The 72,089-nt window shown below is 35.7% G+C and overlaps 3 protein-coding genes across 3 annotated transcripts in view; 2 read left to right on the top strand and 1 right to left on the bottom strand.

The window, feature by feature from the left end:
* The first annotated feature begins 11,953 nt into the window (after positions 1–11,953).
* On the top strand, positions 11,954–31,647 carry LOC140151544 (soluble calcium-activated nucleotidase 1-like). The gene is made up of 3 exons (XM_072173926.1): positions 11,954–13,042; positions 21,425–21,628; positions 29,071–31,647. The coding sequence occupies exons 1-3, from the start codon at positions 12,430–12,432 to the stop codon at positions 29,439–29,441; spliced, it is 1,188 nt and encodes a 395-aa protein (XP_072030027.1). The 5' UTR covers positions 11,954–12,429; the 3' UTR covers positions 29,442–31,647.
* Positions 31,648–53,496: 21,849 nt separating this feature from the next.
* Positions 53,497–59,970, bottom strand: LOC140151546 (NADH dehydrogenase [ubiquinone] 1 alpha subcomplex subunit 6-like). Its single transcript, XM_072173928.1, has 3 exons — positions 59,818–59,970; positions 54,363–54,478; positions 53,497–53,675 (listed from the first exon to the last, which is right to left on the bottom strand). Exons 1-3 carry the CDS (start codon positions 59,954–59,956, stop codon positions 53,547–53,549), a joined length of 384 nt encoding a protein of 127 aa, XP_072030029.1. The 5' UTR covers positions 59,957–59,970; the 3' UTR covers positions 53,497–53,546.
* A 110-nt stretch (positions 59,971–60,080) lies between these two features.
* LOC140151547 (mitotic spindle assembly checkpoint protein MAD1-like) overlaps positions 60,081–72,089 on the top strand; it is a 25,208-nt gene continuing 13,199 nt past the window's right edge. Inside the window, 10 exon segments of the mRNA XM_072173929.1 lie at positions 60,081–60,361; positions 64,416–64,539; positions 64,921–65,087; positions 65,842–66,024; positions 67,475–67,527; positions 67,933–68,004; positions 69,309–69,357; positions 69,359–69,391; positions 70,172–70,302; positions 71,209–71,323. Of these exon segments, the coding sequence (XP_072030030.1) occupies positions 64,464–64,539; positions 64,921–65,087; positions 65,842–66,024; positions 67,475–67,527; positions 67,933–68,004; positions 69,309–69,357; positions 69,359–69,391; positions 70,172–70,302; positions 71,209–71,323 (879 nt within the window). The 5' untranslated portion in view covers positions 60,081–60,361; positions 64,416–64,463.

Genomic DNA, 72,089 nt, shown 5'->3' on the forward strand with positions numbered 1-72,089 from the left:
AGTCAGGTAATCAATACCTTCTGACAATTATGTGCGCGTCAACACGCTTCCTGAAGCCATACCTTTGAGAAATATTAAAGCAGCGACTATAGTGAAAGCTTTAACCAAGTTCTTCACATTTGTGGGGCTCCCCAAGTCCATACAGTCTGACCAAGGATCAAACTTTACTTCTGGAGTATTTCAGCAGGTCATGTATCAATTAGGTATAGAGCAGTATACCTCAAGTGCTTACCATCCAGAATCACAAGGTGCACACGAAAGGTTCCACCAAACTTTGAAAAACATGATCAGGACATACTGTTTGGAATTTCAGAGGGACAGGGATGAGGGAGTACACTTGTTATTGTTTGCTGCTATGGAAGCTAGCTGTTCAGGAAACTTTGGGAGTTAGTCCTTTTGAGTTAGTGTTTGGACACACAGTACGCGGACCCTTAAAGTTGTTGAAAGAAAAGTGGCTCAATGAGAAATCAGATATCAATTTATTGGATTATGTCTCAAGAGCAACTGATATCGCACAAGAAAACTTGAAACAGGATCAGGCTAAAATGAAACAATTGTATGATAAACACGCCAAAGAAAGAGTGTTCAAACCAGATGACAAAGTTCTAGTACTGTTTCCAATTTCAGGACACAGATTGCAAGCCAGATATCATGGCCCATGTGAGGTAGAGTCACAAGTGGGTGAAGTAGATTATATTTTCAAGACTCCTGGTAGATACAAGAGCAGGCAGTTATGCCACATAAATATACTCAAAGAGTATGTTGAAAGTGAGAGTGGCATTTCAAAACCTGTGTGTACAGTAAAATATGCTGATAATGTAGACAAACATGCCGATGTAACAGAGGCTATTTTAGAAGAAAAAAGTCACTGCACGTTAGCAAACGTAAAATCTAAAAGATTAGCTAGCGGATACAACCTTCAGGGGAAGGGGTTGCTGGGAGAGGGTTGTATCCCCTCGAGTTCTTTTACAAATCACGCGTTAAAATCACGCATTTTACTGACTCATTTTTGACGTTAAGGGCTTAGAGCTGATAGCACATTACTCATCAGACATACCAAATTGCATTCTGAGTACGAGGAATAGCCTTAACTGATATCAAATAATTTTGAATTTTTGAAATTTGCGATATAATACAAATTTTATGACAAATCATTAAATACAAAATGATATTTTTGACATTTAACAGTCCTCGAAGAAAAGTTTATCAATCAAATGATATGCAGTGAAAGTTGAAAATTGATACATGTCTGGTTCACTAATGTATTTCACTAATTCATTTAATTGACCTGTCATTATTTTTAATTACCTACAGCTTCATGAAAGTACAGACTAGGATCATTAATGTCATTAAGTTTATGGTATTGATATGCAAAAACGAATACAAACTCTGCAAAAATGCATAAAATGCACACAGGTGCCTACAATGGTACGAAATTAATATCTGTAAAAAAATCCCTTTGATTTACTTAGAATGGTAGGTTTGATTTAAAATGTCATTCTATTTAATTGAATTGTCATTTTTGATAACTCCATAAAAGTACACAGAACCTCTTTAGTAAATGTTGAATGAAATGCTCACGTGTCCCCATCATCTCTTAACCTGTCGCACAGTAGCGTAAGTGATAAGATTTTCTGCAACTTTTAAGTGATGCAAAATTGCATTTAAGTTGTCGGCAAATTGCATAAAAAAAGTTGCATACATATTTCATTACAAAAGATTAAACACACTCTTCATGAACTAAATGTCTATAGCAAAGAACTTTTATAAACATAGAGTGTCAATACATTACGTAATGCTTTGTTCCTTTGATGCCGATTTGATTTTCCGACAGGCTATTCATAAAAGTGGTACCATTGTTTCGGACAAAGGGGTTCCGCCATTAAATCGGTCAATGATCCGACAGCAAATTAACGCTTTACACAATAGGCGAGTACCAATAAGTGACTACTCAACAGTCATGTGTAAGGGCAGTCATGTGTAAAGTGGTGCCATTGTTCTCGCGTATCCCAATTAATGTGTACTTATGCGCGTCTGAAGTCTATAGAGGAGGCTTTATCTGTCGATGTACACTTCTTTATCACCCACCTGACCTGACAATACATGTAACAATAATTATTAGGCCTATATAATTATAGAAACTAAACACATAACAGCATTAGGCAGCCATTCGATGATGTCAATGTCTTTATTCGTTACGTAATTAAAACGCCCAGTCAGATGTATTTCACACATGCCAAACACAAGTCACCCAATTTCGAAAACTGGACGTTGAATGTACACTCTCATGAATATTGATTGGCAACATTTTCAATATGTCAGCGCTCTAATCAGACACAATAGAACAATGAACGTTGCAGCCCGCTGCTTCTATGTGTGTTGTGTGGCCATGGTTTATAGGTCTGTATACCAATGGATATAAATTAACAATTAATAGAAAAATGCATCAGTCTATAGAAAGCCTGAGTGGTTGGAGCAAGTCTAGATAAAGGTTTGATAAAGGTTCTGTCAGGCAGGATCGAAATATTTAGGAACCTAATAATTCTTCCAATATGTCAGCGCTCTAATAGGAAACAATAGAACAATAACCCTTAAAACACTAAGATGTTCAGTCCATAAACACAACTCATAAACAAGGTGTTTATTTTCTACAAGCAATATACAGAGTGAGTCAAAAAAGTGTAATAGTGCAAAGAATCCATCTTTATTTTATAACCAGATTGAACTTTTGATTTAAAACACATGATATATTCATTAGTGGCCTTGTGTGAAAAAACGAAGTAATTAGCGCTTACCGTTCTATTGTTATGACACATTTTACAGCGATACTCGATTTTAATGCTTGTCCACGGGACATATATATATAAATTTTGAATGTCAGTACACTCTTTGTAAGGTAGCTATGGAACAACTGCCATTTTCTTCATTGGCACTGAAGTAAAATGGAGCACACTAAGTTTTATTGTCCCTAGTGTTGAGCTGCCTTGTATAAGTCGAAACTTGATGATTGCATAGACAAAATTAGAGATGCAAAATGTGTTAGCAAATTTGATCTTTTGAAAGGGTACTGGCAGGTTCCACTCACAGACCGTGCCAAAGAATTTCCTGCTTTTTGTACACCATTTGGTCTTTACCAGTACAAAGTTATGCCATTCGGGTTTGAAAAACGCGCCAGCAACATTTCAGAGAATGGTGAACCAAATTGTGGCAGACATAGAGGGATGTGAAGCGTATGTAGATGATTTGATTGTTTACAGTCAAACTTGGGAACAACACATGGAACAACTTCATTAATAGAAACCGTCTGAAGTACAATTGATAGTCAATCTGGTAAAAAGTGAGTTTTGCCATGCCACAGTCACAATACTTTTGATGGATATGTTGTAGGTCAAGGTCAGGTGAAACCTATCAAAGCCAAAGTTGAAGCAATTGAGCAATACCCCACACCTGGAAACAAGAAGGCACTCATGAGATTTCTAGGAGTGGTTGGCTATTATAGAAAGTTCTGTCCAAACTTTTCAGAGATAGCAAGTCCTTTGACTGATTTGTTGAAGAAGGATGCAGAATTCATTTGGTCAGAGCAGTGTGAAAATGCTTTCCACAAAGTCAAATCAATACTCATGAATTTGCAGGAGTACAATCTGGCCATCAAATATATTAAGGGAAAAGACAATGTAATGGCTGATGCCTTGTCCAGAATTGCATTTAAAAAAAACCTGTAAAACAAAAATTCCTTTAAAAAGGAACTTGTGTGACAAGTAGTCACTGTGTATGTTGAGTTAAGCACTCAAAGTTAATATTATGTTGAAGTTGATGTAAAAGAAGAAAACATTTAAAAAAGTTTTCATTACATGCAAACTTTCTTCTTTTAAGGGGAAGGGTGTGATGTGCCCTGAGTAATTTAATTTGATAATTTACCTTTGTTTACAATTAAAATCTATTTCATAAGACATTTTAGGGATTCCCCTTTCTTGCATCAAATTGAGCAACAACAAATTGAATCATTTCTAGTTTTAGATAGTTGGGAAATCCCCTGAGATTGTAAAATGAAAATGACATCATAACTGGGAAAAACCCACAGGAAGTGATGTAATGTGAAAGGTTAATGTTTATAATGGTTCTTGGGACTTTCCAAGATTACATCGTGTGTTGTAAAATTCCCCTCTCAGCAAATTGAATGGATAGCTGGGAATCCCCTTTTTCAGGTGTTGCACAATTGGGAAAGTCCCCTGAGATTGTAAAATGAAAGTGACATCATATGGGAATCCCCTCAGGAAGTGATGTAATGAGAAAGGTTAATGTTATAATTAAGGCTTGGGAATTAAAATTACCATGATTACTCATGTGTTGTAAAATAGCAATTGGCTATTAAAATAGTGGGATTTCCCAGAGCTTGGTATATAAGAAAATGTAAACACAATTCTAAACAGTTTATAGTGTTGATCTGGGTTAGCTAATGTGCTTACAGTCCAATTCCTTCAATGAAAGGAAATTGCGAACCAGAAATATTTTATGCAGTCAATGTACTGCTGCCTGTCGGAGAAGATCTAGTTTACGTCAAAGGGCGTACCTCTTCCAAGAAATGAAATTATATTCTTCTGTCGACTTGCTGAAGTATGGTTAATGAAACAACACATCTGTCAATATAAGTGGAAACAGGGGGCAACTGCTTCCCAAAGAAATTGTGTGAATGGTGAAAGTAGCACCATTTTGGAGATAAAGAACGGCGCAAGGAGTTAAGTGTTTGGAGAACTACGCAAGGAGTTAGGTGTGGAGAATGCAGCACCATTTCTGAGCGAGGATTTTATACGCAAAGGATTTTATACGCATAGAATTATAAATGCAAGTCTTGAGTGGACTTCGCTGAACAGTGATCTTCGCAGCACAAGTGAATCAGGATATACATCAAGAACATTGAGAACAAGAACTTTACAATCAACTTCAAGATGAAGGCTGTCAGATAAGTAACTTTGCTAAATGAGTGTATCTTTATGATTGATTGTATGTGCACTTGTTGTCATATATTGTACCGATCACATTTTACTTTCAATTAAACACTTAGATATTGTTAACTTAATTAATCAGTGTGTTTTATTGTGCATTTGGGATCAAGGTGTTTTGGCGTTTGGTCATTATTAAGCGGCTCGTAACAAAAATTGATCCTTTTAGATAGAAAAATGATCTAAAAAATTACACCAAGCTCCTTGACACACAAAGCTTATGATTTCGAATACATCACTAGGATATCATGCCTACCCTAAATACAATAGGGCAGCTTAAGCTTATTTTTACGATGAGTAATACGCATAAATTGACACTTTTTTAAAAGGCTTTTTCAAAACCTTAAAAGGTTTTGTTTGGAGAGCAGTTTCAACCGTTATACTGAATTGCATATTTTCCACAACCAATCTTTCCAACGTAGACTAACAGTAACTTTTAGATAGGCTCCGACCTGTCATTGGCACTGTTTAAGAATCGGAGAAATTGATTTGATTAAATTCACGAGTCCGATTTATGTGTAAATTTGTTAACAAAATAAAAACTGATTTAAAATAGCTGGTAAAATCTTTAGACTCTTGAATATGCGTAAACATGGTCAATGTTAGTGAACATACAAATGTTGTAAGAGAAAGTGACTACCTTACCATATATTCCATGTTGCTGGCTTCTGGACTTACTTGGCCTCTGACCCATTCCATGTCAAGTCCAGGGATGTGCACCGCAGCACCTCTTCAATTTTTTCCTTTTTCTGTGTGGTGGTAGATATTAAAAAGTAAAATTCCGAAAATTTGAGCTTCATACTCCATTTCGTTTTCCCGTGGCATCAATTTGAAATTTAGGGGTCAGCGTAAAAATGTGTCGCAACAACGCGAAAGACAACGTTTGGAGGTCCATAAATGTATAAAGTGAACCATTTACAACTTTGAAAAGTATGTATTCTGGGGTACTTATTTGTGTAGAATTCAAATCTGGCATCAGAAAACTTGTAACTCCTTTACTTTAAAAGATATAGGGCCCTCAAAATGCAACTTCGTCCATCCAGGACCAACTTTGGGGGGTCAAAACTCCAAAAGTAAAAATAATTTTATTGTCCATTTTTTTGCCAGTCAGAGCCCTTTAGTAGGACATTACTCTTATCCAATATTGAGCCTATTAGAATACTTTTAGCTGAGATATTACCCATGCAAAACCCCAATTGTACATTTTTTGTACATTTTGACCCCCCTGAAAACCAATGTCAGACATTTTGCCTCAACATTTCTGAGAGATATTGGCTTTGGGACTCGATGGCTTCAACACATCAGTAAAGGTTTGCATTCTCCATAGAGTTGTACACATTTTTGATTTCGCATGTATAATGACTTATGTACAACTCTATGGAGAATGCAAACCTACTGTGTTGAAGCCATCGAGTCAAATCAATATCTTCAGAAATGTTGATCAAGAACATATTTTCAACATACCTTATGGTGGATTGCCTGACATTGGTTTTGGTCAAAATCAAAAAATGTACAATTGGGGTTTTGCATGGGTAATATCTCAGCTAAAATATTCTAATAGGCTCAATATTGGTTAAGAGTAATGTCCTCAAAGGGCTCTGACTGGCAAAAAAATGGTATAAAAAACTTTTGGAGTTTTTTGACATTTGAGGGCCCTATATCTTTTTAAAAGTAAAGGGAGATGCCAGATTTGAATTCTACACAAATAAGTACCCCAGGATACATACTTTTCCAAGTTGTAAATGGTTCCCTTTATACATTTATGGACCTCCAAACATCGTCTTTCGCGTTGCGACACATTTTTTACGCTGACCCCTCTAAATTTCAAATTGATGCCACGGGAAAACGAAATGGAGTATGAAGCTCAAATTTTCAGGATTTTACTTTCATCAATATCTACCACCACACAGAAAAAGAAAAAAATTGAAGAGGTGCTGCGGTGCACATCCCTGGACTTGACATGGAATGGGCCCTCTGAATTCATTGTGTTTATCAACAATAGCTTGCTTCTGTTCCTCGGTGTGATTAACTACTTTACTTGCGTCATACAAGTCGTCAATAGCGTCAACGTTGGCTCTCTTATGCAGCTCATGTTCAACAACGGATTGAAAGTCGATGCTGGACTTTTCGATTATTGTTGACGATAGTGAAAAATGACCATTATCGAGAATAGCGAAAGTGATCACAAGTAACAAGAAGTAAAGCATTTTGAGTTCTGTGTTGATAATGGCCGCAGCTGCAGATCATTGTTGGCTTTTGGTTTGATTGAATACCAGTTTTATGATAGCCATATAAATGATGCCCTACTTTTTTTTTAAACCCAGGTCATATTATAAACATATTTGCAGCAATTGGAAATACGAGGTAGGATTATGAATATTGCTGAGATGTACTTTTTCCAGATGGTAAAATTGCCCGTTCAGCTAATTACTAGCATATTTATAATACTGGTAATTCTTATAAACACTACTTGATTTCCATATGGTTCTCTCTCATATACCATGCTCTTTCGCCAGCTCTATCTCTCCTCCACCCCTTCGCCTCCCATCCCAGGGCCGGATTAACCATTGGGCCAGATTAGTCTAGATTTAAATTTGTTCACGTGCTTCTCGCGCAAATGTCATTGAACAAAATATACTCGTCCCCCTCTCGGCACCCAGTGCCACTATCGATCTTCTTCATAAACCAAATCTTGGCCACTTGAGTAGCTTTGAGTGCACATGCCTTCCTCACAGTGAGTTTGGGGCCTCCAAATTTTGGCTTGGCCCAGGACCCCCCAAAAGTCTAAATCCGGCACTGTCACATCCTCACCCACATAAAACACTGAACATGCTGAACATGGCGTTGAATATACATTTGTGCCGTACATCAAGGATTGCTCAAACACTGGTGCGAAACGCAGTCGATTAAAAATATTATTACTTGTATTTTATATAGACCGCCTGGTCAAGATTTTACAAATTTAAGGAGTTCAACGACAGACTCCCAGCAAACACAAATTGTTTCATAGAAAACGATGTCGGGTTATATAGGTGATATACATAAAGGGTATAAAACGTTTTAACGTTTTAGAAACATGTTTGAAAACTGACTGCAAAACATTCTAAAATGATTTTTTTCCCAATCTGCATATTATTAATTAAAAGTTGGGTAAGGCGGTATTTTATTTATTTCAATCAATTATTTCTGGTCATGTAACGTGAGTCTTTTTATATAGAAATCACGCGCTTTTGCTATCTACTGAAGATATAGCTCAAATTTAATGCATATTTTTAATCTCTTGAACGAAATATATAGACTTTTAGTTTTTTAGAATTGTGATGGTGGTGATATACCAAAGATCAAATTAACATTTCCAAGTGTTGTAATTTTTTTCTGAACCCATGTGTTTTTTTAACATAACTCAAATTAAACGCATTTTGTCATTTTGTTCCTCAACGAGATAGTGGTGCTATCTACTGAAGATAAAAATATTTCAAATATGGCGGTCAAAAATAAGCATGTTTGCACTTTGTGACTACATCCCGTGCAACAGTTTTGAACAAAAGAGACAGCCGAATAGAATTAATCGTAAGAGTCCTCTTTATCTGTTTAACCAGGTTGTCAATTCTGAAAAGTGACGAACTGAGATATTTTGGATGAAATGTGTTTTTTTGTGTGTGTCTCTTTTCCCATTTCCCCAAATATGTCAAATATTAAAGTAGCCATAGCTTCAAAACAAAATTAACTGCAACCTATATTTTTGCTCTGAATAATAGAGCTCATTAATATTTCATATTTGTGAACAAAAATATTCCATCATACCATATTGAGGCACAATTTGGGCTAACTTAAAACGTGCTTTTTTCATGAATGTTATCATTTTTTGCCAAAAATGGACATTTTACGCTATTTTTGAGTGAAAATTTATTGACAAGAAATGTATATATCAATGTATTGAGCTGGATGTTTGAATTGAAAAAGTTAACAGTGACATATTTCTGGGACTCATATTTTTTACCTATGACCTTCAGAAACCATAGGCCATTTCAGCATAAAATACATATTATTTGGATTTTTCCACTTTTATACATGTAAATACATAGGACCTATAACAATAACAAGTCCCATGATTTAAGATTTAGAGAGACCTCATACTAGTGAGTTTGAGGTTTTCGTGCAACATTTTTGGACAAAGCTTCCAATGGTGTTAAAATGTAGGCCTATCTACACACTACTCTGATCTTAACATTTTACCCGGCTGGCATTTCTGAAAAGTGACGTGTTCTGAGATATTTTGGTTGAAAATGCAGTTTTTGTGATTTTTTTTGTCGACAAAATTTTACGGAAAATTGAGTTTATATGCTTTTCTATGGGGTTTACCCATAATTTTCATGTCAAAAAAAGGGGGGGGGGGGGCTGTAATTGTTGAGGTCTGTAAAGGGGCCCCGAATTTTTTTCGCGAGAATTGTTTTTTGCTTCAGTTCAGCCCCCCCCCCCAACAGGTGTTTGTGAACGGTCCCTCATTACTCGAAATATCTAGTTTTTTGATGTCTATTTTCTTATATATTTTATTGTTTTTTACTCCATATTTTAACCTTTATCTCAGTTTCAAATTTGCCGCATTTGGCCCCCATGGACCAGATTGTGTCACATGTTCAATCTTTTTTTCAACTGGAAAGGACCTACCTAATTTGGGACGGCAAAAGATTGAAAAACAATGAAAATCAATCCTTTCTACTGAAAATTTAATCGAAAAGGATTTGCCCCTAACTTTAATCACTAAAAGATTGTAAAATATTGAGAATCACTCCTTTTGAGTGAAAAAAAAGTTTGAAAAATTCAAATCACTTAAATCTTGGCTACAAAATGAAAGTTATTTAATTAAAATGTGTTGGATTAAGATGTGTTGGTTAAAGTAAATACATATTTGGTACATCGGAAACGGTCTGGAAAGAAAGGCTGATTTTTGATTAAAACTGTTACCAACATCTAGGCCTATGTGAAAATCATTAATGTACAGATTTGTTTTTGAAACTGATCAAATCGCAAAGTTGCGTAAAGTTGCCCATAGTTGCCTAAACATTTTGCAAAGTTGCGCGAAGTTGCCCAACTGCTTTTCATAAAATTGCGCAATTAGCGATAAAAGTAGCGGATTAATTTAATCACTTTTATCCTTTTTGTAATACATTTTATGCACCAAAACACTTTGTAATGGTACATAGGCCTGCTTCAAGCTATTAGCTCAGTTGATAACACCAGTATAGGCCTACCCTATGTTCCAAGAAGCTGGGTTCAATTCCTGATAGTTTTGTTTTATTTTGTTTTGGGTTTTTTGTTTGTTTGATTGATTTGTTGTTGTTGTTTTTTTGTTTTTGTTGTTGTTGTTACTTTTTCCAGCTTCCTTACTAAATTAAGTTAATTAAAATAATTGTTCACATCACTGAATTTCAGGTCAAATAAAAATGTGTACCATTTTTTCATAAATAAAAGGAATAAAAGCAGGATATCAACTGAGCTAAAACACTGTCAATGTTGATTTTGATTTAAACTTTTCAGTGATCCAAACACAAGGAATTAATCCCTACATCGGAATTTTCAGATGGTACTACATCTTTCATCAGCGAGTGGGTGACTGTAAGCTACTGTATCAGGTACCCCCGGCAGGTACCATCTGAAAAGTTACTCACTCGCTGATAAAAGATGTAGTACCATCTGAAAATTCCGAGGTTACGAATTAATTCTTTGTGTTTGGATCAAAAGTTTAAATCAAAATCATGATTTATACCAACACAGATGAACTTTCATGACTGTCAATATTATTTAGTATTTGGTACAACAACCATTGTTTTGTATAATTTGACGTTTGTCCATGTGATGGTTTTCACGTTTCTCAAATTGTTCAAATGTTTCTGTGTTGATGCCTTTTTGTATTATATTGCATCTTTGCTTACACTGGTGGACATTTAAAACGAGAATTCTTTAAAAACTATGAGAATTGGACAAAACTAAGAGAATTGAAAATGTTCTCATTTCTATGAAACTTTCTCATCCAAATGAATGAGAATTACTACGGTAATTATTGTGTCAATAACCTGACACATTGTTAATGAGAAAATTTAACACAATGTGATAGGTTGCTGACATTTAGTATAATCTCATTCATTTGAATTGGATGAGAAAGTTTCCTAGATATGCGATAGGCCTCATGAGAAAATTTTCAATCTCATAGTTTTTGTTTAATTCTCATCGGTTTGAAAGAATTCTCATTTAATTTAACTAGTGCAAGTGGGAAAGGATCGATTTGTTTTCAATGTCTAATCATTTTAAAAGCTTCTTTTTTTCTTCTTTTTTTTTTGCCTCATCTTATTTGCTCAACATACGAGAGCAAACAGTGATGTTAAGCTAATATGCCTATGCCTACGCGCTAGCTTAGTAAACGTAGGCTACAGTATTTTTGGACCCTGGTCGGCGTATTTTCTGTTTTTTACTCATTTTTGGACTTCATAATCGCAAAGATTGGAAAAAAATGAGGTGAATATGCAGCGTAGCTTTGCAAAAATGCAATTTTAAAATGCATCACCACTGCGCCGTTTGAGTGTTTTAAAAGTTTTCTAACTCGGTAATTTCCGGGGGTAATTTATACCCTGGGAATCCGCCTGCTGGGAATAGTCTACAACTTGCCCTACAGCATTGTACTAATTTCAAAGCAATAAAATGAGAATATCGATTAATTAGAGGTCAAAGGTTAATTGTAAATACATATTAAGTTTCTATTCCTTGTAAAATTTTTCAAACATTTTTCACATATTTTACATTTTATAGTTTATTTTTTAAGTATATTTAATTTTATATATGTTTCTATTGAAATACTCATTACATTCGATACTTAAATACAGATTTAAGTCCAAAAAACTTAATTTATAAGAAATTACTAAAATAAAATCTAGTATTACGGCTTTGTTGATGTTTCGGCTTTTCAATGGCGCTACCGGTGCGCCCAACCCATGAAACATGCATACGTGTACTGCATGTTTGCCTGTTCTGTAAGTGATGACTTTCTGCCTTAGTAATGCTAGTTTAGCTGTAATGCCATGGTCAGTCTAAAAAGTATGCCGTCGTAAAGTGATTTCAACAATAGGTGAACAGATCGAGTATAATATATTATGTTTTAAGCTTAATGTAGATATGATCCGTGCAGTGCGTGAAAAATAGTTATAGCTTTCATCAACTTCAAGTTCTGAGTTCACAAGTTCATGAGCTTTCTTTATATCGTTTAGACCGTCGTTCGAGTGTATGATCACCTCGACCTGAGCAGGAATTCAATTCAGTTCTTTATCTTGTGGTATGGTAAGCAACATTGTACAAGTTGGCAGGAGCTAATAACAACCTCCATAATCGACACACAACTCAACCAAAGAAAAAAGTGCAATCTTCAACAACTCCAGAAATGAATGAATGGAAAACTAATGTCCGTACTCCCATCCACTACACATCCAATGGTGGTACGTCCGTCATGCGGTTTAGACCAAAAGTTGTCGCTTTTGTTGTACTGATAGTTCTTGTACTCTTGATCATACTTTTGTTACCAAATCCAAAGCAAGCTTCTGGTGGTGAAAGTCGCGTGTTATTTGATCGGGGGAATGCAAACATTATTCGTGGTAGTTTTACCATGTCATCGTCTGCATACAATACAACTTATCCAATGTCTCCCGTCAAAAGAACTTCAACAGGTAGAAAATATAGAATAGGTATGATAACTGATTTAGATACAAATTCTAAACTTGAAGATCCAAGTCACACTTGGGTTGCATACATGAAGAAAGGGTACCTAACTATTTCATCGTCCAATAACATTGTTACTGTTGACATTGACGATGAAGAAATTGCATTGCAGTCCCACTTAGCACAAGGGGATCGTGCAATGGAGCTATCAGAACTAGTATGCTTTAATGGCAAACTCTACACTGTTGATGATAGGACAGGTGTTGTGTATCAAGTTTTGGATGACAAGGTGCTACCCTGGGTGATTTTACCTGATGGCGATGGATCTTCAACAAAAGGTAGGAACCCTCAAATTTTTGACTTACTTTTTACAAGAGCACAAGTAAGGTCTATTAATTTATTTAGAAGGCCTTTCTTTAAAAGAAATCTGTTCAAAGGATTCATTTTTTGGTTATGTTATGTAATGTTGATTTATTTTGTTAATTTCATTTGATTTCAGGGAAAGACCCTTTTGCTCCATACACATGTATGTACCGTGTTTATATTTTTTGTAATGTCTTTGCAGTGTCCGATTTACAAATTTTTTCCTACCTGCACTGGTGCATGGAGCCCAAAATTTCTACATGCACAGCAAAAAGTGTGCATGCACCAAAATTAAAGCAAACATAAAATCACATTGAATCACGATCATTGTCAGTTAAGCTTGTAATAAATATTCCCGGCTCCACTGTCAGTGTCATTTTTATGCCGATCACTCGCCGATTTCTTAGCCAAAACACTGGATGCTGTGGCTTCATCTGTTCTAGAACTAGTCGCCGACGAGGTGCACAATTTCCAGAATGATGCAAGTATTTTTTGAACTATTTCCTTTTTTGCTGGATATTATTATTTTCCGTCACGTAAACAAATATTTCCCACAGTTTAAATTCCGGTTCTTTTTTTTTCAATTAAATGAAAATGACAGCTTCGACATGTGCGAGGGTATCGGGAATTGGTGGATGACGTCACATTACGCTAGCCCCTCTAAGGGAAGTCATAGTCTCGGACCAGACTGTATGTGGCTATCGCGAATGTTTGTTAGGATCGACGAGTATCAGACCGACGCAAACTGGCAGTGTAGAAGACTAGGGAAGTCAATGAAAAAAAGTGACAGTTCTCACGTGATAGGGGTATCGGGAATTGTCAATTGCGTCAGCCCTGAAGTCAGGATCAGGCTTCCCGTTAGTGTGCGTCATTGCGTCCAGACGCGTATTTTACAAATTTGGACGCAAATTCACATGGCTAATCAAGTATTTTGCGTCCATGTCACATGGATTTGGACGCAGACAAAACTTCGAAATTTTATCATTAATTGATGATAAAAATAAGAAATTTTTATTCTTTTATATTTTTAAGATAATAAAAGCCCCAAAATTTTGACCCACCTGCTGAGAATTGAAGTAAATTCTGCAATATTTGTAAATGCAACGTCAGGAAATCGTGCACTTTTTGCATGCTTTCCGAACGATCGCTGTACAGCTGTTTGATCAGTCCCGATTGATTTGTTTACAAGCAAGCACGTGCCGCTAACGTGCGGTGTTTATTTAATTATTTATCACAACCTGACAATATTCAATTTTTAATATTTTAAGTTTATTTTCTCATAAATAATCTAGGTTTCCTTTATTAGTATTATTGTTACGATGAATAAAAGCAATTTTAAAGACAAAATCCAAATGATAACCCTTTTTCGTATTATTTGTGGCAGCGCGTGTTTTAGCTTTTGTAGCATCAACAGCACGTTAATTTAAAAATAGAAACGCGGAAGTGAAAGTACGAACGAAAATTGCTCAAGATTGACAGACTTTGCTCATGTTTTTGCACCTGTTTTTGACCACGTTTCGGACCAAAACTGACACAGAAATGAGAAAAATTATCATAGCGAATGGAGATGGAATATCACGGCGAAAATGCACTTTTTAACAATCAGCATTTGATGAGGTGTAGACCCGGGGTACGTGTGTATCGTCATAATCGTGAATTTCAGATGGACGCACAAAAATCTGTCTGGACGCAAGTTTTTGCAACCTCGTCAGCAAACTTGCGTCATTACGGACGCACATTTTTAAAACCTTAACGGGAACCCTGGTCAGGATGTTGCGCTAAAAATAGATTGGGTTTTTCCAAATCGGACTGACTGCTTGTTTACTTTTGTATATTGGCCTTGTCATATCGCTAGCGCTAAAATCGTACATGCACGCGTGCAGGCAGGTAGTGAAAAGCTGCATGCACAAAGGGAATGTTACATGCACTGGTGCAGGTATGCAGGTGGTAAATCGAACACTGTGTCTTTGATTTTTATGGAAATAAAATATGAATGAATGAATGAATGAATGAGGAATCTAAATTCTAATGGATTCAATTTTTCTGTACGGGTTACGGGTAAAATGTTTCAGTTCAAAATATGTTGAATTTGTAAAAAATTCTAACATACGGTACTTTAGGACACCCAGTATTCCGAGCTTACCAAACGGCTGTGATTTTTTTTCTTCCAAAGTCAGTTGGCTCCCCCCTCTAACCAAATAAATGTTGTTTACTTTTAGTTTATTGCAGCAAGTTAAAAGGGCATTTCGTGATCCACATCCTCATCCCCCCACTTTTCTCAAAAAAAGTTGAGATTTTTATATCACTGGAAACCTGCACTACATCATGTTTACATGTATGTACAAAATATTTCTTGCAGATTAATTCGTTTAGCAAAGATATCGTGAAATTTGAATTTCATTCTGGTGCACCAGAACGAAATTACAACGCATTGTCTATGGAGCAGTGTAATACACATAATCATGCATAACTCCCGAACACAAAATCGGAATCAACTGAAATTTTGGGAATAGGTTTTTTCGTGGATATCTAATGAAAAATGACATAAATAGAGGATGCTAGGATCACGAAATACTCCTTTAATTTAGTAATGCATTACGTTTTAAAGTAGGCCTATCCATTTTTTTATCCAGAATTTTTTTATTCCACCCTAAGTAACTTCAAGGTCACCCTGTACAATGAGTCAAAACAATGTAAATTGCTAAATGTCTCTCAGCTTGTGAGCCATTCCATGTCAATTCAACTAGGCCTCCACATTGACCCTATTTTGGCTGCTAAGGAAAAGCCCCACCTAGCAACCATCAACATTGCCATTTTTATATTATGGACCTTTTTTCATTTTGTCACATAAACTAATGAAAGAAAGACCCCAATTATATAATGTCTGACCCATATGTCCTCTTCACATTTACAGGATAAAAGGTAAAAGAATATATATCGTTTCTCTTCAGGGGGTAAGAAGCGTTTTCTCACAATTAGTAATTTAAGATGGTACTTTCAAGGTGCTTTAACCCTATTAAGGAAGTGCTTGATAAAGTTATTTTTGTGGCAGGTTACATTGTAAGCCCAGTGGGAGTACAAATGTGTACTAATGGATGTATCCATATCAAAACGATGCACTTGTCGGCTGCTACATGTGTCTCATTTCACATAATAGCTAGGAATAAATACCAGACTCATCTCAAGTGGGCGTCACTTCAAAACATCCCCAGGTCACATAGTTTAGGAACATGTTCTCTGTATTCCTAAATCAAGTGACTTTGGTATGATTTGAGGTGACCTCCACTTGAGATGAGTCTGGTATTTATTCCTAACTATTATGTAAAATGAGACACATGTAGCAGCCGACAAGTGCATCGTTTTGATATGGAAGTACACAAATGTACTCGAGAGTTATAAAGAAAAAAAAAATCCTGAAGCGCTTCATTTAGGTGAACAGCGCCCTCAAAGTTGAGATTTTCCATTTTTGGCCCTATTTTAAGGGGAAAATTGATGAGCCTGTGACACTCCATCTATTACTCTACTTTTTTATGGTTTTAGTAAAGCAGGCAGTCTATTTTCAAACTCTATAGTGCTCTGTTTGTATATTTTTTTTTATTTAAATTGATTTTTAGGCTTCCAAAATCACTGAATAGCATGCAATTTCCCCATCACAGAGAATACAGGGTTTATTATGGGGTTTCCATTGCCTGTAACTGTATCAAACTGTTATCAAAGTTTTATATTGAAGGAAATGGTAATCCACCATGAGAGGTTTTGATTGGTGTGAAAACAAGCGGTCTCAAATTCTTTAATATTTATGTTTTTCGTAGATTTTGGAGGCCTAAAATCTATTTTTTAAATACAAACAGAGCACTATAGATTTTGAAAATAGACTGCCTGCTTTACTAACACCATGAAAAAGTAGAGTAATAGATGTAGTGCCACAGGCCCAAATTACCCCTTAAAATAGGGCCAAAAATGGAAAATCTCAACTTTGAGGGCACTGTTCATCTAAATGAAGCGCTTCAGGATTTTTTTCTTTGTAACTCTTGAGTACTCCCACTGGGCTCTAACCTGCCACAAACAATAGGCCTAACTTTAACAAGCACTTCTTTAATAGGGTTAAAGCACCTTGGCCAACTTAAATGTGATAAAACGCTTTTTTAATTACCCCCTGCGGAGAAACAATACATTTTTTTCCTTTTATCCTGTAAATGTGAAGAGGACATATGGGTCGAACATAATTGATATAACTGGGGTCTTTCTTTCATTAATTTATGTGACAAAATGACCCACCCCAAGTATTGAAGGGGGAAAAATGTCCCCACATGTATGTAGCTGGTAAGAATGGAGATGTTTATGGTTGCTAGGTGGGGCCGTCCCTTAGCAACCAAAGTATTCACTTTTTTTTTTCTGCCGGATTTCTTCATTTTGGCATATTGGGAATACATTCAAAAGAGCATATCAGCCAATTCCAAGAGGGTCAATGTGGAACTTGCTGAAAATCCTGTTGATTTGATATAAGTTCTAAAAAAGAATTCCCCTGATGATCAAGTCAAATTGTGGAATGTGAATTTTAAACTCAGACAATTTTATTTATCCAAACAGTTGTAATTAGCAATTGTGAAAATATATTCTTGTGGTAGACCTCATTGGTGCCATTGGGCTTTTCATGCAAGTTTAGTGAACCAGGGCAAAGCTTGCAAACATAGCAGATATGACCTAACCTGTGCCTTTTATGGACAGTTGGGTTCTGGTACCCAAGTTCCCGGGAATTTGATTTGGTCCACGTTTTTATTGTCAAATTTCCAAGTATCTTTTTTTTGTCTTATTTTGACCTGTATGGCATCCATATTTTTGCCACTTTCTTGTTTAGTAATTTATCTTTTACAATTTCCTCTTTCTGACCAGTGTGTTTTTTCACACCTCGTCTGCTCTAGAGTGTTAATGTGTATGACTATGAGTGTAAATTGCATACATTTTGTATCTTCCAAGTTCAAGAAAATGCCTTGATTAATTGGTGATAATTTTTAACAACATACAGCTGCACAGTTCTAAATAATATGTAAACCTACTGCTCAGTGCCAGAAGTGGGTAAGTCACATTTGTAATAGCTGTCCTGTGAACATTTGGCAATTTACACACAAGATTATGTACTCATCAACACATGGTACATGTAGCTGTTGCGCTTGCCCACTTCTGGCACTGAGCAGTCAATATGTACATACATGTTTTGATTTAAGGCTAGTGGAAATGGAAATTAGTTTCCAATCCCCCCTCCCCTCCTGGGAGAGGAATTGGCATTTTTACAATTGAGTATAATGTTTCTAATCATTCTGATAAAAGATTTGTTGAAGAAACTATTCCACCTGATTTCCGGGGTCAGATATATCAATCGATCAATCTATTTTATTTCAATCAATTTTATTTTATACAATAGGGTAGGATAGAAAGCTTTCTTTCCACATGGAGGTCCTTGGGGTCGTGGAGATAAAATAAAGCATACGAAACATATAAATTACAAACAAAAACAAGTACATTATCATCTTAAATTGGATATAAACAAAAATTAAAAGCAAAGTCATAGATTTTTGAATACATCAATAGTTTCATCCAAATTGTTTTAAATGATTGAACCTAGCCTATTATGTTTAATGTAAACTGTCTGTCCTGGGATTTTAACATTAAATTTACACATGGAGAAAGTTGTAATGATTCTCTGGAATTGAAAATATGTGTGACAAGTTATTCAAAATCTTGTATCTCATCCATTCATCATGGGTTAAATGAAAATACAGCAAAAATAAATATTTTTATAATCAGTATATATGAGGAAAGCAATAATTTTTTTGTTAAAAATATTAAGCACTTGAGAATTGAGATGATTTATTCATTCATTCGTTCATATTTTATTTTCATCAATCATCAACATCAAATATACAAGTGATACTAACAGCTCAACAAAGTATAGAGGGCATGGTGGCTCAGTGGTTACGGCCTTGGACTCATAATCGGAGAGCTTGCTTAACGTGAGTGGGTTCGAGTCCCGTCACGCCACCGTGTTGCGCCCTTGGGCAAGGCGCTTTGTCTCACTTGCTTCACCCCACCAGGTGCAATGGGAATCTGTTAGGGGTAGTCACAGTCGTTGTACTGATGAACCCTGCGCCATTTGTAGGCAGCAAACGTGGTTCCGACATATTCTAATAACGGCGGAATAAATGTAAAGCGCTTTGAGGCTGTTTACAGCATAAAGCGCTATATAAATATCTACATTTATTTATTTAATAAAATTAAATGTAAACAAGAGTCATTGGTAATGGTATAAATAAATATCAATACATGTAGGCAATAACAATTAAATCAATATAATTAAATTAGAATAGCATTATTATGTATGATTGACCAAAATACACTTTAAATGCATAATGATATTACGAGCGTGCTTATAGTATATGTAGTTTATCACGGAAATACCACACTGCAATGGCAATTGATTTTGAAGTACTTGCCGTATACGATTTCAAAGCATCATGATGTTTGAAGCCAATACTACACCTACATGTATTACATGTAGACTGGTGCAATAATGTTTAGATTTACATGTAATAATGAATAAGGCCAAAAAAAAAAAAAAGGTTTGTCTCAAAGCTCACGAGAAATTTAAAAACAAATGCGAAATGCGATTTTTTTATTTTTTTTATTCCCGACTTTTTTTCATGGTATTTTGATAAAAAAGTCTGATTTTACGATTTTTTCTGGAAAAACTAAAAAATTTTTTTTGGAAATAAAAAAATTTCTGCATTTCTTTTTTGTCAAATCGTGCGATTTTACAAACGCGCGCGCAAGCTTTGAGACGAACCTTTTATTTTTTTTGGCCTAATGAAAAGCAAACAAGTATTTTGATAGCCTTAAGAAGGGAAGATGTTGGTTACCACCGGGTGGACACCATTTGAAGGTAACGTTAGTAATGGTGTCCACTTTGTGAAATTTGGTTTGCTGCTTCAAGAATTTTGTTCATGGAATGAACATTTCCCTTACTTGAACCCACATCATATATGCACAGTTTATAAACATGTACATATACTGTGTCTTGAATAGCTATTGTAGCCCATCAACCCTGTGGTTAAGAGGCTAGGAAATAATTCCTAATGTCTCATACCCAGGTTTGTATCCCTTTATCTAATCCTGCCCCATATGACAAGAACTTTTTAGCATATCTTATCTTATCTTGTATTGAGATAATCGCAGCCAGGACTATATTTTTGTTTTTTTTCTAAGTATGTTTACTATTGGATTGAGCCATCACATGATTATAATAGGCTTTATTATATCACTCAGGCATAAATTCTAGATATTTCATTGGTTGATTACCATTTATCATTTTTACTATCACCCTCTCCGTGTGATAGTCTTTACCATCATAGTGCTCTGCCGTAGTTCGCCTGCGCCAAGCCGTGCCCTGACTCTTGGACTCGCTGATTTAGTTATGGGGTGGACCCCAAAATGTAAAGTATATCACGGCAAAACATGGTGTTATGTTGATGAAAAAATGTATTTCCTACCTCAAATAGTAGTTTAGTAATAGAATTTATGCATGAGTGATATAAAACAAATATTAACTGTCTGAAATTTGTGTAATGGTCAAACTATAATCCCTCGGTGAAAGATGTATTGTTCCATTCCCCTCGCCGTGCCGGCTCGTGGAATGGAACAATACATCTTTCACCGTGATTATATTTCACCATCATCACTCATAGACAGTTAATATTTGTATACTGATTGGTGGGTAAGGTCAATGCTGTTGTTTATTTTGTGATACAAGGCTGTGCATATTACTGCATGAAAAATACACTGCATATTTTGATACAGGCGAATTACTCAATTACTTCCAACTGACGAAATCATTATGCCTCAAATCACTAATTTATTGTAAGATCAGTGCAGAGTAGGTTACATTGTAGATATGAAAATGGAAAGTTGGAAAAAATTACTATACACCGTGAAACTGTCTTTTTGAAAAGATTCTTCTTGTTTTATGTTGTAGACTTGTGTTTGAGTTATACTGAGTAACTGTTACTAAAAAAGTGCAATACCCATTATTTTGCTGATCCATTTTGTGTGCACATGCCACATAACTTACAAATAAACTGTGATTGATGAGAAGACCTTCATAAGTGCAGCACAAATAAGATAAATTTAATCATGAATTTAGGTAAAATATATACATCAAGTGCACTGATCATGGCTCATCATTGTTGCCCCTAGTGATATTTGGCCATAAGAGGACAAGTGCTTATAATTTGAAACAGTGTTTTAGGGTACAATTTTTTGATTCTCAATCTCATGTAAGAAAATCATATTTCTTGTTTGTACAGGTTTTAAGGGAGAATGGATGGCTGTGAAAGACCATTTGATGTACGTAGGTGGGCTGGGCAAGGAGTGGACAACAATTACAGGTGAACTAGTCAACTACTTCCCTCAATGGGTGAAGCTTGTTAGCCATAGTGGAGCTCTACAACATCTTGATTGGGTGGATAACTACAATGCCATGAGGAATACAGCAGGATTTCCATATCCAGGTACATACATGTAGATCAAGCAGTGTGTTAATCAATGGTGTGCTTTCAGACCCTATGTCTTTAGAGTTTGGTTTACCACAAGGGTCTATTTTAGGACCACTTGGCTTTACTTTGTATGTTCTACCACTTGGTCGTATAGTTAGATCTTTCGATTTGAATTTTCACATGTATGCAGATGACATACAATTGTACACAAATTTTAACCCCAAGGATCCTTCTTCCATTGTGGTTGCTCTGGATAACCTGTCTTGCTGTGTTGATGCTGTCACAAAATGGATGAGGAGAAATATGCTCAAGCTCAATGACAGCAAGACAAGAGTTCTTTGTAGCCACTCCGTCCCACCTGAAACATTTTGTGGGTCCTGTGTCATTTTGTGTTTTCGTGATATGTTAATCAATCCATCTGATAACATCCGCAATTTATATTTGATTCTTCCATGTCATTGTCTGCTCATATTACAAACCTTTGCTGTAGCTTGACATATATATCATCTTCGAAACCTTTCTAGGATACGTAGGTATCTTGATCGTGATACTTGCCATCTTGTCATCCGTGCCCTCATCTTGTCTAAAATCGACTATGGCAATGGACTGCTCCTAGGGTCAAATAAAACTGACATTCAGCGTATTCAACGCATTCAGAACTGGGCTGCGAAGATGATATGTCAAGTCCGTAAACAAGATCATGCAACTCCATGTTTGGAAGAACTGCATTGGTTGCCTGTGGAAAATAGAATTGTGTTTAAAGTACTTTTATTGGTATACAAATGCCTGAATCATATGGCTCTCAATTACATCTCCTCTTGTATCACTCTCAATCAACCTGGTAGAGCTGGACTGCGCTCAGCATCTGACACCACACGACTGACAGAGCACAATACATCTAAACTGCTGAAATCTGCTGAGCGCGGGGCCTTCTACTATAATGCTCCCAGAATGTGGAATTGTTTACCTGTTAATATCCGTGAATCTGCATCACTTTCTGTTTTTAAGAAATCTCTTAAGACACATTTGTATAATTTTTTATATTTTTGCTCTGTATATATTTTGCTTTGGCCTTTTGCCACCTTCAATATTGCTTGTAGCGCTACGCTCTTTATGTAGCAGCGCTTTATAAATGCTCAATATGTATGTATGTATGTATGTAGTTATAAATTAATTATAAATTAAGATTTAAGCTTGATGACAGCATTATTATTGCTTATCCATATTGTTCTAAATTTAGGTTAAACTGTACATTTTCTATACATGTAATACAATGTAGTTTGTCCTTGGTTGAGGGATGTTAGCATACTCTAGACCAGGAAAATTATTTATGGCCAATTTAAATAAAATGTTTCATGCAGATGTCAGCTGTACTCAATTTTAATTACGCATTTTTATACTCTTTACTGTCACAGTTTGCATTGCCTCTATTCACTACCATATTCGGACAGTAGCTGCATTTGCATATTTCTGAAAGCTATTAATAATTATAAAATTTGATAGATTTTTCTCATGACATGAATTTATCAGTCTTTCTAGAGTCAAATATTGTGCTTGAATTTGTCTCATTAATACGATATTTGAAACTTCTGGTTCGACTGATAAATTCATGTATGGTATGCTTAATCCATCCAATTTTATATTAAACTTGACAGGATGATAGAGTATTATCATCTCTTGTGCTGTATAGTTTTGTGTTGGGTTATCGGCATATTTCAGAATATTAATAAGCTAATTTGCATATTTTACCTGAAAGGCCATTAATCCACTGTACATGCAATCACCACTGAACTTCTTACTTGGTAGCTAGGGTGATAGAGTATGGTATGATTTGTGTCTTTTTATTTACACATTTATTAGTATTATTGATTAATTAATTAATTTGCATTTTCTTTGTTATTTTCAAACCTTTGTTGTTGGAGCCACCTTCATTAGAACCACATATGTATTGCCAAGGGCTGCATAAACCTATAATTTTTCAACACTGCCTTAATAACTGCCCAGAGTCCATCAATTAAAGGCCCATGCAGTAATCCCAGTGCAAAAGTAAAAAAAATACAATTGTTTATAATTGCTTAAAAGTGAAGGATAACAGGGGTTCAAATTCGCAATAAATTGCGGGAACCAGTTTAGGTTCTCATACAGATGTCATTTGGTATTTTTGAAATGAAAAATTTGGCAACAAATGAAGAAAACAGTGGTATTGATGATGTTGAAGCCCCATTCAAATACGCCTACATGTAGCCAATTTATATACTGTCAGTATATAAATTACTATGTAAATTGCCTTATTCTGTCAAAAATACACGGCTTTCGGCTGAACCACTAACAGGCTATGTTAGCACATCTATGACAATGACAAAGGTACCCAAACCTGAATTTTGATGATTTTTACGATCGTCCAGATGAGCAAATCACTGAATGGGTCTTTAATATAAATTAAGTGTCGCTGTTTTTTACATATAGGCCCTACATTCAAATGGGAAGTCTTAATTGGACTTCCAAAGATTGTATACAAACACATTTTTAGCTCATTGCGTAACGCAATGAACTATAGGCATAGTCCAGATTTCTGTATGTTTTTTCTTTCTCTTGCTACATCGTTTGAGCAATGGATCTGGTAATTTGAGGCGGCGATCTTTGCATGATTGTTCATGATTGTTACTTATTTAGCTAGGAAAATTCGGACGGAAAGTGTCATTTTTGGAGCATTTTGTTACAAAAATTTTTACCAAATTTCATGGCATAGTCTCCTATGCAGACTGTTTGTGGTGCTTTTCATATTACAAACACTGTACAAACTCCTTGATCTGGCGATTTTGTAAAAGAGATGTTGAACTTTACTGCTTCAGTGCGGCTACAATGTTTGCTTTTCAGTGTTGCTTTGCCTTACATTCGGCAAGTCAATAGATAAAGCACCAATTGGGCTCGTGCTGTCTATAGGCCCTTACTTTTGTGCACGAGCCATGAGTAAATAGTGTTTCAAATTCTCCCAAATAGTGCATATTCAGAACTAATTGGGCTACCAAATTGTTGGTTGGCAACCCTGACTATGAACAAACATCTCACTCATTTACACCTATATCACACATCTTGACCAGTCACTAAACCCAATCAGTTATGTAAACATTTACTCAAGGTGAAATGTCCTTTTGACTAGCACTTTTTCAGTGCCTAGTATTTCAGTATATGGGACCATGACAACCCCTCTGTGACATAACAAAACAGACAAACAGAAAGTCTGAACAGGGAAGTGCTGGGGGTAAACACTAGGCTAGTGGCCTTTCCCTGTTCTGAAGGGGGCACTCGTTTGAAAATATGGAGTCAGGAAAATTAGATGTGTGTGCAAAATTTTATTTTATTTGTTTTAAATCATTTCATTTACCATGAAAGTGTTGTAGTTTTTAAGTTTCAAGTTTTTATTTGGAAATTGCTTTTACATCAGTGGCACTCATCTATCCGATGTGCATCCAAGACATGAAATATACAAACAAAACTGTATTTTAAAAACAAAATAAAATCAAAGGATACTCGACAAGCAAAAGGTACAAATAAATAAATGCCTTGAGAACCGCAAGTATATTTTCAAAATGCTGATTTGTGCTTGATCACAGCACTAGGCAAAAAATCTTGAAAAATCAGAATTAATTTTTTTTTTTTTTTTTTTTTTTGAATGATGATTTTTACAGATTTGTTCAAAAACTCAAATGTTTTTCACTTAAAATTAATATTTTATTGTAAGACTAGTCTTTAATTGATGTCTAACAGGTATCCAGAAGTTAAAATTGACAAATGTCCCTAATTGAACAAGCATTATTTAATATTTGAGGGGATTTTTTTTATTCTGTAGGTTAAAAAAAAAAAAAAAAAAAATAATCCGACTGTCCTACCCAAATTTCCCATTTTTCCACTTGAGGGCAACACAACAATATTTTTTTTTTGGCCCTATGGTGATTTTGAGGTTTGAGAATACTGAAATGTGTTTTTCAAAGTTGGCAGCCCTGTATACATAGCTATACATGGCTATACATGGCTATGACATGGTTACATATGGCTATACATGGCCATACATAGCTATCCATGGCTATACATAGCTATCCATGGCTATACATAGCTATGCATGGCTATACATGGCTATACATGGCTATGACATGGTTACATCATATGGCTATACATGGCCATACATAGCTATCCATGGCTATACATAGCTATCCATGGCTATACATAGCAATATGCATGGCTATACATAGCTATGCATGGCTATACATAACTATGCATGGCTATACATAGCTATGCATGGCTATACATAACTATGCATGGCTATACATAGCTATGCATGGCTATACATAGCTATGCATGGCTATACATAGCTATGCATGGCATTTACCATGAAAGTGTTGTAGTTTTTAAGTTTCAAGTTTGGAAATTGCTTTTACATCAGTGGCACTCATCTATGAGATGGTGATCCAAGGCATTAAATATACAAACAAAACTGTATTAAACAAAATAAAATCAAAGGATACTTGACAAGCAAAGGGTACAAATAAATAAATGCCTTGAATAAATAAATATCTTGAGAACGGTAAGTATATTTTCAAAATGCTGATTTGTGCTTGATCACAGCACTATGGTGATTTTGAGGTTTGAGAATACTGAAATGTGTTTTTGTTGGCAGCCCTGTATGCATATAGATAGCTATACATGACTATACATGGCTATGACATTGTTACATATGGCTATACATGGCCATATATAGCTATCCATGGCTATACATAGCTATCCATGGCTATACATAGCTATACATAACTATGCATGGATATACATGTACATAGTGTAACAGGGCGTTTAAGTAGTATGGGGAAATTAGCGAAGAGTTAAACACAGAGTCCAATGTTGAGGGATCGACCCAAAGTTGAAGTTTATTAAGATGCTATGTACATGTTGTCAGTATCAAGTGTCAACTGTTTAGTACCAAGTGTTAACTGTTTAGTACCAAGTGTTAACTGTTTAGTGTCTCTATCCTACAAAAGTATCAATCTTATATTTTGGAGAGGAAATACCGGGGGAAATACATGTCCAACCTCCTTATTAATATTTCATCCAATAGCAACTAATCTTTAACAATGATGTAATGGTCAGTCTAACAAAATGAATCTTACTATAAATAGGGAAATGTTGTGGGGGTGCGGGTATGAAAGTTAAAGGTTCCGTCAGTTTCGATCCAAATGTCACCAAATTCATACGGGACATCGAGGCATATACCTAGACGGTAATGCGAAAATTTGGTTGAAAACGATCAAGAATTGGCTGCAAAAACAGTGAAAATAGGGGTAAAAACGGGGTTTTTGTTATGAAAATCGGTTGTCAGCCTATGCGTCACTGCAGCTGGCCGGCAGCGCGTCGGCGCCAATGCGCGCGTAAACGGCGCAGAGCCACGCGACTTGCGAGCCAGATACCAGTGGACATGATAATACGGAAAGAAGGAAAAATAAAGGTCAAAAAGGTAAATGGACGGGTGACGGGATTATGATAACGGGTGAACACGTCCGCAGACACGCTATTAGAGGACGTAATACATACGGGAAAAAGATGGAAACGGGAAATCACATGGAAACAGGGAAAACATCGAAACGGGAAATCACAAGCAGCAAATAAAAAAAGAAGCTAAGGGAAATGTAAGAAAGAACAGATTTAGAAAATAATCGGAACGGGGTTAAATAAATAAATAAATAACATGGAAACGGAAAATCACAAGTTAAGCAGAAGAAACTAAAAAAGAAAATGGAGGAGGAGACAGATTTAGATAAATAAAAATGTACCTTTTTAATGATTCTTCCTGTTATAGTGAACGCTCCCATTTACTCATCTAGCGGGGACCCGCGCGAAGCGCGGGTATCCCGCTAGTTTACATAATTGAATATTAATAATTACTTCCTGTGCACATGATGATGATGATGCAAGAAATGTGTGGGATGACACACCTACATAATCTTGAAACAAAGGGCCTTTACAATTGTTGGTCATAAAATGTTACTTGGAAATAAAACAATAGTTATTATGTTAAAAGTATCAGTAAAAATACCTGGTCCTTAAAGAAGTAATGACAAACTCTTCTGACGTCACTAACCATCATAATTCTCCTATTATGAAGGGAACATTTCAATAGGCTTATTGTACATGTTTATGAATGGATGGATAGTGCCACTGATCACTGGCCTTCACACATTTGTTTCTTTATCTACTACTACTACTCCTCCTAAATATTACTTTAATACAAAATATTTGTTAATTATCTTTGGTGCACATAATTAGCTTGGTCACAATAGCTATGCATGGCTATACATAACTATGCATGGCTATACATAGCTATGCATGGCTATACATAGCTATGCATGGCTATACATAGCTATGCATGGTATTCCTGACCATAACCCATAACAAATGAGCTACAGCACAGTGGTGCTCTTGTTTTGCACACAGCAACAAATTTAAATCCTAGATATGATATCCCGTGCACCATATGTACCTGAATCAATAATAACATGAATTTGGTGCATGATGTAAAAGAATAAAGTGCATCATGTATAGATATTCTGTTTCTTGATGATAAAAATATGCAAAAAGAAAAAAAAACAGGCAGGAACTAATTTAAATGTTACTAATCAGTGTTCGATTTACCTGGTAGCAGAGCAAAATGCTCCCCATTTTGGTCATTACAAATTTCAGCTTGTATAGCAAGTGTTACAATGTAAACATATACACCAGGCACAAAAAGAAACTCGTCAGTTATATTCATCCTTGCTGTTCAATAACTTGATAATTTTGGATTGTTCTGAAATATACATTTTGTTAGCTAGAATTTTCTTTCTCATTTGATACCCTGTTTGTGAACATTGAGCAAGAATTGACCAAGATATGCGCCTCCAAACTCTGAAACCCCAAAATGAAAAGTTGCAATTTTAACGATTCCATTGTGCCTGTTACACTGTGTGCTTTATTGATTGGCCCGTGGTGCTTGTGTGCAATACAACGATGCGTTCCCATTGAAAATCGTTGAAAATGCAACTTTTGATTTTGGGGTTTGAGGCTTTGGAGGCGCATTTCTTGGTCAATTCTTGTTCGTTTTTCACGAACAGGGTGTCAAATGAGAAAGCAAAGTTCAATTAACAAAATGTATATTTCAGAATAATCCAAAAGTATCAAATTATTGAACAGCAAGGATGAATATAACTGACGAGTTTCTTTTTGTGCCTGGTGTATATGCATAACATACCAACATCTGTTCACCTAAATGATGTTTTTGCTGAAAATTGCTACATAAATCGAACCCTGTTATTAATGGTGTTATATTCTTTTCAATTATTTTTTCATTAAGGTGTCAAAATGCCAGAATTACAAATTTATTTCTTTTCCTGGTAATATAATTGTGTGTGTTATTGTTTGTTTGTTTTTCACAGGATATATGATTCATGAATCAGGAGTCTGGAGTGATGTCCATCAAAGCTGGTTCTTTCTTCCTCGCAGAGCTAGTACTGAAAGATATGATGAAACCGAAGATGAACACCGCGCCACCAACCTTATCCTCAAGTGTGACAGCTCCTTCAAAAACGTAGTTGTGTCTAAAATTGGTGTAGTAAATCCTATACGTGGATTTTCGTCTTTCAAGTTTGTTCCAGAGACTAATGATAATGTGATAGTAGCCTTGAAAACAGAAGAGGACAGGGGAAATATAGCAACATATTTCACAGTGTTTACACTAGATGGTATCATTTTAGTTCCAGATACCAAATTTGCTGATATAAAATATGAAGGAATAGAATTTATTTAATTATTATATATTTTGATCAATTCTGAATCTTGGAATATGTTGTGCTTAACCACAATGGTTGTAGGATATCAGTTCAGTATGGAGATGGCTTCATGTTATTGGTACATGAGTTGTCATGATTTTATGGCATAAAGAAAATAACATCATACATGTAGGCCTACAAGTGAAGGTAGAATCCTCATCCCAGCAAACACAACATATCTTTTTAAATGCTTTAAAAACAAGTTATCAAACATTAAAGGGGCATTTTGCGAACTACAGCCTCATCCCACACTTTTTCAAAACATTCATGGCCAGATAAGAGAGGTTGGACTGTAGTTTTAATCTCAGGTTATTTAAATATTACGAAAATGCTGAACACATTGAGTCAAATTGTTGTTTTAAAATATTTGTTGACAAAGTGTAAAAAAAAATCTCGCAACACATAAGTACTATGTTTGTGGCAACTTTTAAAAACACAATTTTTGAAAATATTTTTCAACTTGACATTTGAGTGTTTCTAGCAACCCTTTTTTGAAATTTTAGGAAAATGTTAATGTTTCGTGTTTGCTGTGATTTGGAAAAAAAACACTTCACGAATCAAACTTTTAATTTCATAATTGATATTATAAATCTAGAAAACAACAATCTTTTTAGATATTATGAAGTGTTCCAGATTCTTTACCCTCCATGTATCTATATTATGAGAGTACTTTCTCAAACCTGTGTGAGCATTTCATAGATCTTCTCACTGAAACAAATTAAATAAATAAAGGAACTGCTCTGCCCATTATGCCATGCTTGGATGGGCTTAACAATAGTAAAATGTATCCCACCATTGCACAATACAATCTCTAGAGAAACTGTATAAGAATACACCTGCTGATTTTTTTTTAAATTTGTGTCTGCACTGCTAGAATATTCTCCTGAGATGACACAGCACTTTTTAATACTGGCTGCTTACTATGAAAACACACCAAATCAAATGTGTGAAAATAGCAGTGTTCAGTGAGCTGTAACAGTATTATATCAAGAAATAGCCTTGACACATAATAAAATAAAAATTAGAAAAAAAAGTTTAGTGTTATTGATATGGGCACCTTTAAAAATAATTTGATATTTCTCCATATTTATATAAAATATAAAATATTTAAACTAACTTGCATTTCTGGTCATTTCTGTCCAGGCAGATGGGAGATCTATTCCTTAAAACCATATTGATGTAGAATAGCATTATACCTACGTGTATTTAGATGTACAGGGTGTATCAAAATGATTGGTACTATGGGCTGAAAATATCTGCCTTATTTGTAGACTATAAATCTTATGAAAGATCATTAAACTATAAATTGTAGTCATTTTTAGAGGATCTAATGTTGAATTTGAAAGAACCAGTCGTTTCATTAGACAACAAAGCTGACGGGAATCAATCATTTTGATACACCCTGTACTAATACTTGTATAACAGATTTATTTAAAAAATGTAGGGTTAACATTTGGAATTGACATATTTCATATGGTGGCAACAGTTTTACCATCATAACTTTTTTAAATGAGGAAAGATAAAAGTGATCTCTAGCTCCCATCATACATTGAATTAATCAATGTAAGCACAATACATAACATGTAGGGGAAGCACAATATACCGTATTGTTCCTAATAATCCCCCATGGACCGTGAGATTTCATGAAGCGTGGGCATATATTAGGGATCATTTTTTTGTGTACGTTTTTACATTAAATGACCAAAATAACACCACCCATTCCAATTTAAGACCTGTGTTTGCAGGAGGAATGGCTTATCATCATGAGAAATTAATTTCTTATAATATCTAGTCAGACCTAGGAATTATCTAACATTCTTTTCTATATTTGCACTTAATAATGGTAAATTTATTGCTTTTTCAGTTTTCATTTTGGAAAATTTTGGGGTGGATGTTTAATAGAGAGGGGCGCTTATTAGGAACAAAACGGTAAATGATAGTTTAGAAAATTGTTTATCAGTTGAAAGATTTATTTGTCCTTCACAATTCAGCTTTTTTGTTGTAATATAAGATAGAAGATTTTATATGTATATCTTGTTTGTTTCTTTAATTTTGTTATACTACATGTAGGTCTATTTCTGTTTTGTCACATTTATGTTTGTGTTGCTGTGGTGTTTTTTTCTGATTTCTAGTGTCTTATTTTATATACATGTATTAGATACTCAGGCTAGGTTTTTTTTTTTTTTTATTATTATTGGTTCTAGAATGATCATGCATCAATACATGTTTGCAGTTTTACTATAAAGGCGGGTCAGAAGGGAGCACGCCCTAGAGGTGTTGCACTAAAACATTGAGACAAATAAAGCTGGCACACAAGAGGAATGGTATGGGTTCTACAAAGGATATCACTATTCTTGATGTAAGGGAGGTCATTTCTACCACATGTGAATGACTATTGGAGAATATGTCCGAGCCCTTTTGTCTTAGCGCTTTGAAACTTAATTGTGTATTGCGCTTTACAAGCATGGTTATATTATTATTATTATTATTACCGTATTCATTCCAATAAGCGCCGGGGGCGCTTAACAAAGTCATTTTGGGTGGGAGCTTATTTTTTTACCTGGTTTACCTAATTTTTTGTGAGGGGCGATTATTAGAGATGAATTTATGTATGTTATAAAAGGGTCCTGAGACGTTCTAGTGGCTTTTCTGATGTAGAAAATGTATTGCAAGTTTACACCGGATGTGTAGTCCTCCAGCTATATCACTATATCAACATCTATCTGTCACTTCAACATTAATGGTACCCTTTAGTAAATTGAATATACCCTGGGGCATGGGCGCTTATTGGAATGAATACGGTATATTATTTGTTTAGATATATTATTGGCCTTTACTCAAGAACCACAAGACCTTTGGAAATATTGACTGTTGGCTTCCTTGACTCATTTCCTAATAAGATCAAGGTATTAATATCAAGAACACTGCAGTTTTTTAGTTAAATGGCTGAAACTTGAAAAATATGGTCTTGCCACACCACTCGCCTTAAACATGATTATGTTTGATTTGAATTGGAATTATCTATAGAGTGCCCTTCACACCCAACACTATAACCCTAACCCTAAACCCCAATCCCAACCTGTATCATAAACCTAACACTATATAATGAACCACCTATGTCAAACCTTAACCCTAAAACCACAGGGTGTGAATGGTATATTCTGTAGTTATATGTCTAGATTTATCAGTATTTTAGTAAAAAACACTAAGGTCCACTTTTGTGAAGCTTGGCTAGTGGTCAGGCTTCCTAAGCCAGTAGGCTAGTCAATTTATTAATTTATCTTTGCAGGTGATGTCTGGTGTGAAATTAATAACCATTGGTATATAGGACTAATTGGGCTTAAGCCTGTTTGCTTAGGAAACCTGACCACTAGCCATGCTTCAAGATACCGGCCCTAACAGGGATAAAATCTTGCAGCATGTAAAACTTGTGATGTATTGGTGGACATTATGCATGAAGTTATGATACCTAATGATTATATTTTAACAGTTCCATAAATTTGAAGCTGGTAACTGCATGTACCAAATAACATTTGTGTAGTATCAACTTCTGTAGAGGAAGTACAGCTACATTTTCAATCCTGGTCAAAATTCTTGGAACTTAACACTGTGGCATTTCAAATATACCCCTCCCCTCCCCCTGATCAATGGTGCCATTTTTGTATTTGGCCATGCACCCCTAGAGACATCCAACATTGATTGGTCGGGCAGGGGGAAGGAGGTTTGTAGTACCGTATTCATTCCATTAACTGCCCAGGGCGCTTAACAAAGTCATTTAGGTTGGCACTTATTTTTTGTATCGTTTAGGCCAACAATACGTAAAAAATGCCCAAATGTAAACACACTGGATGGGCACCCATAGGGGCATGGGTGGTTAATGGAATGAATACGGTAGTAGGAAATGGTTCAGACTTCACACCAAAGTAAGCAAAATTTTAGCATGTCAAGTATAACAGAAATACTTACAATGTGTACCAATTGTAAATCCCCTTAATGAAATGAAGTTATGATACCCTGTTAGTACCGTACTGACGCGAGTAGAGTCCCACCCTGTTTTTGGGTGAACATTTTTCAAAATTGGGGGTGGGACTATACTCGAATTAAAAATAAAAAAAAATATTGTAGGCCTACGTGTTTTGAATAAATTTGTACTCATGTCATACTCTATTAATGATTTCAAAATGCATACAAATTCAATGCATTTTGAAATCATTAATGGAGTATGACATGAATACAAATTTATTCAAAACAAAAACAAAAAACAAAACAAAAAGGTGGGACTATACTCGCAGTCAGTACGGTACTCATACATACCTGCCAACTACTCCGATTTTCGCGGAGTTACTCCGATTTCGAGTTTTAAAACCCCGAAAATCGGAGTACTCCGATTTTCTGAAAAAAAAAATTTAAAAAAAAAATAAAAAAATTTAATTTTAATTTTATTTCTTTTACAAACTTTTCGGCGACTTTGGAAAACCACTGGACCTATTCTGAAGTGCTAGGATCATTCACAGTTAATTTGAAAAAAAAAAAATTACTAAAAAAATACAGTTTGTTATCCTTAATATGCAAACCACTAATTAATGTTTACCTCTTCATCTAGCACATATTATAAATGCATGGAAAACCAATGCATGTATAATAATGTGATAGATGAAGATGTAAACATTAGTTAGTGTTTTCCATATTAAGGATAACAAACTGTATATTTAAAATTTTTCAATATTTTTCAAATTAACTGTGAATAATCTAACACTTCAGAATACATCTAGTGGTTCTCGAAGTCAACAAAAACTTGACATGTTTTTTGTTAAATGGATTTTTTTTTCTGAATTTTTAACTTTGTATTGTGCATCATATCAGTGTCCTATCAGTCACGTAGGCCTTGTTATAAAGCCAAGAAATTGCTTCAACGAATGATCGTTATGTACAAAAGTATAGGAAACTGCATTTTTCAAAGCACATTTTCTATGTGAAGGAAGCATATTTTTCAAACTTGTAAAAACAGGTCCCAGAATGTTTTTTCACATTTATTCAAAGGTTGCAGTCATCAAATGTGTTGAAAGTTTTGCCAGATATGGAGTATAAATACCTCCTCAAATACAAACCTTCAGAACAGGTCTAGAGGTTCTCAAAAGTCGCCAAAAACTTCGAAAAAATTAAGAAAAATTGATTTTTTTTTAAATGTTCACCTTTGTATTGTGCATCATATCAATGTCCTATCAGTCACGTAGGCCTTGTTATAAAGCCAAAAAATTGCTTCAACAAATGATCGTTATGTACAAAAGTATAGGAAACTGCATTTTTCAAAGCACATTTTCTATGTGAAGGAAGCATATTTTTCAAACTTGTAAAAACAGGTCCCAGAATGTTTTTTCACATTTTTTCAAAGGTTGCAGTCATCAAATATGTGTTCAAAGTTTTGCCAGATATGGAGTATAAATACCTCCTCAAATACAAACCTTCAGCACAGGTCTAGATTTTCTCTAAAGTCGCCAAAAGCTTTGAAAAAATTAAGAATTTTTTTTTTATTTTTAAATGTTCACCTTTGTATTGTGCATCATATCAATGTCCTATCAGTCACGTAGGCCTTGTTATAAAGCCAAAAATCGCTTCAACGAATGATCGTTATGTACAAAAGTATAGGAAACTGCATTTTTAAAAGCATATTTTCTGTGTGAAGGAAGCATATTTTTCAAACTTATAAAAACGGGTCCCAGAATGTTTTTTCACATTTTTTTCAAAGGTTGTAGTCATCAAATATGTGTTGAAATTGTTGCTAGATATGGAGTATTTAATCCCTCCTCAAAGTGTATGAAAGCCTAGGCTTCATTTTCACCTTGTTCTTTATTGTTGTTTTTCTATAAAATGTGTCTTCTGTGAAGGGGCTTATAAGGGTTTTTACAGTGTAGAAACCCTCTAGCTTTGGGGGGCTTCGCCCCTCAACCCCACCAGGGCTTTGCCCTGGACCCCCAGGGGCCCTTAGGCAGGCCCCTGGACCCCCGCCGTCGGAGGCAATACTACAGGCGCTTTAGCGCCCTCGTTCGCTCATGTACTCTGTTTTCTAGGTTTTCAATGTTGGCAGGTATGCTCATATATTTTGAGAGTTATAATGTGATTAATGTGTTAGTGAATTTTTGATACTAATCAAGGTCAAGCTTTGAATTAGTGAAAGTACCTGTATGTGACATATTCTTCCTGTTTTAAAGCTCTTAAACCTCTTTTAGTAAACACTAGCTGGTAACCTTGAATATTATAGTATGTACCAAATAACAACTGTATCATCTTCTCCAGTTGCAGATCCTGGGGTTGTTGGTAAAATCAACCTGCTTTTCAAAATTTTTGGGTCCTAACAGATTCCTCCCACCCCCATATTTTGACTGTCCAGGGTCCGCAGCTGTCCTCAAGAGAAAGTACTGCTAGTTTGAGTCGCCTTCAACAAAAGCACGAAGTAGAAGTCCTCTGTGTTCTAACTACCTTTACAGTGTGCTTACATAAATCACACTTACATGTTAACCATGTTTTACCTGGTGGCATTTATAGACTCCACCCTAAACATATTATGACCAAATGTAATTTCTATTAGTAAAATTAAGGGCCAATTGTTTGGTATCTTTTTAATTATCAAAGTGTCAGTGTTTTGGAGAATTGAATCGCCCCATTATGTAGTTTTTGGTTTGAATCGGTTGTGAACTGCAAATTTTGCGTTCCTCCACAGGGTTCTAACCTGGACCAAGTGTGAAGGTGTGCTGGAATTTACAGAGGACTTTAATTGTCAGTTATATGAAAAGGAAAAATGTACGAGAGTACAGCGACAGGGTCTTGTATTGTGTGTTCTGTTTTGGATCAAACAATATTTAAATAAACGTATGTGGGCGTGTGTATGTGTATGTGTAAGCAATGCATGTAACAACATGAATTCAATATTTGTTGGATCAATGTGTGTAATGCTGGCTCTATACTTTCTGCCACTTGCCGATGAGCGGCGTGACGCTTCATCATACCGCTTGTACTTTTCTGCAATCGGAGCTGCACGCTGCTGAGCGGCAGTGGCATGACTATGAAAGCCAATGTTGCTGCTCAGCACCGCCAAATATCATTTCCTGTTTTCATACGGTTGGAGCCCGCCGCTCCTGAGTTGACTTGAATTCAACTCCTAGTGATCTACTGCTTTGGGTAAAGTGGTGGAGTGGTCGATACATCGGCTTGCCACTGGTAACCGCTTGCGTTTCTGGTGCGACTGCGCAATGAAGCAAAATCATCTGGCAAGCGGCAGGAAAGTATGAAACCAGCTGGAATTCAATTAAACAGTGCCTTATATCAGCCTACAAATGATTGATTGTTCTCCACCAGCTTTTGAAATGAAACATTTTTGTCTGCTTATTTCACATAGTATTGATGCAATTTACAAAGTGGATTTGGATATTTATGTAAGTCTGGTAATCATTTATGGAATGAATAAAATGAAAGGACCGGGAAAAAAGACCTTATGGTGGAGAATAGACAATCATATCTAGGTGGCCTAATATTTACAGCAATTGCTATTTGTACATTTCAACAATTGTAAATATGCTGTGTACGCACAAACAAAATATTAAAAAAAGAGTGCCAAATAGTGCCTAGACGTTATTGACAAGATATCCACATGACCAAAATAATGAAAACTGTTCATTTGTAAATTATATAACCCTCCCTCATGTATGCCAAACTGACCCTAAACAAACTGGGATATACATGTACATGTATTAGCTGCAGTGATCAGCTACTCTGCTATAATTGCAAATATCTGCAAACCTACTACATCAATCCTGGGCACGATTTGGCACTCTATATCATCCAATGCTGGACCATGATTGATTTGGGTCTTGGACATGCCCAAATGTGTATAATAATACTCATATATCTCATGTTTAAAAAAAGCAGCTTTGCTGAAAATGTTGTGCTTTCCTCTCAAAAAGGGTTTGTTCCTGTGAAGGGCAAGGATGAGTTGGCAAAGGCCAACATTCTCATATGATGCTGTTAGCTGCATGTCTGATTCAAGATGCAAATTATAATATTAGTTAGTCTGTATTTTTTTTAGCAATTTAAGGCCTACTGCATTTGCTTTTTACGCAACTCATAAATTATCATATGAGGACCCCACACAGTATTATGCATGTGAACAATAATATTTCGTCACCCTGCTACGATAATCGCCTAAAGGTCCGTTCATACTATGCCGCAATTGCGATGCGTTGCGTTGCCGATGTATCAATTACTTTTTACCGCAGCTCACCGCAATTTGTTGCATTTTCAAGGTAAAATGTATTTAACTTTATTGCGATATCGCAATGCAGTATTCTGCGGTATGATGCAGTGCGGCAACGCATCGCATCGCATCGCAATTGCGGCGTAGTATGAACGGACCTTTAGTTAGTTTCTGTAATTTTGAGAAAAAAATACAAAATATGATTAAGTATGCATCAGTTATGTAATTATTTCTGATTATTCACCTAATTTGACTCATTATCACTTAGTGCAAAGATTGGTGAATAAATATGTTTAAATGCATACTTGGGCAATTATTGTAGCAGGTCGACAATTCATGTATACCACATATCGAGGGGTCAGTGACACAAAGACGTAACTCCATTTTTTGCAAAATGAGATTTTGATATCAAAATTTTCAGAAACATGATTACTTTCCAATAAACACATAGAACCATTGAAATCAATGGCCAGTGAAACATAGACTTAACTACATAAGTCAATGTGGACCATTATCTTTAAAAACTCATATTTCTCAGAATGGCCAAAATGGAGTTACGTCTTTGTGTCACTGACCCCTCGATAACCTGTTAATCAAAGGTAATTGTTACAAATACAATATTTTGGGAGTGTCACAAAAAGGACAATCAATCAATCATAGAACTTGTTGTTGAATGATCATGGCAATAATTTTTGAGACTTTATTGCACAAGTTACAGATAGATTGCAAAGGATTGTTTGATTTGATTACGGCAGCTGAAACTAACATATCAGTATAAAGATGTAAATAAAAAAAGTTGGTTTCTCAAGCTTGTATGTGAAAGCCATCTTAGCCCATAGCCCTATGTGCCGGACCCTTTTTATAGGCATTTTTTTTAGTTCAAGAAAAAGTGGAAAAAAGAATCCTAGCACATTTGCAAAATGTTTGAGGATGAGACAACCTCTCTTTTTGGCCTTACTTCTGATCAAGGCTGTGCAAAAAGAATCCTAGCACATTTGCAAAATGTTTGAGGATGAGACAACCTCTCTTTTTGGCCTTACTTCTGATCAAGGTTGTGCAAAAAGAATCCTAACACATTTGAAAATGTTTGAGGATGAGACAAACCTTGCTTCCACCGAATGAGTGCAGATAAAAAGACTACTAATAAAGGTGGATGGTCTGATTGCAACACTTGGTGTTTTCTACCTCACATTGAGACCCATAGTGGACCCAAGTTTGGAGTTAAATTGGCCAAGCAGTTTGGATTCTAAAAGCAATAAAATTTATCACGGTGGCTCATAGAACAGTACATGACTTCCACTGGTGGTAATGAACTATTATGTTTTTGTTCATACCATCTAAATGAAACAAGTCTGAAATATCACATGAATTATGAGAAAACTGTAAGCTTTCACCTGATACCAAAGTCCGCATGTTGTTGGGGGATGAGGCTGTCAATCGGGTCAGACACCTTTAATCAGGGTTAGTATTGTCACAAAGATTTTTGTAAAATGATTGGTGTGAATTCAAGTTGATTAGATCATAAATGTACAAAATCTAGAGTAGATATTTTGCAATAATCATAAGATTCCCTGAAATTAGAAGAATCAAGATTAATACTTGCACTGTACTAATAGATACCTGCATGTGTTTTCATCTAATATTTATAATGTGATTTCAGAAAGATATCAATTTTTTAATGAAAGATATACATGTATAGCCTATTGTAACTAATATATATAAGTAATATAACTAAAATTCGTAGTGAAAATTCTGTGTGTGTGGGGGTGTGTGTGTGTGAATATTAGGAAAGGCTATTGTGAAATTAGCATGGCTTCAGACAAGAGCTGCTTCAGACCACTATTCTTTTGTTGAATTTAATCCATTCATGCTTTGCACTCCGCAATTTGATAGAACCAGCAAATATGGCAAAATGGTATGGGATATATTTTTAAGCTATTTTCATACTTTATAGGACTCTAAATGAGTAAAAAAATTTGGTTTGCACAGGCATGTATTAAAGTTGTGTCTTCCATGATATATGCAGTAACAGACACAAAATGCCTTTTCACTTAATTTGCTCACTAATTGCTGAACAGAGTTCAGAGAGTAGTGCAAGCATTGAATTGATTATCCAGAATGCATAGGCAGTAAAAACATAAATGTGTCCATCCACCTCCCCCTAAATCTTAAGAGAAGAAAAAAATCAAACAAGACATGCATAGTTGAATCATTTTCTTACGATCCGTGACCATTCATAGCATACCTTTGTTTCTCTGTGGATTTGACTAGATGGACATATTCTAAGAAAAAATAGCTCCTATGTCCCTCCCAAAAATGGCGGAAAAATCTATTGATAGCGCATTTTTCTAGATGGCCGACGGTGACATTTTGAAAAACATGAATATCTATATACCATGTTCTGGATAGGCTATAATGACAAATAATATGCCGTTTTCCACTATCTTTGGCATGCCCAACCTTTTAATATAACATTCAAAGTGTTGAGAGGTCATCTTTACCACTAAATCCAAGATGGCCGCCAGTTCCATATTGAAAAACATGAAAATCGATATATCGTGAAGTGGATAGGCTATAATAACAAACAATGTGTCGTTTTCAACTATATTTGGCATGCAAAACCGTTTAAGATCATATTCAAAGAGTTTGGGGTCACATTGACCCCTAAATCCAAGATGGCCGCCAGCGCCATATTGACAAAAACATGAAAATATATATACCATGAAGTGGATAGGCTATACTGACAAACAATGTGTCGTTTTCCACTATTTTTGGCATGCCAAATCTTTTTTGTCATATTCAAAGTCTTTGGGGGTCATCTTGAACCCTATATCCAAGATGACCGCCAGCGCCATATTGAAAAACATGAAAATCGATATATCATGAAGTAAATAACCAACAATGTGTCGTTTTCAACTATTTTTGGCATGCAAAACCATTTAGGATCATATTCAAAGAGTTTGGGGTCACCTTGACCCCTAAATCCAAGATGGCCGCCAGTACCATATTGACAAAAACATGAAGTGGATAGGCTATACTGACAAATATTCCACTATTTTTGGCATGCCAAACCTTTTCATGTCGTATTCAAAGTGTTTGGGGGCATCTTGACCCCTAAATCCAAGATATGTCACATCGATATTTAAGATGTGACACACATGAGGCCAATACTTATTTTTACTCAATTACTTATACTATAGATTTTGAAAGTGTTACCTTTGTTCTTTCAGGAAAGTTGCACGTTAAGAGCATGTGATGGAGAACATAACAGACACTGAAGAGCTACAGAGCAACCAAGAGACTGATAAACTAGTATGCATGCTGAAAGATCATTGCCCTGTAAAAGACAGTTAAATGGGAGAACATTAAGGACAAAATTTTACAATGGAAGGGCCTTGATAAATTTCAACATCTCAATACAACAGTGGAATGGCATAAAGGACCTAAGAGTTATCATATGCATGCTACCTGTTGTACCACGATGTCTAACACACACGCTCACTGCCAAGCCACAAAAGCATAAGCACAAATCTGAGAAATCAAAAAAGGCTAGGATGTCCGGTCAGCAATCATCTTTCTCAGGACCTCCTCCCAAGAAACTTCGTTCAAGTATAGGTGTTCTGCATGATAAGGCATTGTCGTCCACAAAAGTCTGGTAACGGGACAAAAACACTTTTGTTACTTTTGACACAAGATGCATGGAGAAGATTCAAGGCACACACTATCTACATTGCAGATGAGGATACCAGAGAGCGGTTAGATACGTTTATAACGTCAATCCCAGACAGGCAAACAGCATTTGGCTTGGAAATCAGATACCACCGTCATTGCTGGCGTCAATATGTCAGCAATCAAGCGAGAGATAATCTCAGTGAAAATGCAGAGCATCTACAGCATGTTAACCTTCGGGAGGCTCAAGCTTTGTTCTTTCAACATATCGAACAAGTCATATTTAAAGATCGTGAAATACGCACCCTTGAAGGACTGCTCCAAGATTACATTCGCAATACTTCAAACTACGGGCACTTTTCCCAAGTAAGGTCCAGCTACCTCAAGGAACATCTGATTAAAGAATTTGGAAAAAGACATAGGATTTCACGTGCACGTATTCAGAAGAAAGTTAGTGAGCGTGTGTATGATACAAGCACTTCCGATACATACATCGAGGCCGCGCTTTTATCACTGGAAGTAACGGATGACCAGTTGGTCAAGAATGTCGCAACATGACTCAGAACAGGTCATCAAAACAACCACTGTTCCTTGGCCCAAATTTTCAAATTCCGCCCTTGTTTTCACGAATTTCTCCATTTAAAACTTAACAATCCCCCTCCTGGATCAACAAACAATTTCGACCCCCCCTCAAGATAAAAAAATCCGGGTTCCCCCTTCAAAATGCCAACCCCTGTCGTAAATAACGATTGCTCTCTAAGATTGACGAAATTGATCAGACCTTTGGGTTGTCATCAGCTGAACCTGTGTTAGGTTTTTTCAACCAGTTAAATAGTAGGAGCTCACTAAAGTTTTCATCTTGCTCCAACTCATGTATGTACGGGGGCCAAGGAATAGTGGTTCTTTTGATGACCTGTTCTCTAAGTCGTGTTGCGACATTGTTAACCAACTGGTCATCCGTTACTCCTAGTGATAACAGCGCGGCCTCGATGTATGTACCGGCAGCTCTTGTATCATACACAAGCTCACTAACATTCTTCTGAATACGTTATTGAAATCCTATGACTTTTCCAAATTCTTTGATCAGAAGTTCCTTGAGGTAGCTGGACCTTACTTGGGAAAAGTGCCCGTAGTTTGAAGTAATGCGACTGTAATCTTGGAGCAGTCCTTCAAGGGTGCGTATTTCACGATCTTTAAATATGACTTGTTCGATATGTTGAAAGAACAAAGCTTGAGCCTCCCGAAGGTTAACATGTTGTAGATGCTCTGCATTTTCACTGAGATTATCTCTCGCTTGATTGCTGACATATTGACGCCAGCAATGACGGTGGTATCTGATTTCCAAGCCAAAGGCTGTTTGCCTCTCTGGGATTGACGTTATAAACGTATCTAACCGCTCTCTTGTATCCTCATCTGCAATGTAGATAGTGTGTGCCTTGAATCTGCTCCATGCATCTTGTGTCAAAAGTAACAAAAGTGTTTTTGTCCCGGTTACCAGACTTTTGTGGACGCACAATGCCTATTCATGCAGAACACCTATACTTGAAAGAAGTTTCTTGGGAGGAGGTCCTGAGAAAGATGATTGCTGACCGGACATCCTAGCCTTTTTTTGATTTCTCAGATTTGTGCTTGCGTTTTGTGGCTTGGCAGTGAGCGTGTGTGTTAGACATCGTGGTACAACAGGTAGCATGCATATGATAACTCTTAGGTCCTTTATCCCATTCCACTGTTGTATTGACATGTTGAAATTTATCAAGGCCCTTCCATTGTAAAAATTTGTCTTTAATGTTCTCCCATTTCTCTACTTTTTCTAAACTGTCTTTTACAGGGCAATGATCTTTCAGCATGTATACTAGTTTATCAGTCTCTTGGTTGCTCTGTAGCTCTTCAGTGTCTGTTATGTTCTCCACACATGCTCTTGCAACTTTCCTGAAAGAACAAAGGTAACACTTTCAAAATCTATAGTATAAGTAATTGAGTAAAAATAAGCATTGGCCTCATGTGTGTCACATCTTAAATAGACAGTCATCTTGGATTTAGGGGTCAAGATGGGTATAGCCTATCCACTTCATGTTTTTGTCAATATGGAGCGGCCATCTTGGATTTAGGAGTCAACATGTGCCAAAAATTGTCGACACGTTGTTGGTTATTATAGTCAATCCACTTCATGATATATCGATTTTCATGTTTTTCAATATGACAGTCATCTATCTTGGATTTAGGGTTCAAGATGCCCCCAAACACTTTGAATATGACATGAAAGAGTTGGCATGCCAAAATAGTGGAAAAATATTGTTTGTCAGTATAGCCTATCCACATGGTATATAGATTTTTGTTTTTCAATATGGTGCTGGCGGCCATCTTGGATTTAGGGGTCAATGTGACCCCAAACTCTTTGAATATGATCTTAAATGGTTTTGCATGCCAAATATAGTTGAAAACGCACATTGTTGTTGTTATTATAGCCTCAATCCACTTCATGATATATCGATTTTCATGTTTTTCAATATGGAACTGGCGGCCATCTTGGATTTAGGGTCAAGAATCAAAAAGGTTGGGCATGCCAAAGATAGTGGAAAACAGCACATATTGTTTGTCATTATAGCCTATCCAGGACATGGTATATAGATATTCATGTTTTTCAAAATGTCACTGGCGAAAAAAAAAAAAAAAATGAGCTATAAATAGATTTTCCCGCCATTTTGGAGGGACATAGGAGCTATTTTTTTAGAATAATAGTCAAATCCACAGAGTAACAAAGGTATGCTATGAATGGTCACGGATCGTAAGAAAATGATTCATCTAGCACTGTGCATTTTATTTGGACCAAAATAGGGTTAAATTACACAATTCTGAGTGCACTGCTCAGCAAATGACCCAATTCACCTCATTATGGACTAAAAAGTCTGAAATTGTAAGTTTTGTGTGCTTTTTGTGCACAATTGTCCCTGCAAAAGCAGCTCAAAATATGATCGTTCTTTCTATAAAATTGTAATGCTTCTGCCACCAATTTTAAAAATGTAAGGCATATTGTAGACTGCATTATGGGTCAAATCAGGTCATATAACAAAACTGAATTTACTGAATTTTAACATTTAACAAGTTACATTTATACAACTGAGTGGGCATGATCATGATGATCTGTTTAAACAAAACAAACAAAAACTGTTCCCTAAATATCTTCACTCTTGTGCAAAAATCGTTGGGACAAATGTTTGAAAGATCAAATTCTTGATAATTGAACATGAGGCTGAAAAGACATGATGCATTTCATAGCTCATGTTATGTACTTGCTTATCCCCTCCCCTGGAAACAACATTGAGTGCAACCACTATTTTTCAGCATTCAACATTGAATAAGGGGAGCGGGGATGCATCAAATAAACTGTTCCAACTTTTTTGCTTGGGATTGTGGATAGGATCTAAACATAATAACCTATGATTCCAGCAAACACAAAATGTTTAAATGTTATAAAACATTTTATTCAGATTTTGTAAACATGCTGCAAAATACAAAACATTCTTACACATATAAATGTTATTAAAATATTTTGACCAAAACACATTTATGAAATGTTTATAAGGTTTAAAAAAATGTTTTGTGTGTGTTTGCTGGGATTGTATTCAAATTTGAAGCTGTAAAATATTATATTGAATTGATCAGTCTTGTTTTTGCTGTTTTAATTTATATGGATGTGCTGTGTGGTTTAAGCACTTGTAACATTCTTTATTTTTCAATAGATGCAAAAGCTAAAGGTCAAGCAGTGCACTTTTCATGGTAGCGTTTGATATTGAAAGCTATATATATATAAATATTGTCTTCCCAGAAGAACCAAAAATTTGATGACTTCCTATAATCAAGAAAACAAAGGTCCTTTCGTTAGGGGGAGGGGTGAAAAAGTCTGATTCAGATGCCAGTTTTAGGAATTTTATTCAGATTTCCAAATTTTTATAAATTCCAAAAATGTTTTAATTACTTTTTTTTTTTTTTTTTTTTTGGTGTGTTTTTTTTTTTTTGGGGGGGCTTTAGAGAGTCAAGAGCCAAAAAATTGGGAAAAAAAATCATTAACAATTTTTGGTATCTAATTTTGTATCTAAATCTAAAATGGACCCGGCCGAGCTCCGGTCGCTATGCTCCATTTGGCAAGTCACTGGCATCTCTGCTGATTAATTTGTAAAAAACTAGTTAAAATATTGGTCAAAGTTAGATCTTTTTGTATTACAGTCACGGTCAATATCCTAGCAAAAGCACTTTTGTTATATACGTGTAGGATATCATCAGAGCTTTGGTTTAATTGTTCCAGATTTCCAAGAACAAGAGATGCAGTGTTTAAGTATTTGTACTAATTTGAGAATGTAATGCGGTGTGAAATACCCGGGGGAGGGGGATTGATGGTGGGGGGGGGGCTTCTGGAATGGAAAATGAGCTTGAAAAAGTGGGTCTTGAGGGCGGCACTTGCGCATAGTGCAATGTATACAATGTATGGAGAACACTCCCCTCACCCTGGTAATACGACTGGAAATTAAATATAAATTGTAGATTGAAATGTGTGTATCTAATAAAAAAAAAAGCGGTAATGGGTCAGTACAAATGCTTGCATTTTGTTTGCTTTGTATATTCCTGCACATCTCTTTTGTGGTTCCATTCAAGATAGGGTCTTGAATCCATTCAAGGCAGGGTCTTGAATCCATTCAAGACATGGTCTTGAATCTATTCAAGACAGGGTCTTGAATCTATTCAAGACAGGGTCTTGAATCCATTCAAGACAGGGTCTTGAATCCATTCAAGACAGGGTCTTGAATCTATTCAAGACAGGGTCTTGAATCTATTCAAGACAGGGTCTTGAATCTATTCAAGACAGGGTCTTGATAAAAACGGGTCTTGAAAAAACAGGGTTTTGAAAAAAACAATTTGTGCAGCTATCCATCAAGAATTGGGCCGCCAAAAAAAAGTTTGTCAAATTTGATGTGAGGTACCGTAAAAGACATGTACATAAATTGCATTTTGATGGCAAATAATGACTACCCACATTACACCATAATTGGACATGAATTACATTAATTTGATAACAACTTTTTCCTAGTGTTATTCAGGGCCTTAGATTTGGGTTGTGTAACTTGTAAAAGACCTAACAAAAAGTAACATAATGCAGCCATTATAAATACGCCTAGTTTCAGAACTATTATTCACAATAATTTAACACAGAATGAAGGGTTGTTTATTTACATGCATTTTGATACCTCATATGGCCAATGTCATTCAAAATTAATAACACAGGCAGTAGTGTCTTTTTAAGAAAAGAACCCAAATTTAAAAGTTGAAGTTATTTGTATTAATTTGATTCAGCGCGAAGATAATGGCGGATTTTACACGCCACAATGCTTTCTTAATAACCAGTGATCGCTGTACACAGCAACTTTTAAATTGTGGTATTCTACTTTAAATTAAAACCACTTCCGTGTTGTTAATATTGAACGACATTAATTGGACGAATGAGGTATCAAAATGTGCGTAAATAAACCATCCTCCTTTCTATGTTAAAATATTGTGAATACGATTAATTGTTCTGAAGCTACATGTATAGGCGTATTTTATATATTATAACATCTTTGCTACTTTTTGTGCGGTCGTTATTTTGTAATGTACATCACATCCAAAGTTTTGTATACCGAAGACATTACTAAAACAGCAGATTACAAACTGTGTATAGTCTATTAAAAATCAATAAAAACAATATCATCTTTGTAACAATGTTGTCCGTGTTATCAATTCATGTTTAAAACTACAAATGTAGGCTTTGAAGGGAATTTCATAATTCAATAGCGTGCGAAATGATTTATGTGTTGGTAATTGGCATAAAAAAGACATTTCACCTGGTCACAAGGCCGGTGGAGGGGGTCTACTCAGTACAAATGAACATGGGTACCATTTTTGGCCTTTTGGTATATCAATAACCCCTTTTTCTCAACCAATTTTGGTATATGGATGGATGGGTCCATTTTTCAAAATGTTCTTGATTTTTTTTGGAAAGTAGCCAAATTTTCCAAAATTTTGTGAAAATTTGATAAAAACCAAGACAATTTGAGTCTAATTCTCAGTAGCACGTACAATCCTACCATTTAACCAAACTTGAGTACCCCCCCAGTCAAGAGCACTCACAGTTGTGATACAAATATTTCAGAGAAACCATATAATCAGCATGTGTTCCCCTTTGTTGACTGATTGATGAAACTCTGCATCCACCTGAAAGGACAAGATTCAATTCTAACATCTGAAAACAATAGTTTCATTAATCAGTCATAAACAGCTATTATCTGTTCCAACTCCAGTGACACCTCTTGTATTGCCCTGGGTAGTATTATTCCTATGTTTACTGAAGGGGATGGAAACTGGTACTGCAACCCAGGTATATTGATTTTTTTAAAAGAGCAAAATGTACCTATACGCTAGCGAAGTTACGTAATAATCGGATTAACTACCATAGCAATAGGTGAAAACAATTTTTGAAAATACCGCGCTGCACTGATACTTTCACACGGTACCTCTGCATTGAAACGTATCATGCTAATCACTTGCACCGGTAATTTAAGTATTTTTGAAAAGACCAGTATTGTGTTCAATCTATGATTGCAGACATACACAGGCGATTAGTTCAAACTGCTTGTAGTGCAGCGCGATATGTTCAAAATTGTTTTCACCTATTGCTATGGTAGGTAATCCGATTTATTACTTAACTTCGCCAGCGTATACGCCGTAGATAATTGGATTAACTACCATAGCAATAGATGAATACAATTTTTGAATAGATCGCTCCGCATTACAAGCAGATTACACTAATCACCTGTGTAGGTCAACACACATAGATTGAATACAATACCGCTATTTTGAAATATACTAATCTTACAGGTGCGAGTGATCAGTCTTTCTTTGACATCTATGGTTCAATGCATCAGTACCGCGTTAACGCTTTAGTGCAGGGCGGTATAGTCAAAATTGTATTCATCTATTGCTATGGTAGATAATCCGATTAACTACGTCACTTCTATGACGTATTACAACACATCCAACGGTCCAGTGAATTAGGTGTCACTGCCACTGGACTAGATAAAAAAAATCATGACGGGGAATAGTTTCTCTTTAAAATATATTCTTATCAAAAGGAGGGTGTTGTTGACCAGATTCTACCAATTTTGTGCCTATTTTTGCATTTTTCTCAAAAATTAAAGTGCATTGGTGACAAGTAAGATATGTATATTATAGGGGCAAGGACTGCAACTACTGCACTGAAAATATTATTTCAAACAGACAACAGTTGTGGAGCTACAGTCAAAAATGAGGGAAACCAATATTTGATCAATAAATCAATAAATACTTGTCTTGAGTCACTGAAATTTCAGTGTGCATGTAGTAACTGGATTCCTTGCCCAATATACATAACTTTTGTTACCAGTGTTTTATTAGTTTTTGAGAAAAATGCAAAAATAGTCACAAATTTATCAAGAGGTGTAGTACCACCTTAAAGGTGCAAGCCTGGCATGTCTATTCCTTAGGTACATGAAAAATGTAGCAAACAAATAATAATACAAGTACAAAATTAGTATCATATTTTTATCAACAATTAAACTTTTAATTCTACAATTCTATCTACATTTTAGGTCAAATACGTATGGTATATTATCCCTGTAATTATATCATATCTTCAAAACTGAACAACTAATTTGCTCTTCAACATAATCAGATGAGAAAATATTGTGTGGCTGAAAATATTAAGTCAAGTGAGAAATTCATATCAACAATTTATGTGGATTAGTGAAGATCAACCTGTGACAAACGTGTTTGTTTTAAGCAATTGAAAATCCCAAATTGAAGTATTTAACAGCAATAACAAAATGTTCAATTGATGTCTTTCTCCATGTCTTCAACCTACTAATAAATAAACCTCCAAGGTAATTTGGAAACACAGGGTGTATAATGTTGAGCTCTTTGAAACAACAAATGAAATGATCATAAACAAAGTTAAACATTTACACACAATTTCCTCTGATGACTGTAATTTGTAATTCAAACTTAATGTTGGACAGTTCCTGATATAATTCAGGTATAGAGCAATGCTCAAGATTACCATTTATGAATAGCTAGTATTTTGATCTTCAAGGGTTCAAATGTAGCAAAAATCTGCAAATTTACCAGTTTTAATGAACAACTGCATTCATTCACACAAGTTCCATATTCAACAGACATGTAATTGGCTCCCTGGGTGCTTCAAAGCTTAAAAGGGGTAATTATTAAAGTAATATTAATGAAAGAACATTACAATACAAATTACATGCATTGAACATCTAAAATACACTTGAAGTCAAAATCATGATAATCCTAAATTGGAAGTTTAGAAGGTAATTTTATCAGACATTTGATGAAATTAAGTTGTACATCAGGTGCATTCGGTCAGTTGGCATGACATCACTTGCGATAGATCGCTTCTTCCCATTGATTGTGTTTGCCGGGATTTGGCTGTTCCATCTCACAAGAAGGGGATGCTTACTGTTGTACTCAATGGGGAAAATCACAAAACATGCCAGATAATAAATATACTTCTTGATGAAACAATTCCAGTTTTTTACCAGGGAAATCAATTTCCAATAATTACCAAAGAAAAGGTAAATTGGTGTTTTCTGTATTGAGCAAAATTGACTGGGACTATCATGAGAGTGTGAGAAGTGGGTAAGTGCAATAGATGGAACAACCCTGACCAAGAGAATTGAATACAGGGTGCTCAGACATGACTTTATAAGGGGAGTGGCAAGTCAGGCCAAACTCAGTATGTTACTCCTAAACCAAGTGACATATAACTGGTGGTATTTACATAATTAAGTTAGGCGGGCAGCCTAACTTATTTCTTTCTTGCGATTTCTTTCTTTAAGTTAGGCGTGCAGCCTAACTTATTTCTTTCTTGCCATTTCTTTCTTCTTTCTTTCTTCTTTCTCACAATTTGCTTCTTCTGCCACATCCTTGATCAGATTTCGACCAAACTCAGTCACAAGCAGTATTGGGTAGCTGGCTACAAAAGTTATGGGTTGTTTAACATCAGAGGTCATCCAAGGGGTCACTGGGGTCAAAAAGGTCATTTGAACCGAAAATGCTCGATTGAGCTGAAATTTAAATGCAATGATACTTATGACATTCTAAACATGTTTAAAATATTTTAAAATTTATTTAAGGTCATTAAGGGGCCATATAAAGGGGTCAAAGGTCAAGTTTTTTAAAATGCTCCAATTGAGCTGAAATTTAAATGCAATGATCCTTATGACATTCTAAACATTCTAAAAACATTTTAAAATTCATTTAAGGTCTTTAAGGGGTCATAAAGGGGTCAAAGGTCAAGTGTTCCAAAATGTTCCAATTGAGCTGAAATTTAAATGCAATGATCCTTATGACATTCTGAACATGTTGAAAATATTTTGAAATTCATTTAAGGTCATTAAGGATGTCATACAGAGGTCAAAGGTCAAGTTTTTAAAATGCCAGCTTTCCACGATCAAGGTATATTAAAACGGCAATTAATGAAACAGTCTTATTAAAATTAATAAGCACAGTGTTGCTGCTGGATCAGATCGTCACAGTCATCCGCCTAACTTACCTCGTGCCCTTGCAAAGGGCACAGTTGCTCTAGTCTTTCTTTAAGTTAGGCGGGCAGCCTAACTTATTTCTTTCTTGCCATTTCTTTCTTTCCTCTTTCTTCTTTCTTCTTTCTCACAATTTGCTACTACTGCCACATGCTTGATCGGATTTCGACCAAACTCAGTCACAAGCAGTATTGGGTAGCTGGCTACAAAAGTTATGGGTTGTTTAACGTCAGAGGTCATCCAAGAGGTCACAGGGGTCAAAAAAGGTCATTTTAACCGAAAATGCTCTGATTGAGCTGAAATTTAAATGCAATGATCCTTATGACATTCTAAACATGTTTAAAACATTTTAGAATTCATTGAAGGTCATTAAGGGGTCATAAAGCGGGTCAAAGGTCAAGTTTTTCAAAATGCTCCAATTAAGCTGAAGTTTAAATGCAATGATCCTTATGACATTCTAAACATGTTGAAAACATTTTAAAATGCATTTAAGGTCATTTAAGGGGCAATATAGGGGTCAAAGGTCAAGTTTTCAAAATGCTTCAATTGAGCTGAAATTTAAATGCAATGATCCTTGTGACATTCTTAACATGTTTTAAATATTTTAAAATTCATTTAAGGTCATTAAGGGGTCATACAGCGGTCAAAGGTCAAGTTTTCAAAATGCAAGCTTTCCACGATCAAGATATATTAAAACCGCAATTAATGAAACAGTTTATTAAAATTAATACTATCCAGCACAAAGTATTGCTGCTTGATCAGATCGTTCAGAGATATTCTCATCTTCTCTGGATCGTCACGGTCATCCGCCTAACTTACCTCGTGCCCTTGCAAAGGGCACAGTTGCTCTAGTTCTTTCTTTCTTTCTTTCTTTCTTCTTTCTTCTCACAATTTGCTACTACTTCCACATCCTTGATCGGATTTCGACCAAACTCAGTCACAAGCAGTATTGGGTAGCTGGCTACAAAAGTTATGGGTTGTTTAAAGTCAGAGGTCATCCAAGGGGTCACAGGGGTCAAAAAAAGGTCATTTTAACCCAAAATACTCCAATCGAGCTGAAATTTATATGCAATGATCCTTATGACATTCTAAACATGTCTAAAATATTTTAAAATTTATTTAAGGTCATTAAGGGGTCATAAAGGGGTCAAAGGTCAAGTTTTTCAAAATGCTCCAATTAAGCTGAAATTTGAATGCAATGATCCTCATCACATTCTAAACATTTCAAAAATATTTTAAAATTCATTTAAGCTCATTAAGGGGCAATAAAGGGGTCAAAGGTCAAGTTTTCAAAATGCTCCAATTGAGCTGAAATTTAAATGCAATGATCCCCATGACATTCTAAACATGTTAAAAATATTTTAAAATTCATTTAAGCTCATTAAGGGGCAATAAAGGGGTCAAAGGTCAAGTTTTCAAAATGCTTCAATTGAGCTGAAATTTAAATGCAATGATCCTTATGACATTCTTTACATGTTTTAAATATTTCAAAATTCATTTAAAGTCATTAAGGGGTCATACAGAGGTCAAAGGTCAAGTTTTCAAAATGCCAGCTTTCCACGATCAAGGTATATTAAAACGGCAATTAATGAAACAGTCTTATTAAAATCAATACTATCCAGCACCCAGCACAGTATTGCTGCTTGATTAGATCGTCACAATCATCCGCCTAACTTACCTCGTGCCCTTGCAAAGGGCACAGTTGCTCTAGTTGATTCTTTCGTTCTTGTTCTAAAAATACTACTTCTGTGTATGGGCTATTCCATTTACAATCCACACCCCCTGCTATCTCAATTCCAGTTAAACAATATGATCAATAAATGTGGAAACGATTCAAATCCAGTTGCATTTTATACAGTTTATGGTGCCTATTTCAGAACATACTTTGTATGGAATTCCAAAATTTCCCACATCTTTTCCACTAAATTGTTGGATGGAAATTATTGAGTCAGGAGTGATTCAACTTTATGATGCATACTACAAGTCATCGTAAGTCCCAAACCCATTGTCACTTAACACAGAGGTTCTCAATAGGTGGCCCGCAGGCCAGATCTTGCCCACCGACCAATAATTTGGTTGTCTCTCTGAAATGTACAGTAAACATAGCAAAACAAGGTGTGTTTGGTTCTCAAGCACATGTCTTTGAAATAATTTTGGCCCTATGTGGTCCACAAGCAATTTATATAAATATAATTGGAAACCCCTGCTCTAACATATAAATCCTATAGATGGAAGACCTATAATGGGTTAGCAATCACGATGCATTGTAGATGTCAGTAAAAGGCAATCCTGGAATGACTGAAAAATTTGATGATTCTTATGAGATTATATATATGACAGGTTTGAATCCTTGATCAGTTTTGAAAGTCTACAATAGTGCAGTTCTTTAGAATTCCAGGTATGTAATTTCATGCTTCTTCAGGTAGTCAGTCAGGTTCCAAAGTCATCACAGCAAAATGGACTTCTGTAGCTAGCATAAGTGTACTTCTTTAGAGAGTCTTGGGTAAAATTATAATTTACACACACACACCTATCAATTGGTGTTAATGTTTTCCTTCATAAAACTTGGAGAGGAAATCTGTCTTGAGTGGTTTCTCACTTTCTTTAAAATATCTCATGAGGTGAGATACTTGCTTCCAGATGTAAATAGTTTCTTCTAATTCTTGTTTTCCCTGCAGGAAAAGAAAAGTATCAACAAAAGATGGATGTTACATTCAGTTTGTATCCATTACATCGAGGGTTGAGAACCAGAAAGGAATCCTTTGTGAGTTAAGGTTTTCTGCCTCTCAACCCTCAACATATAAAAAATCACCTCTTGCACCAATCACCATTCTCGAACACCTTATCAATTAAGCTAACTTGATTACATTATAACATTTATAACTCAGGTGTTTTTGTGGACTCCAGGTCTTTTAAGAAATCAAGCTAGGCCCAAGAAATCCAGGAAACTCACATATTTTTGATGGCTCGCCTTACTTTCGATGTTATTTTTCAGGTACGGTACAAAATTTTTTGAGATTATGTATTGAAAAGAAGAGTTCAGATGCAAAAACCATTGACGTCATATCAATCAAGCAAAATCAGTCGGAACTTGGAAATATTGATTTTGAGATATATCCCTCTTGTTTTGGAAAACTCTTTAATTGCTCACAAATATCTTTTGATCTGGTATAAATTTCAATGGGGTTTTCTGCAAAATGCAGTTGCTTAAGAAACTGAAAATTGAATATGTGCCTGGCTTAAGACTGATTTTGCTTGATCACACCATATGCCTTTTTAAATATTTTTGTATTTATTCCAATTGCATCTCAACTCTTAAAAAAGTTGTTTATTTTGTGGAATCCTGATGTGAAACTCACCTTAATTACCAATAAATCTATAGTTCTAAGGTCCTTAATATGAGCATTCTTCTCAAACATCTCCCGTACTTTGTCCCTTCCCTGCTTCACAGAAATGTCCAATTGGAAATTACGAACTGAAACAAAGCAAACAAACAAAGGAACAATGTGAATACACACCATTTGTTCTTCTGTAAATATTCATACACCTTAAAATGGCAAAATCAAATTTACAAATATGAAACATAATTAAACTGACCCATTCCATGTCAACTCCAGGGATGTGCACCGCAGCACCTCTTCAATTTTTTTTCTTTTTCTGTGTGGTGGTAGATATTGATGAGAAAGTAAAATCTTGTTAATTTGAACTTCATACTCCATTTCGTTTTCCCGTGGCATCAATTTTTATTTTAGGGGGGTCAGCGTAAAAAATGTGTCGCAACGCGAAAGACAACGTTTGGAGGTCCATAAATATATAAAGGGAACCATTTACAACTTTAAAAAGTATGTATTCTGGGGTACTTATTTGTGTAGAATTCAAATCTGGCATCAGAAAACTTGTAACTCCTTTACTTTCAAAGATGTAGGGCCCTCAAAATGCAACTTCGTCCACCCGGGACCAACTTTGGGGGGTCAAAACTCCAAAAGTAAAAATAAATTTTTTGTCCATTTTTTTGCCAGTCAGAGCCCTTTGGTAGGACATTACTCTTATCCAATATTGAGCCTATTAGAATACTTTTAGCTGAGATATTACCCATGCAAAACCCCAATTGCACATTTTTTGTACATTTTGACCCCCTGAAAACCAATGTCAGACATTTGCCCCACCATCAACTTCAGGTATGTTGAAGATATGTCCTTGGACAACATTTCTGAGAGATATTGGCTTTGGGACTCGATGCTTCAACACATCAGTAAGGTTTGCATTCTCCATAGAGTTGTACACATTTTGATTTACATGTATAATGACATTATGTACACCTCTGTACTGGAAATGCAAACATCCACCAAAGCTGATTATTTTTACTTTTGGAGTTTTGACCCCCGCTACATAAAATTACAAGTTTTCTGAGGCCAGATTTGAATTTACAAAATGGACATACTTTTCAAATGTAAATGGTTCCTTTATACATTTTTGGACCTCCAAACAGCTTTTCGCTATGACACATTTTTACGTTGACCCTCTAAATTTCAAATTGATGCCACGGAAAACAAAATGGAGTATGAAGCTCAAATTTTCGAATTTTACTTTCTCATCAATATCTACCACCACCACAGAAAAAGAAAAATTGAAGAGGAATGTGCACATCCCTGAGTTGACATGGAATGGGCCAACTAATTTATTTTGCAATGTTAGTTTTGATCAGCAGTGACACTTTTTTGCAATGCATTTTAAATATTCTTGTCATAAAAATGTATCAAATTATGTGAGGCAAACAAACAAGAGTGGTTTCTGAAATCTTTGTTAGTCTACTTTGCAGGAAACAATAACTTGGAAGCATAAGTGTGGTTTCTGAAAGCTTTGTTAGTTTACTTTACTTTGCAGGAAATATTAAAAATGGAAGCACTGAATGAACTTTAAAATTCATGCAAATGTACCATAATTTCTGTGGAGTTAGCCAGTTAATTTGTTATTACTTCCGTGGCGTGGTCCAGGAACGTCATGGTGATCGGCAATTGCGTAGAAGTGGTGAGGTCTCCTCCCCTTTTACGCGCCAACAACAATGGATCAACCATCTTGTTGTTGACCGTTGATCAGCCGATCAATCGATTCAAATCGCCAAGGCAAAAATGACGTCGCTTTGGCAAGTTGAAGAAATCTCAACTTCCCAGCGATATCGCTTGACACGTAAATGCGTCAACCAATTATATGGTCATGTTTTTTATTTGGGACCCCAAATATGGTGGATTTGTGACATGCAAGACAAAATTTCTCACTTTAGATGCTGATATTTTTCTAGTGCTACATCACAGAGACCTGGTTTTGGTCTTATTTTGTAAGCAATTTAGTAGGCTAAAAAATCAGAAGAGAAAACTAAACAATTCATTTTGACTAATTAGTAAAGCTCGTTAAGTGGAATTAGGCAGGGGTGGATGCGGTGGCGGAGCAGGCGGTGGCGGAGAAGGACAATGCTGTACATATGTACAATGGTGATTTAGTACACATTGTCTCAATAAACATTATTGATGGGTTTCTACTTGTTTCTGTACTTGATAGTTAAGCCAAGTGATACCACTTTTAGCATTCACTGCCTCAGAATTTGTTAATTGGACAATTGAAAATTACTAATTACTTGTTGCTACATGAATAAAGTTCATTGACCTGTGTGTATTTAAATAGGGATTTCATGTAGGGAATATTGAAATGGGTGCTACGGTTGAACGAAACATGATAAAAGCCTCAAATTTTGTAAGCAGACCTTGGTTGTGATCCTTGTTACTTTGGTAAACTAATATTTATTAAAACATAGAAAGTTTGCGACAAATCTGAAAGAGCGCCCTCATGCTCAAATTTGATCCGAAAAGTCATTTTTTACGAAACCGCTTTGTCAAATTTTCTTTTACCTTTCAAAATTGGATTGTTGAGCTTATTTTACATCTAGTTACACACCTCAATCATGAAAATTTGCATCTCCAGTGCCAGATAAGGGGTGTTTTGAAGAAATTCATATATATTGATAGAATTTTGACCACCCTGTATCTACATAATCGAAGTACTTGACCGGTAAAAGTTCTATATGGCTAGGTGGGCAATTAAGTTAGATATATCAAACATGTGTCAAAACATTACATTATCAATGTATGTTCAGGTGTGACCCCCATAACTGAATTAACATTTTTGACCTAATTTTGTTTGTTACACCCTGTATTATTATGAGTAGCCCTGTATTTAATGACTCTCATTGTATCGTTTCTGAAATCATCTGAGTATATGCTCTCAGAATGTATATACTTTTATTGGGTTCTAGTGTAAACTTATGGAGTTATAGGGCGCTTGCGAGGATCATTGAAAGGTTAAAAGGTTGATAAAAATGACCTGCATTGAGAGTCAGTCAAGTGCGGTGGAGGACAAACAAACTATTACCATCCTCTGTGAATCTTTGCGCGTTATTCAAACCCATGCTTTTAGTGATGTGGTCGACATGCCTTATGTCGACATAATGTCGACGTCGGCACGTATGCCGACATGTCGACATCAAAAAATCATGTCGACAAAAAAATTTTTTTTTTTTTTTTTTTTTTCAAAAATATTTTTGGCCAGAAAAGCAAGTTATAGGCCCAAACTGACTTGTTATTCAAGGTTGAAACCAGAGAAATACTGCTACTAAAAAAAAAAAAAAATGCCAATTTTTTTTTACAAAGTTGGATGAACTTGTACATTTTGATTAGGGCCTACCTTTGCTTCTATTGAACAGTCAGGGACACATTGAATTAGTATGCATTGCTAGCTGTTCAATAGAAACAAAAGTAATTAAAATGTACAACTTTTTCCAACTTTGTAAAAAAAAATTGGCATTTTTTTTTTTTTTTTGAGTAGCAGTATTTCTCTGGTTTCCAACCTTGAATAACAAGTCAGTTTGGGCCTATAACTTGATTTTCTGGCCAAAAATATTTTTTTTGAAAATTTAAAAAAAAAAAATTTTTTTTTTTTTTTTTTTTTTTTTTTTTAGAATTTTTTTTTTTTATGTCGACACACTGTCGACGTCGGTATACGAATTATATCGACATGTCGACAATAAAAAACGGTGCCGACCACATCACTACATGCTTTGTAAGGAATATTAGCACTCTGTAGGTGATATTTCATTTTCACGTGCTCTAATATATCGTTGTTGTGCCTCCAGGGCTAGTGACCCGTGGCGTACATGAAACCTCCCTATAGCACCAAACCTGTAAAAGCATATGATTTGCTTGAAAAATTCATATGTCACGCAATTGGTACCCAGTATAAAAAACATGACCATATACAACCAACTGGATCTATTAATATTTTGCTAATTAATTTACCTTTTTCGATTATTTACTTTTGGTGATGAATTAATTAAAGGAGGATTTCGTGATCCTAGCATCCTCTTTTTATGACATTTTTCAGTAGATATCCACGAAAAAAGCTTATTTCCAAAATTTCAGTTGATTCCGATTTTGCGTTTGCAAGTTATGCATGATTAGGCCAAGGAAAGTCGATTTTGAGTTTCCTGTCACCCGCCCTCACTTCATTTTTTGACCCTCACTTGAATTCATTATTGTGATTTTACAAAAAATACTGATAAAAACTGGTTATATTTGCAAAGAAAATTATGAATATCCCTTTATTTTTGTGGAAAAATCAAAATCAAAACATGCATTTTGCTGTCAACCTTGCAGACTCTTTTTAATATACTTTTGAATCTCATTTGGGCTAAACATCCATCTTCAAGTGAGTGAGCGGCAAATAACAGCACATTTTACATGCGTGTTGGTCATATAATAAAAGGCAGAAAAATAATGAATAATGAATAATGAAAAAGTTACCTCACTTGTTTTCAGAAATTATGTGACGGGAAACTCAAAATTGACTGTTAGGGGCCTTATGTGTATTACACTGCTCCATAGACAATCAATGTGTTGTAATTCAAATTTGGCGATATTTTTGCTAAATGAATCAATCTGCAAGAAATATTTGGTACACGTACATAAACATTATGTAGCCAGAGGTATCCAGTGGTGTGAAAATTTCAACTTTTTTTTGGAAAAGTGGGGGGATGAGGCTGTGGATCACGAAATGCCCCATTAAGCAATAATTATTGACAGCAACTGATGTTTTAAAAATGTATTTTGTGGCATTTAGAATATATAATTGTCGTCTGCAACCAATCGCTATCGCCGTAATTAGTATAAATTAGATTTCGCGGTTCTCGGGTTGGGTGGTTCTTGTGACTATCTCTAATTACCCAACACCCGTTACCCATATAAGCCTACTTGCCCCGACCTTTTAAACTACTATAGGCCTCTGTATGTGTGCCGTTTTGGAATCCGATGAGATGCACCTGCACGATTACCACACTGTCATGACTGTAATGCTTTCCGATGCTCGCACTGCGCCCGTCGGTAATATAATACTCCGCCCACTACGCGATACGCACCGCGAGCACGTGTTAGCGAGCAATGTGCACGCGATAGCGCGCGGACAGAGGGACGGACGGACACACCATGTCATGATTAGTATTATGATGCAAAAGTGACGAGCGATGGCGATGCATCGCAAAATTCGGCGATTCGTTTCCAAAAGCGTTTAATCGCAATCGCTCGGCGATCGAGTGTAAATTCATTCAGCTTTACTTTAGTTGCGAGAGAGACTCGTTTTACCACACAGCAATACTTCGTATTGCATGCATGAGCCACACATAATTTTTAGTCTTTAGTTCAATTTTAGGTAAGCTTAAACTTTGTCATAAAAAAAGTTAACAATTTTGTATGCTTTTTACTCTCAACTCACCAGCATGAGGTACCTCCCTGTACCACGCTTTGTACAGATTTAGAACTCGCGTTCTAGCTTCAGCTGGGTTTTGGGACATGATAGGTTTGATAGCTTTTACAACAGCAGCCACTCGGGCTGCCTGACTGGGATTCGCCATTTTTCTACTTTTGGCCGGCGCCGGCGACCTTGTAATTTACCGGAAGTAATCAAAGTTCAATGACCTCTTGATTTTATTCTTTTCCAATTTGCTGCCCTGCTAAATTTGATTGATTATTTGGGAGAAATATTTCAGGAATATTTTGTTTCTCAAAATGTGCACATATTACAGATTTTAGTACGTCAAATATCCTGATTTTTGGTGTTTTATTCAAGACCATTTTACCCCCATCATGCAATTTGCCAACAATGGCGGCCTCCACAAAACGGCAGAAAGTTGCAAGCTGATAAGTTTTAACTATAAAATAAGCTCTATGTCTATATATAAACAAATCTGACCAAATATTAATTGCACAACAAAATTCTGTTCGGCTTCTGCTCGGTTCATGACATACTTCTCATCACAGGTTAGTCATTGTAGTCGTAGATTGTTTGTTTGTGTGTGTAGATTTTGTTGGATTGGTAGTAAGCTTTAATACAATTTTGTTTTGTTTATTTTTGTACAGTTACTGCTGGCGCAGTTTGTCCACTCTGAAGTACAAAGTCACAAAGCGGGCGTATACAGCGCGTAAACAGTTATAGCTATATAGCCAAAATAACAAATTCTCGATCATGAGATTGAGAGGATGTACCTTCTGCGTCAGCGTACTTTTCACAGAATAACACGATCGCGCGACCTGCATGAATGAACCTTGACCTTGCCTAGCAACGACCGTGTGATTGGTCAATTCTCAAAAGCTGTGTTTGCGCCGTAAGCGCCGGTCTTTGGCTTTGCGTAGACTACGCTCGACGCAAATAACTGCGTACCCAACGGCCAAGTTGGCTCTCATGATCGAGAATTTAATATTTTGGCTTTAAATTAAGTATTTCTTGGCCAAACTGGCTCCGCGATAAACACAATGACAATGAATGATTGACAATTCGACAATGTGCACATAGTCTACAAGTATACTAGCGCGTTTTGGGTCAAGCTTGGAGAAAAAAATCCCAGGTCAACCCAAAATTGCACACGATAGACCACCAAGTTATCGTAAATCGGTTTCTCCCAGGTCGACCATACATGCATAATTTTGGGTTGCCACATTCGGCCCGCAAACGCCCAGGATTTTTAGCCAGGTCGACCCACGACAAGCATGCAAATAGCATGAATAGGCCTACATGTACGTGACCCGACCATGGCGATATAGGCCCGGACATACTACACATTAGACGAGTATAAAACATTGTATAGGTAACCCAGGCAAACCTTAGTTAACACATTTGCTAGTCAGCCAAATTCGCCGACAATGTCAATGCATATTTACATAGAAATTTAAAACAACTGGTCGAAGAAAGTAACGTACATAAATATGTTTTCTATACTTCACTTGACCCAAATATATGATTTTTTATGGTGATAAGTCACTCGCACATGGAATTTTAGAGGGATTTGGATAGCAGTTCCATTAAAAAAGCTACTATCATAATGAGACTAAGATCTAGAAACACCCCCGAAATGCCGTTTTTGGGGAATTTTGCTAGCTGAAACTTTTTGATGAAAGTCAATCTTTGACAAGATGTAACTTTGCTACAGAAAGTGCTAAAAAAAAATGGTTTTCAGTTTTGGCTTTGTTTACTCAAGGGCTTTGATTTGATATATAAAATGATGCAGTTTGATGGCAAATTTGAATTCACCTAGCATACCTACATTGTACAGCGTTCATTTAGTTCACCACGTAAACTTGTAATGGCTCAAAATTCGGACCGTATCAGTTTGTGAATGAGGACAACGTCAACGTATTTAATAAGTTCCTTGTATAACTAGCGCAGGCATTGAGTTTTGCAATGTGACAGGTGTGCTGTAAATCGCACGCCTGGATAACCCGAGGTGTGCTTTTAGGTGTGCTGCAAATCGCACACCTAAATAAACCAAGGTGTGCTTTTTTCAAAACTGGTGTATGACTATGATTTCATTTTCAGCTAAAACTTAGCAATTGTGACAACATACATGTACTTTTTTAAATGGCCATGGTAAAAGCTCTGGGGTAATGAATGGTGTATACTGCATAGATGTCCCTGGACTTTGGACTTATTGCTAGTGTCATTTGTAATTTTTTTTTTTTTTAATTAGTTTTTTTTGGATTTAGAATTTTTTTAATTAAAAAAAAAAAATTACAAAGATTTTTAAAATTATAAATTCTTGTTTAAAATAGGCAAATTTGTAAATTATGTTCACATAATAATCTATGAATGATTTTAAAATGCATTTGTTTTGTATGCTTCTTTACTTCATAAATAGGTTGTAATGTGAACATCAATTATAAATTTGCCTATTTTGAACATGAATTTATAATTTTTTAAATCTTTTGTAATTTTTTTTTCAAGTTTTAAAAAAAAAAATTAAAAAATATTTCAGGGACATTTTTAAGTTCCAGGGACATTCTAAATAAAAATAAAAAACTTAAAAAAAAAAAAAAAAAAATTTTTTTTTTTTTTTTTTTTTTTTTTTTTTTTTTTTTTTTAGGTGTGCGAAAAATCGCACCCTCGGCGTATTTTCAGGCGTGCGGCGCGTGCGAATCGCACTCGCACGCCTTTAAAACTCAATCCTGCTAGCGTTCATTTTGCAAGCGTCGGTGAGGCTTTTTACGATATAATATCAGTTAGTTAAAGTAGAAGGGTTCTTTTTTCAGATCAATTATTCTGGTACTTACTCAGAAATATTTCAATTCCTATCAAATCAGTCACTCTGTTGTGGTGTTTCTAAACATTTAGAAACAGCGGCAACAGAGTGTTTCAAGACCTGATAGTGAATTGCCGAAATATTTCTGAGTAAGTACCAGAATAATTGGATCTGAAAAAGAACCCTTTCTACTTTAATTGAACTATGAACGATCCTGATGAATCTGTTTCAAGAATATCAGTTAGTCTTGGCATCTAAATTAATTCACATAGGCCTACTCTCATATTCGTATTTATTTTTAAGTACGGTATTCTTCTTTTAGTTTGCAAAATACAGCGGCAAATCTCAGGAAGCTATAAAGTATAAGTGACAGGCCGTCCTCGAAGAATGTCATGAAGTGTGATGCACTGATGTGTCCAGACTGGATATAATTGCGTACTACACGCTTAGTACTACTACTAGTGATAGGCTGTACAGCCCAAAAAAAAGGGTCATGTTTCAAAAAGCTTAGGGTACCAGCTGAATTGAAGCAGCTAATCCTCCTGAGCATTTTGACACCTTAAAAAAAAAAGGTTGAAAAATGAGACAGTGCCGGCCAAAATACTACGCATAAGGGGGATTTCTTGTGACCCCTCCCTATTTTTCACTATTTTGACAATTATGGGCATTTTCTTTGCTTTTTGTTGGATTCTAATGATTATTTACGTGATTTTGGGTCCCCTGGTGGGCCTGGATATATTTATGCAATTTTTACACAAATCGTATGTTTTGATGCAAGTTTAAGATGTAATTTAGGATGCGAGGGCGCTGTTCAGCCTAATAGCTGTTACGTATCCCCCCTAATGAAATTTTATCATTTCTTATTATCAAATCAAAGTTACTGATAAATAACAGCATCTGTCCAAATTCGAACTCTCAACCTTATTTCACTTGCATGTGGTACCCATTTGAAAATGTGTAGAGACGCTTCCATTGACTTACATGTGATGCAAAGTTCGTTGACCCCTGTATATTGCTATGGCTATTAAAAATTAGCACCACGGCCACACCAAATGTGATAAATGGCTGAAAATTTCAGATGTGGATGATTGATGATTATCTCTAGTATGATTAACTTAAACATCAAAAATGGTTGCGAAAGAGGCCGCTAAAAGGTAAAGCGCCCTCACAGCCTAATTTTACCCAAAACCGCTAATTTTAAGGACACTAAAAAGTGTCATTTGACACAAAGTGCATAAATGACCTTCCTAGACTTAAAACTATTAAAGTAGATACCAAAAATGCATTAATTACATTCCCTTAAAACTAGAAAATAAAGGTAAAATCTGCCCTCCCCTCCTTGTGTGTTGTTATTTGGCCGGTACTGTCTCAATTTTTGGCCGATTTCAATAAAATTGGTGTCAAAATAAAATACTCAGAACAACAAGCTGGATTTTGGTACCTTTGTCATTGTCATAGATGTTATAATAGGCCTATAGCCTGCGAGTGGTTCAACTGAAAGCTGTACATGTATTTAAGACAAAATAAGACATTTTGCACGAATCCATAATTAGCTGCATGTATTTTGAATGGGGCTTCCACTTTATCAGTACTGCTGTTTTCTTCATATTTTGCTAAATTTGTCATTTCAAAAATACTAAATGACAATTTGAATGACTTATCCTTCACTTTTAAGCAATTTATAAACAATTTTATTTTTTTTACACTTGCGCTGGGATCACTGAATGGGTCTTTAACTTGAATATCTACAGCAATCCTACTCAAACACTGATACTTATGTTTTGTTTAATGTTCTCATGCTGTTGCAGTATTTACGGTAGAATAACCATCACAATTCAAGTGTAGCAAGATGTATAGTCCAGAGGAAAACACAACGGTGGTGAGGATGATGGGGGAGTTTGAAAACTACTTCAAGAAGGATATAGGTAAGGAAACAATTGTTCAGTCTGGAAGTATAGTGACCCGACTGCCTACATACTTGTACATATTCAGAATCATGCTCTCTGATTTGTTTAAAAACATATCATGTGATGAGAGCACTTTATTCTGCAATAACAGGTCAAGTGCTCAGATCGTCAACACATTATGCGCATAGCATTACTCTTATGTGTACTATATTTCCGTAATTCGCTCTGTTACTTTTAACAATTTGGATATTGAAATTGAAGTAAACAACTTTAAATATTTGGGGAAAAATGACATTTTCTCTTTAAATTGCACTATTCTGTGCCTCAGTAGTAAAGAATCGAAATAAATGGTGTATCATTAGGCCATTTTAATTTCAAAATTTGTATATTTCTTTTCAGAGAGACATAAAAAAGAACAGGAAGCTAGAGAGAAGCAAGGGGAGCTAGTCTCTGCCCAAAGCAGGATTGCAAGACTAGAGACAGAGGTTGAAGTGATTAAATCACATGCTAAGAGATCAAGACTGGAGTTTGAAAGAGACCAAGAGAAAGATAAACTAGAGAGAATGGTAGGTAATTTGCCCTTCTTCTTCAGTCTATATTTAAAAAAAATGCACAATAGTATATATAGTCTGTATGCCTTCCTCGAAGCAGCTAAGTAAAATCCAATTTTGTGATTTTCTCAAAAGCTGCTCATCTTAGCAGGAATCTGTTATGCTATAGTTTGGTCAGCTCTTAATCGGCGGGCCTTATAACATCACAGATTAATATCAATATATTTTATTTCGAGAAATGTCTTATGACAACTCACCAGAATTATCACAAATTATTATTTAAGTCTTATACTCTGTACTTTATTTAACACGCACAATATAGACCAGACAGGTCAACAATGTCACTGTTAACATGAGTCTTCTTTTCAGTGTAGTGGTGAAAGCCTAACAATTCCCGCCGATTACGAGCTGATCAAACTATAATTGGATACTTTGAGTCATTTCCTCTCTGAAAATGTATACTTTTATAAGAATATATACTTATCATCATTACATTTAGAGATACAATAAAAAACAATATCAGGATCTGAATGAAAGTTCATAATTATGTGTTGGTAGTCAGCATAAGTTAAATAACCTATTATATCAACACAACATTAAGACAAAAATGTGCACAATATAGACCAGACAGGTCTGACTTTGGGGTCAGTTATCACACATTTTCATATCCTAGCTATTGTATCAATAAACCATACATTTGGAAATGATTTTGAATAGAGCAATCTCATATTTGATAATTATCTATGTGAATGACTTTTGTCTTTATCAGAGAGAACAGGAAAAGCTGGTAGCCCTGAAGCATCAGCTGGAGTTTGTTGCCAAGAAAGAGGACAGAGCAAAGAATGACTTGGAGGAGGTGAAACAGACACGAGACATCATGAAAAAACAGTTTGAGGAGCAAGTGCATGACTTGAGGCAGCAAAAACTGAAACTTGAAACAACACTTCAAGATGTAAGAATTGTAACCTACAGTTGTGGGAGGGGCAGTTTAAAGTTTAACCCTAACAGAACTAGGACTCACTAAAGCTCACTATTAAAACCACTCTGCGTGCATGCATTCCACGGGACTTGATGACGCAATCAGACCAAGTCATATATACCCAGGGAATCGTTGGCGGGCCAACGCCACCTGTGTAGCTACATGCTGGGGATCTTCTGCGTGGCATGCGAGGGGTCCGAGGTTGAATCCGGGGGTGCCAAGTGACTTTCTTCTTCATCTTCTCTCCTTTTCGTTCCTTCTTTCCCTTCCGATAGCCAAAAAACCACGGGTAAGGTTAGGGTTAGTGACCATGCATATTTTTCCTATATGCCTCCTTAAGGGGGTACTACACCCCTGCCAAATTTTGTGCCTATTTTTGCATTTTTGTCAAAAATTATAGCGAATTGGTGACAAGTAAGATATGTATATTATAGGGCAAGGACTACAACTACTGCACTGGAAATTTTATTTCAACACAGACAACAGTTGTGGAGTTACAGTCAAAAAGAGGAAAACCAATATTTGATCAATAAATCAATAACTACTTGCCGTGAGTTGCTGAATTTTCAGTGCAGTAGTTGTAGTCCTTGCCCCTATAATATACATATCTTACTTGTAACCAATGCGCTATAATTGTTGAGAAAAATGCAAAAATAGGCACAAAATTGGCCAGGGGTGTAGTACCACCTTAATAGACAATGAAAATCTCAAAGCCATGAAACTTCTTGGATTTAATGCCCAATTTACAATACACAATAGAATTTCCATTGCATTGTCCCACCGATATCAATCCATTGGGTGCCATAGCCCACACACTCTGCATTTTTCATGGCATGATTCAATTATCTCATACTTCTTGCTACTTATTTTTGAATGCATTGGCATCCAATGAGCTTAACTTCTTTGTATCTCAATATTGATATTCCATAGAATATCTCATAGTATTTTTATCATTTTTATTTCCTTATAAGTACTTTATGTATTATATTATCATTGTTTGTACCTCTTAGCATTGCTGATACAATGTCATCATTGTATTACATCATGCTTTGTATCTTGCATTACATGTTATATGAGATGAAAATTAATTTGGTCAATAAAAATAAGTAAAGCAAGGTATGAACATGCTGACTAAATAAACAGCATAGTCAGCTACACTCTTCATTTACATTACATAGGATTGCATGCAATAAAGTCCAAATGTAAAACATGTCTCTGTTTGCCAGGTTGCTCAAGGTACAATTTTTACAATGGCCTAATGTAATTATGATGAATGCTGCTCTCTGGTAATCTGCAACAAAGAATTGTTATTGGAAGGGAAATTCCATAGTTGACTATGTACATACAAGAGTATAATTATTACAATGGTGCCTTTCCAATGCAATTGTAGGTTTTATTAAATAGATGTAATTTTTTATTTCAGCTACAACTTTCAAGTAGGGCTCAGATATCCAGACTTAGCAATGAAGTCAACAAGTAAGTATATTAATATTGAATTGGTTTTTATTTGTTTGTTTGTTTGTTTGTTTATATGACCACATCTTAACCCTAACTCTCCAAGTGCTCTTTGTTGAATGGAAGGAAAGAAAGAATTAATAAAGAAAGAAGTTGAACAAAGAAGTTGTTTGTTTGGGGTGGCATTCAAACCCGAGACCCTTCGCATGCCAAGCACTAGGACGTCCACCAGTAGCTATTGCGGTTTTGCTGGCCTGGCCACTTAGTGGCCAGCCAATCCGTGCCCATATGTGACTTAAGGTGATTGCATCATCACATCTCGTCAGATGCATGCATAAGCAGTGGCTTTCACCTGTAGTATTTTGTAGTACGCTGTGTTTTTAAGGTCAATAACTGCATCCACTTCAATGCTGTTCACTTTTTCAGGAAAGATGCTGAAAGTAAAATGCTACAGAATGATCTAGATGAGGCCAAGGCTCAATTAAGTCACCAAATAAGGTAAGATATACTGAATGGTTTTGCTCTTTTGCTCTGCTTTCTCTGTAAACTATCTGTTGACATTGAGTCAATTTTGGAATGTGTCCATATGGTCACTTATATACATGCAATGTAATGGGGCTTCATATAATAGCACTGCTGTTTTCTTCTTCACCATCTTACCAATTTTGATGGGATTTTTGGCCCCCACATATATGTGGGGCTTATGTTATCATCCAGATGGTTGTTTGTTCCCCTGTTTGTTTGTTTGTTTGTTTGTTTGTTTGTTTGTTTGTCCGGGCGGAAGCAAATTGGATGGCTTATTTCGCATGATACCATAACATATCGGATTCGTCATACAAATATCAGATATTTTTATGACTCGTCCGATATTTTTATGACTCGTCCGATATGTTATGGTATCATGCTCAGCCATCCAATATTATATCAAACTTGGTACGGAGATAGGGTATGGTGGCCTCATGTGCTGTATAGTTTTGTGTTGCATTATTTGCATATTTATGAATATTAATGAGCTCATTAGCATATTTTGCCTACATTGTCATTAATCCACTCTGCAGCACAAACGCAATCACTGATCAATTTCAAACTTGGTACGGTGATAGTATATGGTTGCATCATGTGCTGTATACTTTTGTGTCGCATTATTTGCATATTTATGAATATTAATGAGCTCATTAGCATATTTTGCCTACATTGTCGTTAATCCACTCTGCAGCTTAAATGCAACCACCGATTAACTTCAAACTTGCTACGGTGATAGTCTATGGTGGCCTCATGTGCTGTATACTTTTGTGTCATGTTATTTGCATATTTATGAATATTAATGAGCTCATTTGCATATTTGGCCTACATTGTCATTAATCCACTCTGCAGCTTTAACGCAATCACCAATTAACTTCAAACTTGCTACGGTGATAGTCTATGGTGGCCTGATGTGCTGTATACTTTTGTGTCATGTTATTTGCATATTTTATGAATATTAATGAGCTCATTTGCACATTTTGCCTTCATTTCCATTAATCCACAGTGCTCCAGCTTAAACACAATCACCGATCAACTTCAAACTTGTGATAGTATATGGTGGCCTAATGTGGTGTATAGTTTTGTGGGGCCACCTTAATTACGAACCGCGTAATTCTAGTTTTTCAACTTATCCTTCTCTTTTAAGCTATTCCTAAAAAATTCAAAATGTTTCATATTTTTGCAAGGATCACAGGTATTGCCTCAACTATGAGGTAACTTGACTGCTTTATGTTGATTAGAAATTACTTCTCTTTATCTTTTTATTCCATGTATGCCAGACGTGGTATCGATGCATCTAGTAACAGAAGGGCTGCCGATGAATACCGTGATGCAGAATGACTACCTACAGCAACGCATTCAGGTAGGTGTACTATTTTTCTTCTTGGAAAGGCAGTGATGTCAACGCAATCAGGCAGCTGTGTCAGGCACACATCTATAAACGTATGTGTGAATGCTCACAATTTGCAGCTGTACCCAATGAAATGCACACTGACGTCACTGCCTTGCCAAGAAGAAAATTATATCTCTCTGTAGCTCTTATATTGTGGAACACAGTATGGATTTCATAAACGTTTACAGCATATAGTAAGTGCATTGTAACTCAAATAAATTGAAAGTCAGTGGTTTCATTTCTCAATAATATATACATGTATGATTGATATGAATTGTAACCAGTAGGGATTTGTTATAGGAACATTATAAATTTATGATATGTCAAGACTCTTTGTAACTTATATTGGGGGAGTTACTTGTAATATGATGGATTAAAAGCTTTGTTGAATTCACCACAAACTACATGGGCCTAGAACATTTTTCATTTCTTGGGAAGATAAGCTAAATTTCCCACAAAAATAGCAAAATAACAAAATTTTCTTTGGTAAATCAAGATTTTGCTTGAAATACCAAAATTTCCCATGTAGGAGCTTCCAGGGTTCCTTGCTTTTTCCAGCCCTTTCTAGGACTCAACAAATCCAAAAAACAGACCCATACGCTGCTTTGTGAAAACAATTATCTGAGAAATAACACCTGCTAGAACATAACTGCAATTGTATTTCTTTGTCACTTGCATTCTGTAGATGATTTGTTAAGGCTAGTACTATTGGGACACCCTATTTATTTATGTTTTACTCTGCTTCTACAGGAATTGGAACAGAAACTCATTGAACAGGAAGACAGTGCTACTGTAGCTAGAGCTGTACATAATGATGTCAAACGACTTGCAGAACTGGAGAAAGAAAATAAGAAACTTACAGATGAAAATAGATATTACAAGTAAATCTTATTTCAGTTGCTTTCAATAAATAAGACAGGGATGTCAGGGAGGGAGCTGACATAATCTGGGTTATTTGGGTATGGGCCACTTGGTCAGTCCTCTGCCCTATTTCAGGCTCTTATCCCAAGACCCCATTTCAGCTGGCATCAGATCATATTCTCATATTTTGCAGTTCCCTAAAATTGTTTTAATTTGAGGTTGTTTTGGGAGGATGGGTTAATGTGGTGGTCTTCTCACTCGCTTCTCACCATTGCAGTCCAGGTTCAATTCCCTGCGTTGCCACATGTGAGTTCGGTTGCCGATCCTTGCTCGTCCTCACAGGTTTTTCTTTGGTTTTCTTCCTGCTTCTAAAATTGGGCCTCTTCCCATATCCCTGTCCCATGCATATTTGGTTGGTACCCCTTTAATTTGGTAGCCTCTGAGCACTATTGGCAGTATTGGGCTTTGCCTGCCTTCGCCCAAATATTATATACAAATGTTACGAATATTTCATATGAAGCTTTGACTAGTAACACTTCAAAAACTGTTACCAGCTGTGTGGAGAACAATCTAGAAGCTCATATTGCCCTTCATAGTGAACTGGTGGAGTGTCTAATAGAAAATCAAAACACAAACATAAAAGGGTGTTGTTTTCAGAATAATGAAGTACAAAAAAAGAAATGAAATAAATAAAGAAGAAATCAATAAAACAAGATGGAACAAATGTCAACAATCTAGAATAAAGGTAGATATAATATTGAACAATATTTATTGTATTGGTCCTAAAATGCATTAAATTCAGCCTTTGGTGTATGAAAGAATTCTCTTTTCCAAAGTTCCTGGACTCTTACAACAAATACATATCAGCTGATGATGATCATTAATCTTGCCAAGTAACATGATGTTGAATGTCTGTATAATTACAGAGAAGTGAATGAAAACAATGCATTACTGAAGGAGGTAGCTACCAGTATGGAAACCAAGCTTGCAAGAGCTGAAAAGAGAACAGAGGAGTTGGCTAGACTACAGGTGGAAAATGAGGTTAGTAGGATGAAGAGGTCCAAAGAGAATATCTACTTCAGGATTGTCAGAATAGACTTGATCAGAATTTACACCACTGGCTGATGAGATCATAACTTCTTACTTCATCACATAGTGGATAGGTTTGAAAGAATTGCTCATTGTCAAAATGGTGACATCCCGCTATCTCTAAGGACCGCTATCTCTAAGGTTCGCTATCTCTAAGGTTCGCTATCGCTAACGTGTAAAGTCTATGGAGATCAGAATCCCGCTATCTCTAATAGAGAAAAGGGTTCGCTATACCTAAAAAAAGGTCCGCTACTTCTAAGGTTCGATATCACTAATTTAGAATAAAGTTCGGTAGTTCTAAGGTTCGATATCACTAATTTTAAATAAGGTTCGCTACCACTAATTTAAAATAAGGTTCGCTATAACTAATTTTTTATTAGTGATAGCGAACCTTAGAGATAGCGAACCTTCAATAAATTAGTGATAGCGGACCTTATTTAAAATTAGAGATAGCGAACCGTATTTAAAATTAGTGATATTGAACCTTAGGAATACCGAACCTTTTTCAAAATATCGAACCTTAAGGTATAGTGGACCTTTTTCGTAATTAGTGATAACGAACCTTAGGGATAGCGAACCTTAGAGATAGCGGTCCTTAGAGACAGCGAACCGTAACCGTCAAAATGTGTGTGAAAGTTCAATCCAGTTTGAAATAATGTAAAACTTAAATTCACTTGGTAATTTTTGCATGTCAAAACCAGTAAGATTTTACTTACTA

The sequence above is a fragment of the Amphiura filiformis genome, chromosome 4, assembly GCF_039555335.1.
Source record: "Amphiura filiformis chromosome 4, Afil_fr2py, whole genome shotgun sequence".
In the NCBI taxonomy this organism is placed as follows: domain Eukaryota; kingdom Metazoa; phylum Echinodermata; class Ophiuroidea; order Amphilepidida; family Amphiuridae; genus Amphiura; species Amphiura filiformis.

Excerpts from the sequence above, each read along its gene's own strand:
- LOC140151544 (XM_072173926.1), top strand. The coding sequence starts at position 12,430 with ATGAATGAATGGAAAACTAATGTCCGTACTCCCATCCACTACACATCC. Across the intron at positions 13,043-21,424 it reads CGATGGATCTTCAACAAAAG|GTTTTAAGGGAGAATGGATG; the intron begins GTAGGAACCCTC and ends TTGTTTGTACAG. Across the intron at positions 21,629-29,070 it reads AGCAGGATTTCCATATCCAG|GATATATGATTCATGAATCA; the intron begins GTACATACATGT and ends TGTTTTTCACAG.
- LOC140151546 (XM_072173928.1), bottom strand. The coding sequence starts at position 59,956 with ATGGCGAATCCCAGTCAGGCAGCCCGAGTGGCTGCTGTTGTAAAAGCT. Across the intron at positions 54,479-59,817 it reads CAGGGAGGTACCTCATGCTG|TTCGTAATTTCCAATTGGAC; the intron begins GTGAGTTGAGAG and ends GCTTTGTTTCAG. Across the intron at positions 53,676-54,362 it reads TAGATTTATTGGTAATTAAG|GGAAAACAAGAATTAGAAGA; the intron begins GTGAGTTTCACA and ends CTTTTCCTGCAG.